Here is a 60948-nt window from a genome sequence, read left to right as displayed (position 1 = left end):
AATTTCACTCACAGAGGTGAAAATAGACATAGGTGGAAGGCAATTCCTTCCCTGCCATAGGAGGCTCCATGGAAGCCCTGTGTGAGAGCAGGAGCTCACTGCTCAAACTCTCACGTCTCCTGTTCTTCTGCATTTGACCCAGAGGATCTCAAACTAAAGAGATAGGTGGAAATAATGACTTTTATCATTTCCGAAATGGGCCTTATTATGAAAACTGCTGTTTTATGTGAAGGAAAAACTTTACCCGAGATATTCACTTTAACTTCAGTGTGTGGAATAGGTCAAACTCTCCTACCTTTTAAATCTAGAAAAATTAAGCGAATTAAAGACAGAAAAGCAGAGAGAAAATGTGTCACATTTCTCTGTGACTGGCGAGACTGCTGTTCTGGTTGTGTGATGGGTTGGTAACATTAGAACTGGACAGACAGAACTTGGATTTGTGGACTGATACACACCTGAAGGAAGGGTTGCAGTAAATATAGCAGTAGATTTTTATTTTTATTTTTTTCCTGAGGAGTTAAACGCTGTGTCCTCACACACACACACAGCAGCGTTGCAGGACGAGCATCTAACAGGGCAGAGAGCTCAGCATCCCCAACGTCTATGAGGAGAAACGGGGAAAGCTTCCATTCGCTCTCAGGCACCAGCCATCAGCTGAGCTCGCACCAAAACCCCGGCGGTGCATTTAAGGGAGGCGGCACCTCCCTGCAGCCCCTTCCCACCAAGACAAGGAGGAGCAGCAGCAGCGCTCCCTCACCCACCTCCCCCCCACCCCACCAACCGCCGCCTCAGCCCCACCGGCCGCCCTAACGGCCACCCCCACCCCGGCCTCTCCCCGCCCATTGGCCGGCGCGCGCCACGTGACTCCGGGGCGGGCGCGCTCCCGCGGCCGGGCGGCCCCGGCGACGAGGGCGGAAGTGCGCGGCGGGGGCGCGCGGGCGGCGGCGCCCCCATGAGAGCGCGGCGGGGGGCAGCGCTGCGGCCGGGCCGGGAGCGGGGCCCCAGGTGAGGCGGCGGGGACCGGGCTGAGCCCGGGCGGGGGGCACCGGGGGTCTCCGGGGGACGTGGGGGGAAGGAGGCGGCCGCACCTGGGGCCGGCCGTGCCTCCCGGCCCTGCGGCAGGGCCTGGGGCCCGGTGACCGTTGGGGGAGCGCCTCAGCGGGGCGGCCGCGGCTCGTCAGGGCCGGGCTCTGCGCTCCTGGGGCGGCCCCGGGGCTGCCCTGCCGGCTGCGGGGTCTGGGCGGGAGCATCCTCGGAGCTGCGGCTCCCCGGGAGCGGGCTCTGCGCGGAGAAACTTTGTGGTGCCCTGTCCAGCAGCGAGCCCAGCCGGGTGAGGGGGCAGGCACCCGGGGACAGGGCGTGTGGCAGCTCTTGCTTGATAGCCAAAAATAACTATTAATTATACAAAACTGAATAGCGACAGCTCCATTTCGCGTGGCAGTAGTGTCTTTATGCTCGCTTACAGCAGGCTTGTCGAAATAGCCGTATCTGCTGCTTTCATCACGCTTCTGGCCTCTGCTCGCTGAACTTAGGTTTATTTTTTTGCTTATAATCAGATGGTATCGACTTACCGCAGTAAAGGCTTTTGCATTCACTTCCTGGATGAAATAGTTCTTATTTATGGGAATAGTCTGCAGGCTTCTCTGTTCTTTGAGTAAGTTTCCCGTGTTAGAGTGTGTGCCCCTTTTGGAGGGGGCCGGCTTGCCCCTGCTTGGTGTGCGTGGAGAAGAGTGAAGCTGCCCTGCTTTCACTGGCGTTATGTATGTGCTGTGGAGAAATGTCTAGTTCAAAGGCATAGTTGGAAAGCTTTTCAGAAACTGTTAACTGAAAGCCTAATTTGACCAGACAATGCCCTCTCAAACTTGTCCCTAATTGTCAGCGCAGTGGTGCTGGGTATCTGGACAGAAAGAAGAGCAGTTGAGGCGCTTTGAGATGCTGCCTGTACAACTCTATGTGTGCTGAAATCCTGGATGATAGATTCTGCAATCTAATGCCCCGTAGAGGTTTTAAGTTTCTTTCAGCTGCAACTTTTCTGATTGAGCACCGACTGTAATTTGACTGAACGCTGTGTGAAGTGGCTTACTTCTCTGGGAAGCACTGGGGTCCAGGCTTCACAGGCAGAAGCTCTGTCCCGTGAACAGAGCAGAAGTGGCCAGGCAGCGTAGCAAAACAAGCCCTAACATCGTGTTTCAGGAGCCTGGTTTGTAGTTTGATCTTGTCCTCTTGCTCTGTAAGTTCTGTTCCCTTCCTATGCAGTGGATACTTGTACTTTGAATTGATAACTTCTTATTAACTAGAGTAATTAGATTCAAACTCCATGTGACTGACTACTGATTAAGTGAATTGCTTTCTGTTACACCACGAATTCATCTTAATTAAAGGCCTCTCACAGTAGATGTACTAAAGGAGACAGTTTCTCATGTCGGCTGTGCAGGCAGTGAGTGTTGAGGCAATGGGAGTGCATGGTGGGATCAAGACAAAAGCAGCACCCAAGGCCAGCAGGTGTCTCGTGCCCGAAGCAAACAACTTCAGGATGGAAGCAGTTATCTTTGGGAGTTCGAGCAAAATCCAGTGGCTGTGGGGGTGCCACAGAAGTGATGAACACAGGTCTGGCATTCGCTGCCTCCCACACCCTGTGTGCATGACTTCCAGTAGCTCTTGCATGCCTGATTTATGAGAGGTGCTGATCCCAGTTGTCAGCCAGGTTAGGTGGCAGTTGCATTCTCAAACTCTATCTCGACTTGAAAACACTGTCCTGCTGATAAAAGCCTTGTTCTTTAGGCTTTTATATCCCTTTCCTCCCCCTGCCCTGTCTTTGCAAACTTCTGTGCCACCACCAAGCGGTGGTGATAAGGTTCCAGTGCTTGCTATCTGCTGTTGGATGGAGCAGGAATGTCAGCAAACAATCTTGGCTGTTCCTAGTGGTAATAATAAAACAGTGCCTTTTGTTTGGTGATATAATTGTGGCTCTTCACAAGAGGCTGTGGAGTGGATGGTTAAAAAGTACTTGTTAATAGCTGCCAGGGTGTGATTGCTTTGTGGGTAGCTCCTTTTAGCCCATTAAACAGGACTAAGAGAATTTCATCAACGCCTGCCCCAGAAATATCAAGTTGTCTTGTCAGTTAAGCAAGTTAAGTCTACATAACTCGTGCTTTGTTTCTTCGTGTTCTTCTGAATGCTGCTTTAATAGTGATATTAGAGGATCTGTTTTGTCTCTTGCGCTTGAGATGTGCAAATATATTTTTAAGACCTGTCAAAATGAAAGCCATGAAGTCATGCGGGAATGTTACAGAGGTTGCTGTGCAAGCAGATACTTGAATCTACTTAGGGTGGCAGGGTGCTCACTTAGAGCAGTCGCTCAGAACTGGTTTGTATGGACCTTGAGCCCATGGCCTTTCTCATGGATGCAGACATGGTACAGAAAGGTGCAAATAATGGTTGATTGTGGGAATGTGAGACTTAATGGGAACAGTCTTCACTAGAAAGCTTTGCGGGATCGTATGTCAAAGACTAAAAAAAATCAGTTCTGGAATTATCAGTCTTAAAAAGCCTGTCAGCTGTTACTTCATGAATTAGTGGTGCTGTCAGTTGATGTGATTAAAAAAAATATTTCAGGCAACAAAGTGTATTGAAGCTAGAGTTTTTAATATCCTTAAATTTGAAATGTGACAGAACTAATCTGAAGTCAAAGCATAGGGCTGAAAAGCTGAAAACATGCAGTTATGTAGGTGTTGTGGCTTCTTAGGTTTCTAGCTCTTTCTGTGCATGTCTTCACCTGAACTAAAAGGCCATCTTTCAGGGGAGCACTGGAGACCCAGACTTAGCCCGAACATCAGGCAAGGTTTTGTTCATTAGATGGCCAACTGAAAGAATGGCAAACTTGCCTAATAGATGACAAAGGTTTTTCCAAACTATTGGCTTATGGTAGGTTAAGGGGGGGGAAACACCTTGATGAGGTTATTGTAGTGTAATCATTGTGGGATGACGCTCACAACATGTCAGGGCACTTTAAAAAGCTGAACTGTAGGAGTTACCTGAGCTCCGGACTCCATGTTGCAGAGCATTAGCTAAATATAGTGTTTTTCTTAAGGTTAGCACTCTTCTACCCAGGAGAGCACTATCCTGAGCAGAAGCTTAACAAGTGGAGTGTTTTTATAGATCAGGTTGCATGCTGGTTTCCTCAGCTGTCCAGAGAAGAGGTGCTTTTGGTAACTGAGGAAGCCACTCCCTGCTTAGAAAAAACTAATTCTAGAGTGTGTAGTAATCTCTGATGCAGCCTTTCCTCTAAACTGCTGCTGCTATAAGAAACTCTTCCCCGTGATGGTAATCCTCAGCTATTTATTGTTTTTGGCTTACTGAGATCCCATTTTGGGTAGGTAAGGAATTCTCATCAGGGCAGTCACCACAAAGTCTCACTGAGTGACTTTTATGGCAGCTTTCCACTTTTATCCACCATATAATAAAACAGACTAGCCAAGCAATTTAAAGAAATGGCCTTTCAAAAAGATGGAATGTGTGCTTGGATTTGGTGCTACTTCTCATTCTGTTTCTATTCTAAAAATACAATTTAAGAAGCAATTTAATTTTTAAACAATTCTGCATGCTCAATGAGAATTTGCTTAGGGTTGTCCTTGTTATGTTAAACTGAGATCAAACTCAGCTTTATCGGCTGAATCTTGTTCTGAAGCTGTCAAGGAAGAAGACACGTAATTCAAAATGTTATTGTACAGTATCAGTGCCAGCCTTTTCCTATGTCCAACTTCACTCATTCAGCTTGTAAAACAGGGATCAAGCAGTGATTTTGTTCAGCTTCTTTCCATAAGCATTCACAACTGTCTTCTAATGGTATAACAGCAGGTGTACTTGCCAGATAGGAACTTCGATTTTTATTTTGAAGAGTAACTAATTAAGTGTTTGTCATGGAGGACTTGCTGTAAGTTTTTAGGTTTGCTGTACTTGCTCTAGTTTCTGAGTAGGTGTTCCTATCCCAAAGGCTCCCCAGGAACGAGGTGTGTAGGAGCTGTGTTGCTGGGACACCGGCTTGTTGAGTTGCTGAGGCTGGAAGATGCTTCTGGAGATGCAGTCAGCAGCAAGACCAGACTGGGACACTAAACCTGTCCCTAAGGCTGATTGTCCATCCTCGGGCAGAGCATCACTCATTCCTGCTGTGCTCAGGAAAGGGAAGTTCCCCTGCCTTGCCTTCCTGGCCTGTCCATCCTAAAGAGCGCTCCAGTGATCCCAGCTCATCTCTGTGATCCTGATGGCATTACAGCCCCTGCAGCTGCACACAGACCCCCAGCATCTCCTGTTTGCTCCCTGTCCTGCATGCAGCAGTGTGCAGAGCAACCAGCTGTGCTGATTCCCCTGGAAGGGCAGGAGAGCTAGGAGATGGGCTGGTTTGCATCAGGACAACAGTTTTCTGTTCTGGTAACAAGCTCTGAGGAGAAGAAATGTGTCAGAGCAGGCAGGGATAAATGTATGGCTTATCCTGTGCTGGTTCTGCTTTCCGTGTGGCCTGTCTCTTGCTAGGTCGTACACAGGGAGGTGTCCTGGGCTAAGTACGTGCTGAGTTCTGTGTTGAAGTCAGCTGCTTCTAGGTTAACTTAGGGATCCTGAGACTGCATGTGGCCCTTGGAAACTGGGCTGTCAGAGCACTGCATTTAAAGACAGAAATACTGCCGCTGTTCTGGCTGGGGCAACTTGAGGGAAGAATTCTGTTTAAAGGAGGCTTAACGCAGCGGAATGAGAGAACTCCTCATTATCTGAAATACTAAATGTCACTGTTGTTGCTTTGTGTGAAGCAAGTGTATCGATCGAAAGATGGCGAAAAGGTTCAGTGCTTGGCACTCCAGTGCAGTGTGCCTGATTGAGGGAGCTTAATGACTCACAGCATGCATCTGCGAGCCCTTCAGTTTGGTGCTCAAAATAGTGCAAGTATTTTCAGAGGCTACAGGGACATGATTCCCCAGCCCTCTTGGGGAGGTGTGCCTCCGTGGTTAATAGTAAACTTGGGGACTAGGGGCTTATTGTTCACTACCTCCATCAAATGTCAGCAGGTATTTGAGCGGCTCGTGGTGGTACAGAGTTGTGAGCATGGGACTCCAGTTTCAGCTTCAGAGCAAGGAATGTTTGACAGGCAATTGTGTGGGTAGGAACAGTCGCTACTGCTGGTAGTACCGAAGGCAGGCTAAATGATGGTTGGGCTTCTGGCTTATCCTGGGTGCTTGTTTCACTGGGGTATCTGAAGACAGTTGGCATGCTCTGGCCAGATCCATCCTCTGAATGAGCGGTGGTAGCAGCCTCAGTGGTAGCCTGTCTGCTGCTGTGTGCTGCATTTGCAAGAACAGGGGGTAAGCTCCAACAGCTAAGGATAAAGGTAGGGAAGGAAACCTGGCTTAGTAATGCTGCCGAGAGCAGAAGAATTAAACCCTGCAACTCTGTGCAAGCTCATGGCTGAATTAGTGTTGGCAGGAATTTATTGGATCAATGGTAGTGGCAACTTCCTTGTGGATAGTACAGCTGCAGGTAATCCACTGAAGTAATGACTGAAACCATTTTGTAACCTCATACTGATAGAGCATTTGAAGTTAGCACACTGGAATTCAAAGTGAACCTACTAAAGGCATTGCATAAGCTGAGAATTTGACTTGTCTGAGGTATCTGTTACGTTCCTAGAGGTCTGATTAAAAATCAGTATTAGATTAACATCTGAAACATGTCATTATCTCTCAGCAGTGCTTTGGCAGACCTGGTGTGTGCTGTGTATTGAAGAAGAGCATGCTCCTGCACAGAGGAGCTTTCAAAGGAAGGAAGGTTGGAATACGTTTTGCAAGTCAATTACAGGAGTTGAGGCTGTTGTACAACTCTCCTGTAGTGTCACTTATCTGGTATGAATGAGCCTCATTGACTAAGGTGAGAAATGCTGTCCTTAACTCACTGCAAGTAGTTAGGCCACTAGGCAGTTGCCGCCACAGTGACAAACCTACCACAGCAATACCAATTAATGCTATTAGCTCAGTCTTCATGCTTGTAGAAGACTTACCAGGTTTTCTAGCAAATTCTTGCTAGGCTAAGAGCAGTGTGGTAGGTTAGTCTTGTCTGTAGCATGTCTGAGATGTCTTCCAGGCATTAATACCAGACCTGCCAGCTTCCTGCAAGTACCAGGAGCAGTCTGGCCAGGTACATCCCTACAACTGCTTTTTAGCTGTAGTGGTGTTGGTGTCTTAAGATTTCCATTTCAGGTAATGCTTTGTCTTTTTGGAACAAAGAGCGCACTTCACGTGGTGTCATGTACAATTTGCTGGTTACTTAGCACAGTAACATAGAAAATGGGATGCTGGTCTTAGAGTTTTCTGGAAAAAAAATAACTGCTTCTATGGTGCCATCTGTGAAACAGTGAGGCAATCAGAGTATTAGTAACTGACTGTAGCTATCTAAATACTGAGTGCTTTGTGAGAGGCTGGGGGGATTGTGATGGAGAGGGACCATTCCCCTGGAGCCCCACTGCGGGGTGGTGCTGCATGGCCCACTGGGGGGTGTAACGCCTGTGGGCCTGATGCACCCTCTGTCTCTTCTGGGGAAGAAGTAACCCTGCTAGTTAGGGAAGGGGAGCGTGTGCTTTGTGCTTGTCTACTTCATCGCTGACCTGGGCCTGTACCTATGTGACAGGATGGTGCAGTAACGTGGCAGAGCTGGTAGGTTGCACCGCGTGAAGCAGGAAGGATACAAGGCTGCTGCTAGAATCTAAAAGGACAGGTATGACACTAAAACTGCAATTCTGCCGTCTGCTTCCTCCTCCTGTGTTTGTGCCACTGCAACTCACGCTGCAGTCAGGACAGAAATTCAAGCTTCCAGATAGCAATGATCTCCTGAAGGCACAGGGCCATGTGGGTCTCTCTGTGCCTTGGTAGGGTGATGAGTTGCACTTTGACTCTGCAGCAGCCTGAAGAGGAACTGAGCAGCGCTACAGTTGACTCGTTAACAGGTTTTTATGGTGCTCTCCCTGGGAAGTTGGTGCATGCTGGAGTTCTGGCAGTCTTCCCTCCCTTACATTGTCTCTGTTTTCTGGCCTCCATCAGGATCCATAGGGAAGCCTGTAGGGGAAGCTGTCAGTTCATCTCCTTCCTCCGAGGAAGTCTGGATGGAGATGACTCACCTAATGACTGTAGGGCCACAGCATGCTCAGGCTGTTTTCATGTATCATATCCCAGAAGAGTTCACCTTCAGATGGTGTGGTTTGGTAGATGAAGTGGAACAGCAGTGGAGACAGCCGTTAGCTTCTGTTCCTGCAGATGCTTCCACTGCTTGGTGTGCGTTCAGTGTGCAAGAATTAAATAGCAAAACCACATTTGGTTTAGTGGCAACTTGTACCACTGCGAGCTGCTGGTCACCTAGGCAGTTCTATGCACAACTAAGTAGCTATAATTCCGCTTAATTAGCTTGATTTTGGGATGAGCTGTATGTTTTGTTTGAGCAGGAATGAACTTGGTATCATTGCGTAGTCCAAGCTTGGCAGCAAATTGGAAAGGCTCCGTATAACTGTCCTCTTATTCTAATAGTGTCTTTTAATGCTGCCTTCTGTGATTCCTCCCTTTGTTGGCTGAATGCTCTTTGTATTTATAAAGACTAAGGGCAAGACAGGCACTGCTTTATTAAGCTGGGAAATGGAGATGCCTACCTAAGCAGTCTGAGACAAAAATAGAATAATTGTAATAGATTTTATACAGATCTGTATAAAGAGATCTAAGACCAAAATGAAGCAGCAGAAATAAGGCTTGCATTCTAGTGTCTGTATTCCGGCTCCAAATAAAACGAGTTGCAGTGCTGTGTGAGCATGTGACTGCAGTATTGAAAACGGTCCTGTTGAGATGACTGCATGCATTGATGGTCTCCTGATCTGTTGCTATCAGCCTGTTAAGAGCATTAACTTTGACCTTTGCAACCTTTAGTCAAATACAGATATAAGCAGTTTTGGGGTGTGTAGCACCTTATAAGTGCTATCTAAGGGCAGTCCTTCCTCTTCTTCAGTTAGCTGCACAACTTGTTTCTAGTCCGTTGCCATTTTACTTCAATTTGAGGGGAATTCTAAAAAGGTGACACTGAATTACCTTAGATACAGGAGTATGTATGTGTTTGTGTTCTGCTTCAGCATAGATCTGACACTAAGGGTTATTTTAAACAGCTGCCCTTTGACAGTCAGACTGCCTGGGCTGTTGCAACACACAGCATTGGTGCAGACTAGAACCGTTGGGTAGGATTTGGATTATCTAATTCCAGGTTTCCTCAGACAACAGTATTGTTCTAAGCAAGGTTATCTTGAAATTACTGCTGGCATGCACGACACTCCTTCTTAATGAATGATCTAGAATTGTCACCTACTGAATGATATGAGAGGGCATATTCAATTATTTTATCAGCAAGTAAATGCTGCTGTCAGGTTTGCTGTTGAAGCTGTAATGATGTGTTTTTCAGGAAACTCTGTCAAAGCAGGGCTGGGCTTGACAAGGGTGGTGAGGTCAATGTGCTAAGTATACACAAGACCATGCTTTTTTGTATATACAGAGAAGTGACCTCATTGAATTACAGAACACCTGGTCACCCAGATCTGAGGACAGCCTCAGTGTCCTCACTGAGGGGTTGCCTCAGCCTAGCTATAACTTCTTGCAAAGAATAGGGAGCTAGACTGCATAGGTTGCTTATGTCATGATTAATTAAAGCAGCAATGTAGCTGGGTGTCTCTATTCTTCAAGTTCTACATAACTTCAGGTGTGCATATTTCATAAAAATACTGGAAGTCTCTGCATAGCAAGGTCATTCTTCCTGCATGCAAATGTGTGGAGTCATGTAAGGTGATGCTGTGATTACAAATGTCTTTAAATGTGTGCATAGATTCTGTCTATTGGGTGTAACTAGTAACTAATTTTGATTGAAACTGTAGGTTTCAGGGTACCAAGTAAATGTATCCATGCTGTAGTTTTTCTGTAACATTTAGGTGTAGTTTACACTCCTTCCACCAAGGATCCAGTCTATACAGTGTATATTCTTTGTGTTTATGGAGAAAGTTAGTTCTGTGCCCTAGAAACTCTTATTTTCCCTTTTGTTATAAAGTATCAAGTGTCCCAAATCCATTGCTACTTTCTTGTCTGTTATTACTTGTGCAACTTCAAGACTTAATAGGTTTGCACAGGTTTAAAAAAAAAGCCTAATTACCAGAAGTAAATCTCAGGCTTGGGTTTTGCTCTCAGGCTCAGCCCATGCTCTGCAGCAGGGTGTTGGCTGTACCAGCACACCGTGAAGGAGCACGCTGTGAACAGGGGCAGGAACTTCCCCCTTTCTGCAGCAGGTTAAACTGCTGCCTCTACCTGCTCTGGAAGACATCTCAAGCCAAATGAGGTCCTTGAACTGGTTAAGCGTGGCCCAGGAAAATCTATAGCCATGACCAAGAAGGTAGAAACACCCAGCAGTAAATGGGGAAGGATACAGAGATATCCTAACAGGAAGAATTTGTGCTGAGCACTTCATAATGGTTAGTGTGAGAACCAATAACTGGAGACGTGCCAAGAGAAGATATTAGCGCTGTGAAAAAAGGTAGAGTAGCATTCTTTATTTTTAGCATGCATATCCCAAAATTCTTAGTAGCATTAAATATGCCAGTTAATCTCCAGTGAACTTGTTTTTATAGTTGAACTACCAGTTGGAGCGTTTACAGTCCATTGAAAGCTAATAGAATTTCAGTGCTTAAATATTTTCTGGATAGCCTCAGAACAGCTGAGGAGCTCTTACAGTTCATAGCTCAGTGAGATTGCTAATTAGTTTTGTGATCCAGGGAATTTCTGTGACTGCATTCTTGCAGGCGTATCACAGAACCAAACACCCCAAAGCCCCTAATTCATATTCTGATAAATGAGGATCACTAAAATAGTGTTGCAAAACTTTGTCCTTTCTGTGCTTGCTTTTGATGACATCATATTTAAGTCTTTAATAGGTTGAATACCCAGATTTTCCTATAAAAGTAGGTATCTGAAAGGTTTAACAAAGCTGCTCTGTCAAAGCTATTGGGCTAAGGGTTTCTAGAATCCCACTTTGAAATCCAAAGAATGGCTGCTTTCAGTGGCGGGGTAGTGATGAAAAGAAATGTCCAAGAATATCAGCTGCACAGTAAGAGAACAAGGGCCGATCTCAGTAATTTTGAGCTTAGAGCTCTATTTCAGTTTTTATATCTCAAACTGAATGGGAAAAACTAGAAGCGATTCCAATTACAGCCTTTGGAGGTGTCTAGAATTTTTTTTTACTGTAGTAGCAGAGTGTCTGCTGGAAAGCAAGTAGACTTGCAAGTTTCTCATGTTTTTTTCTTCCGTGTTTGGGTGGTCACTAGCAAAACTGCTTCCTTTCTTGTGAAGCAACAAGTGCTGTATCCTTTCTGTAAGTGACTGTACAACCATGGAGCCTTAATGCCGATGAAATAAGGGATGTGAAAGTGTCGTCTGATTCAAAATGTAGGTAGTTATTCAGGAGTCATCTCTGAATCTCGGCATGAGGTGAGCCAGTCCTGTGTGTTGGCAGTGTTCTGGAAGAGCTTAACTGTTTAGGCTGAGAAGAGGGTAGAGAAATAAGCAAATTTGTTTAAACTTGGACTTTATGAAGCTGTTTGTACACTTAAAGTACTCAGTTCCCAGGGGCCAGCCAGGAAAGACACAACATTGTGCAGGTTACTCAGTGGTAGGAGGCCTTACTCAACCTGGAGAAGTCACAATCAAATGAGAGGGGGCTGAAATGGTTGATGAGCTTAAGGCTAGATTTTTTTGGGGGTGGTACGGTTTGAATGCAAAAATGTACTGGGCCACAGGCCTCATTCTGCCGGTAATATCTTCAGAAGTCTAAATAAAACCTTTCAGGAACCACTGTGGCTTGACTTGTAGCTCTTGTTGTTTCATGTGGCCAGTCTGTCTGATAGTCTTTGTTTTTATGGTCTAAAGAGCATCTTCCAGTAGCACCGCAAAGCTTCTACTCTGTATATGGCTTTGTGTAAACTACTATCAAAAAGTCCCGTTATCAACTCCTTTTCTTAGTCATTTTCTTTTAAAGCAAATCAATCAGGTAATTACTTCTAGTTTCTTAAAGATGAAAGGCTTCCTGAAAAGTTCATGCTCTGGTCTAAACTCTAGAACTTTATTTCAAAGCAGGATGAATGGTATCCTGAAGAAACCCAAAGCCTTCCAGCAGGTTTATTTTTACAGCTCGTGATGTTTACCATACCAAGTGGAGCATGGTGTTCCACCTGCGGGTGGAATGACAGATTGGAGTGAAGGGCTGAAGGAAATCAAGCAGTGTTTTAATGGCAACTACATTCATTACAAATTCTTCTAGATGTTGCACCATCAGCCTTGCTTTGCTCGGTTCTGCTTCCCCTGCCCAGCTGGGTCCAGGCTGCTTGCCCAGTGCTTTCAGGGAGTTCACTGAGGTGATGCAATGTAGGGATGGTCCTGAGTAGACTCTCATGTTTCATGACCCCTGTGTCAGAGGGTTCATGTAGTATTGACACTCAGAAAGTTTCGAGTGGCACTTGTAGTAGCTCTGCAGGGAGGGTTAAATACCTTGGCTGCCAAGAGCTGGGCTAGATTTAAAAACAGTCAAATAGTGTGCTGGTGCTTGGCTTTTGTTTATTATGCTTTGCTTGCCAGTTGGGTAATGCTGTACATGAAGGCTGACCCTGCATTCTCCAATGCCCATTGAGTTGGGATGGGAAAGGAAGGATCTAAAATGTTCTTTCTAGTGAGTCTCTGAATGTGGGAAATACAAACTGGGCAGAGAGCGAAACTGGGTGGTGGAAGGGAGCTGTTCCCGTAATGTGGCCAGGTAAAGACGTGGTATCCCAATTGGCGTATTGGGAAACTTGCTCTCTTCTCTTTGGGCTGGTAGTAAGTCTTTCTATTCTAGTTGCGTATCACAGTGCAAGGTTAGGAATCCCATTGTCTTGTGGCTTTCTACTGCTTGGTGTGGCAACTTCATATGCAGCAGCATTAAGTTTGTGTCACCAGAAAAAAAGTATTAACTTGAAAACCTCATTAGCTAATGCAGTAACCTTAGCGTGCTTCTCAAAGGTTTAAAAAGTCCCAATTGGACTGATATGTCACTAGGGATCTTTTGGCTTTTCCAGAAAGCAGCCTGTCCACCACTGTCAAAGCCAGACTACACTTGAAATGGGACAAAATGAATTTCTCTAAGAGCACGCTGTGCTGTTACCCGAAACGGTCTCACTGTGTGATCAGCCTGTAGCTTTTATGCCTTGGGTGTCTATGTTGAGGCAGGTTGAATCCGACTTTATTGTCTGTACAGCATAAGTGGACTGTAAGTGAAGAAAAAAGCTTTACTGCTGTAACTTCTAGAGGTCAGATGCTGTATGTTGGGCTTTCTTGGGGTTTTCCATGCTTGCCTGCCAGGGAGCTGTATCCTCATCTGCTTTCTCTCAGATGTAAGAGATAAAAATCACATGTGCAGCCCTGTCCTGGCTTGGAACCTCTGGGATAATGTCTGAGTTCACTGTCCCAAACGCAAAAGTGTGTGTGCTGAACAAGAAGAATCTGAAAAGTCACCTGATCCCATTGCTGTACCCTCGACCTTTTGTATTAAGGAATGTCCTGCATGAGGGGGCTGCTGTATAACAAAAGTTTACTGCAGGAAAATGTGTGCTTTCACTTGCTGGTGTTCACCCTGAAATGAACGCTTATTGCACTGCAAGTTAGTCATCTGTGACAAACACGTGGAGTAAAATACTCTGCATGGAGAAATGCAGGAACTCGAATGCTTGAAAGCGCTGTCCTGAGGGGGCTCCTCCATTGTTGGCCTGTTTGCTCTGGCACGGCCTGCACTAGACAATGAAAACTTGGTTTGAGGTGTTGCTTTTCAGAACAAAGTCGTGACAAGGGGGGGAGGCATTCACAATTGGTGTATACCAGGGTGGGTTGCCAGGAGGGTGGTATAATTGCCAGTCCCCAAACACAGCACATGTGAATGGAGCCAGCTGTTCTGAGGGAACTGTTGGGAATTGGCAATGCCCAGAGGTTCTTCCCAGCCTCTGTAATCCTACAGTGCTTGTAGGTTAACAACCCTTCGGTCCCTAGCTGGTTTTGTTTAGGACAGCTAGTTATTCTGAGGGTTTTTGCAGTATAGTGCTTCATGTGACTGGTGCTGTAGGCCTCGTGTTTTCATCCAGTAGAACTTGACGGCATGGCACGGTGGTTGCAGCGTCTTCTAGAATTATTAGTCTAGACTAACTTGAGACCCCTGGTAGGCCTGTTTGTAGGTATGTCTTGTGTTTCTGGAATAATGGACACATACAAATCAAGGCTGGTGTAGTCACTTTCCATAGTAATGTTCCCTGAATGGTTTTGCTGTTCTTCCTACAGCACTCAGCCACTATGTGAATATTTGGGTCCCTGAGCTGTCCTGCTGTGAGGACATGAGTGTTGCTATCCTCATGCTTCCATTATAGCAGTCATGTGTCTGAAGTACACATCCCTTTTTTCCCCTCATTGTGGGGATCGTGACTGGTGACACATCATTTTTTAATATCAATTACTTCTGCTTTTGTTCCCAGTGGGCTGTTCTTACAGAGCTGCTGCTCTGTGCTAATCAGTGTGGCAGCTGATGCTTGTGTTTCTCCATCCCAACTGCTGTGTCCAGCTACTCTTAAGTGCTGGAGCCCTCTTAAAAAAAAATACTACTGCCCCTAAGCACTTAGTTTGCATGGCACATAACAAACAAAGGCTTTTTAACAAGTACTTATTTATTGAAGCTTACTCTTTATGGTTTTGCAACATCTTGAGAAGAATAGGTACAGGAGAATTTCTTGCAGTAAAGCAGAATTTTCTCAAAAGCAAACAGCAGCATCAAAAGGTAGGAATTGCATGAAATAAATGCTAATGCCATCTCATAAGACTTTCTATTGGAAGCTCTTGCAATTTGTTCCTGCCAGAACTTACTGTGAATCTCTGCTTTTTTTATTAGCCTACGTAGAGAAGAGATCAAAAGTTTTTTCTTCTCATAAGCAGATCTAAGGTATAGCTCTGTTAGTAGGCTGAAACTAAGCTGCATCAACATTAAAGAAATACTTTGGAAAGGCATAAAGCCTTGTAAGAAGAACTACAAAAACATTTAATTTCCTGTCAGTGGAAGCGTGGTCTCCTTCTTTGGAAACATCTGTAGGTGGCAATTGCATAGGATGGGTTTACAAATGAGAGCAGCTTGTTCAGCTAATAGCTGCTGTGAGAAACCTTCGGCACTTCTATTAATGGTCTTCTTGTTGCAGAGAAGACACTGTTCTGGTACCGCGTTTCTATTTGTCTTTTAGATACCAGTGACTTGACTTGCTTTCCAGTGCATTGATAGCCTATTCTTCAAGCTTGCTGGGCAGGGGTTTAATCTGGTCTTTCCACAGTAATGCGATGCCTCCCCTGTGTGCTGCTGTGATGCCATTGGTGTCATGGATGGTGACTTGCTTTTTTCTGTCAGCAGATCTAATTAGTTGCCTGGCACTTCTGTGGCAAACAAGACAATGGCTGCCAGCAAGAGCAAGAACCAGAGTTCCTTGGCACTCCATAAAGTAATTATGGTCGGCAGTGGAGGTGTGGGCAAATCTGCACTCACTCTCCAGTTCATGTATGATGAGGTAAGTAGTTTCAGTTCACCTTCTTTAAAGCACAAATGAATACATCTCGCTAAACTTTTGTAGTTGGTCAGGGAGACTAAATGTAAGTAGCAAAAGGCCTAGTGACTTGAGTGGCCAGAGTAGAACATAGGAATAGACAAAGCATAACCTCTGGGGACCAAGGGTGACAAAATTGGTGCTTTCCAAGGGGGGGAAAAAAGTCTTCAAAAGATGTGCAGAATGCGAAGTGGCTTGTCTGAGTGTTTGCAGAGGTAGCTAGCAATTGCCTTTGAAACTAATTTTGTTGCTGTTTCTTTTAGGCCAGTTAAGGTTGAAGTCAAAAATAAGCATTCTGGCTTACTCTGAGCCAGATGGAGAAGTAAGCGTGCTTAGAGAATGAGTTCTTCAGTAGTGATATACAGGAAGATATACTAGATCAGACAGTCCAGATTCATATGTGAATGAGTGCCTGACCCTGTAATTCAGGAGTTAGCATTTATTTGCAGGCTGTCCAATCACACTGTAGCAATGTGAGTATCTGAACAGGTTTAATCTATGGGGAGAGATGGTATAGGCACTGTTGTGGTACCTACACTGAGATAACCCAGGGCATCAGCTGGCTTGCTGGAGACTGGTCTCTGTCTTGAGTTTGGCATAAAGAAATCTGTGGTGATGCCAGCTCGAGGGTGTGAACTTCCTGCTTGTACCTCTTCTAGCATGGTCATTAGAGAAACCCAGTCAGCCTGATCTCAGGGTCATGGTGCAGCCTTTTGTTGTGCTTCAAGGTTGAGAAAAAGGAATTGGAAATGTAAGGAACCTATGGTGAACCTGTGCTGTTAGCACAGAACCACAAATTTAACTCAGTGGCTTTGTGGGTCCAATCAGTATTATATACTAAACTACATGACTGTATAATTATAGAGCAGCTTTTCATGTTCAACAGTTGGATGCTGTCATCTACACCTACTGAAGCTTTGGTTAGCTATACAGTCAAGTGAAGTGCACTCAGAAATACTTTATCCTTGAAGGAGGAGATCTAGATAATGCAACCAGTTTGTAAGCTGATAGCTTATTCTGCATCATTGACCCTTAAATTGTGCTGAAATTCAATAATTTTATTTATCAAGATCATTTCTCTTGACTAGGTGGGCCAGCTCTTAGATGTATTAAGTACTTAATTGCTTTTTATAGTAAAACTAGAAAGAAAAAAAAGACAGTGGAACTTTGTATCTGACTGAATTATGGCAAGGCTTTCAGGACTTCAAGTGTCACCAAAATGACAGGGTAGGCATGAACAAATATTGAGACCATGTGACAGTAATACTAAACACTAATCCTTCTCATCTCCTTCAGTTTGTAGAAGACTATGAACCTACCAAGGCTGACAGCTACAGAAAGAAAGTAGTTCTGGATGGTGAAGAAGTTCAGATAGACATTCTGGATACAGCAGGACAGGAGGATTATGCAGCCATCAGAGACAACTATTTTCGCAGTGGGGAAGGGTTTCTTCTTGTCTTCTCAATAACAGAACATGAATCCTTCACAGCAACAGCAGAGTTTCGGTAAGTAATTCCTCTTCCAGGTGGGGGGGATACTCCTCTGACAACTGCTTTTAAAATCTACCTTTGTCCTTTACCCTTTATCATTTGGTCAATAAAAGTGGCAATACAATCATTTTGCTCTCAGTAACTGGTAACTAAAACCACTGTACCTAGCCTCTGGCTATAGTTGTCTTCATGCCTTCAACTTGTGAGTACATTATGCCAGCAGCAACTTCAGACAAATAACAGAATCTTGGACTCCTAAAACGTATGTATTCAAGCCAATTTTCAGTCTTTGTGGATGTGGAGTTTAATTATCTTAGAGCAGTACTTCTGGAATTAAGTCTGCCTTTTGGCCAGGTTTCAGACTCTGTTGCTTACTGCTAGAAGCAGGTGCTCTAAGGAAAGGAAGGATTAGACTCCACTCTCAGGTATGGATTGATGCCAAACAAGGGTTGGCAGCCAAGCAGTACTATTGTAGGCAGACATATTCCTAGAAAGACGCACAGTGGTAGTAAATGCTTCCATTTTTGTTCTCAGGATTAGTAGTTCTAATGCAAAAATCAGCACCAGACTGAGCACAGAAACCACTTGTGTAGTGTATAAGAAAAAAGGGTTTTAATCCAGTGTTCTGGTCTCAGAGCTCATGTATCTAGGTTCTTCAGGGCAAGTGTTCTGGCTCTTCTACATTGAGGCAACAGCTATTAGCAAAAGATAATCCAGAGATTCCCTAAGACATCTGTGCAACTTGAAGTAAAACTAGCCACAACACAGGGAACATGTTAGGAATTCTTTGCCAGATGAAAAGCTCTTTATCAGTCTGGTTTATGTTAATTTTGTTTTAGTGATGCAAGATTAACAGATAATTGGAAACGTAAGTGCTGGTGCTAAGCTAGGTAGACTTTTTTTTAAAGCTATAGCAAATTCTCCTTGCACTCTAGGACTTTTAGTCCAGGTTCTTAATGTATTATACAGTTCCAACAGTAATAGTGGACTGCATAATCTCCTAAAAGGTACAAAAATGTTGTTCATACATCACATACTTTGACTTTTGCTAGGCTTTACAAAGGTGGTGGTCATAGGGAACACGCTAGAGCTGTTCTGCTTGATATGCTTTGTTTGGATTACTTAAAGGCGCAAAGCAGTTCAAGTGTTGTAGGATTTGAAACTGAGTGTTAAGGCTAGACTTCAGGCTAGACTCGTCTTAGTGACAGATGGAGAAAAAGTCAGATAACATTCAAAAACAGTTTAAAAAAAAAAAAAAAAAAAAATTAGAAACTTCCTGGAAGTACCTAGCCTGCCTCTTGGCTTGTGTGCTTAACTGAAATGTAAGGGTAAACCCAAGGCTTAAGGCTTTGGATGAGAAGGAGTGCTTATCTTGGCAGTCTGTTTTTTGTAAGACTTCTTTAACTAGGTTAACCATGTGTTGGTTCAAGATTCCAGAATGTCAAAACAATAAAAAGGCAGTGCTGGCCCTCAAGGTGAGCAAGAAGGGCCTGGAAGATCTGGGCTGGAGAATCCTCTACTTTTTAATGGTTTGGAAGAAAACTAAATACTCCATTTAACTAATTTCATTATTTATTAAGCTCATATGTAAGAATTGGCTGCTTGAAAAACCGTTCTTCAAGAAGAAAATAACTAAAAATAAAATTAAAAATAGTCTAAAAATAAGTACACACTGGTACAGTTCTTCCAGAATCCTAGATGGACAGCAACACATATCAGTCTGGTCTCAACGTGTTTTGTTCCAGTAACAGCACAGGCTTTGAGGTGGACATGCAGCATTGCTCTGTCTCCTTTCCCAGATGCTGATAGGTCCTTTTTGGATGATACAGGATAGCAAGGTTAATTCTGATGGTTCACTTTTTTTCTAGATGGCTTTGTTTGAAAGATATGCTAGCCCTTTAGTTCGGTATTATTAATCAACTTTCTCCTTTGTGCAAGGCTTAAGTAGCCATTAAGAATAATATCCTTGCCAGCTACTCATGATGTTCTCAACCTACTGCTTTGGCAAAGCTTTGTTACCTGGACCTGTATTGAGGTGGGATGCAGGTTGGAACCTGAGGGCAGCGGCTGAATGCTTAGTGAAATTTGGCAAATATTGTACTTGCACTTTTTTCCTCATTCAGTTGTGAACTCCTGTTGTGAGTTGTTTTCTACCACACAACTTTTCTTTTAGACCCTGGGTAGCAAAATTTCCAGCAAAAAGGAATAACAGCCTTCCTGAAAACGTGAGGATTTGCTTAGTGTAAAGCCTGTGGCATTAGTATATTAAACTTGGAATCATTTAAAGTGCATGTTCAACTGTTGGGAATGACTTAAGTACTGTTGTAAACACCAAATAATGTGCAGGCCACATGATCCACTGTGTAAAGCGTAGGTGTTTCTGTTGCTACCACTAACACATGTTCTTATTTTTGAATACCTGGTGCATTAGGGAACAGATCCTGCGTGTGAAGGCCGAAGAGGATAAAATCCCTTTACTGGTAGTAGGAAACAAATCTGATTTGGAAGAGCGCAGACAAGTGCCTGTAGAAGAGGCTAGAAGTAAGGCAGAGGAATGGGGTGTGCAGTACGTGGAGACTTCTGCCAAAACTAGAGCAAATGTAGATAAGGTAAGACAAATTACTTGCTTCTGCTAGAGTTAGATTGATATGGGTTGTTTAATAGCTGAGTGATGAATTCTTAATTCTGGCTGGAACAAAAGCAAATCCACAGTTGAATCTCTGAAAGCATAGGTTATTAGAAATGAACTAATTTACTAGAATATGTACATAGAAGTAAATACATAGCTCAGACGAGCTAGAGGCCAGTACAAGGTAATACTACTGCCTTGTTTTAAGTGTTGGTACTTGAATCAGCTTTCCAACAAGGTCTGTTAGCTATAGGTGCTTATAAACTCTTCCCCCCCTTCCTTACAAAGCTGTGTGCTGTGGCTAATGGCAAAGCTTGATTCTCGTGTTTTGCCAAGACTGCTCTGAATTGACAGGAACTCTTCCTTCAGCGTCCCTGACCTTTTTTGACTTGTACACCCTGGTCTAGGATAATCATGACATGTTTCTGCAGCTTGTTTCTTAATTAAACATTGTTGGGGTATTCTGGATGAGAGATGAGTTAAGACTGAGTGTTCACCCTGTAGGAAAAATAGTTTCAAACCTCTTCATGATATGTAGTTAGGGGGGTTCTTGAAGATGGTGTCCTTTTTCTTCACTGTGGACTTCACTAGTCCACAGAAGATAACTGGAAATTTACTGTTGGGCTCCTAAGGACTCTGATGATAGTTTGGTATTCTGCGTTTGTTTCAAGATTACAACTTGTAAGCAGCTTTCTGCTTGGCCAAAGGATGTTGGCAGCTAGCTGAACTCTAAGGGTGAAGGTGTTGTCAACAGTTTGTTAGCTTGCTAATAGAAATATTGTTGGTCCACAACTTACATAAATAAAAAGCTTCTATTATCGAATTGTTTATTAAAACGGTGTATTTAGAGACAGACTCTTTAAGAGACAAAGGGATTGAGACAACTCTTCAGATATCTTCCTTATAAAGGACATACCATAACTTAAACTTGGTCAAAAAGCATTCTTTAACGTGCTGTTACTAGAAAGTCAGACTACTGGATATTAACAGAAATATAGTTGTATGTCTAGATCACACTAGCATGGTGTTACAGACCTCTCCTAGCTCCTGGGTAGCTTATGTGACACATACGCTTATCCTCTGTATAAACACTCTTGTCTGTTAAGATAAGTTACCAGCCTTTGTGATGGTTCTGCATGGACACTGTAGCAGAATAAAACTTTCCTATAAGAGGGTTATGAATGTTAAGCTATTCTATTTCTGATCATAACGTGTTCTTGTTTCCAAGTGTAAAAGACCTGTATAGGTCCCCTTAAAAAGAATAACTCTATGGAAGAACACAGTTCTTGTCCTATACTTGTTAATTTTTTTCCTAGTAATTCTGTACTGTGAAACAGCTATTACATCTTACACGGTATGTACTCATGCAAGAGACTTGCAGGGGTAAAGTCATCTAAAGTTCTTAGTAAAAATCTCTGCATCTTTCATATAGAAAAGTCTGAGAATTTTCTGTACCTGATACTGTCACGTGAATGCTGTAGCTCTTTTAAATTATAAAACAGGCAGAATATTATGCAGCGGTGTGTGTGCTCGTATAACTACATGGAAAGAACTGAACTAAATACTTTGGCTAATGCAAGTGATTTGTCTGGAAATGTTTCTAGGGCACAGACAAATATTACCATGAGCTCTGAATGCTACTTTTGTGCAAGAACAACATTCAATAAAAAGCTCTTAAAACTGGGCTGCTGAATGATTTGGGAGGCAGTTAAGATAGAATTATAGAACAGTCTTGCTTCTTTGCTGCTGCTTCAGATACTATAATTTTGCTGTTGAGTCTGTCACTGGGGTATATGTCTAGATTCAATTCTGCTGTTAGATACTGTGTTGTGCTACGTCTTTTATGGGCTACTGTATTGGGCAGCAACTATCTGCCTTCAGGTGACAGAACTTGATTAATCTTTCTTTATTTTCCCCCCTTAGGTATTCTTTGATTTAATGCGAGAAATCAGAGCAAAGAAAATGTCTGAAAACAAAGACAAGAATGGCAAGAAAAGTGGCAAGAACAAGAAAAGCTTTAAAGAAAGATGCTGCTTACTGTGATGCTTGGGAACTGTAAATATCTATCTACAGGTGGCATGGATAAGATACCACTAAGGATATAGGGCTGGATTCATGAAAGGAAGTCTGTATTGACTCCCTTATCTCTTGCTTTGCATATCATACCTTCAAAATGTGAAAACAGAACTTTGAAACCATTTCTGGTATCCAACAAAACCTATGCCTATGTAGACTGAAATGGGCTCTGTCTTCCTAGTGTCTTTCAGAACTAGAAACATGCTGAATTTCAGAACTACAATCATTCTGTGCGGTTATACAAAGTTCTTTTCGTATTAACTTCCTGGTTTACGTTAATGTCTCTCAGAATGTTTCTCTTGAACCTCTACTGGCCTTAAGAAACGCAGCTGTTCAGGTTCAAACAATTTTTCACTGTTGCCCTACTGATGTTGCAAACGGCAGAAAAGCCAGATGACAACTGGTAAGAGTTTGAGTCTCCATCTTCTGTTAGTGGTCACTGATTTCTTATGCTGAAATCTGCTTGTTTCCTTCCTACACTCCACTTAAATAGCAACTGACACTTGAGTCAACTCAAAACAAAGTTTCTTCCATGTTCTGTTTAGTCAATACAGCATTCATGAATCAAGCCTATGGACTCACTTCAGACTTATTTAGGTAATAAAAACTATGATATTTAAATACTGGTCAGATGCATTCCCCGCTGGTCCATATTCTCATCCTTAAATTAGTGGTATGGGGTGAGAAAATGACTCAAGCCTTTCTTCAAAAGGAATAGTGTTGTCACAGTCTCCTAGAAATGTTGTCCTGGGTTTCTTCCATGTTTTGTGGCTAGACACGATTGCACTCATTCTACATTGGTCATCATTCCCCTTAGTACTGGAACAGTGAAAATCAATGTTCACGTGTTTTGTTTATATTAAATCCACGATCATGATGGAAAAGTGGGAACATCTGCATCCATTCCATGTCTTATTGAAAACAGACCTCGAGTAAGGGTGGGTCACAACACAGTCATGAGTTGGAGTAGGTGAGGCATACATGCTACCTCTCAGTGATTATTTGCACGGTTGCAGAAAGCAAATGGAGTTAAGCAGTTGCCACATCTGTTACTCACTTAATTTTATATGTACTGTTTCTGATGCACAGCAACCTAGCACATGGAGATGCATGTTGAGTTTTGCTGTCAGTTATGCAATGGTGGTCATGTTTTAGTCAACAAAAACCAGCCTAAAAATGGAAGAGAAGTCATTTCTTAGCAGGTTCTCTTGTCAGCTGACTGAACTGTGTTTTCTGATGCAGTTTAAATTGAGTGCAGTTGCCAAAAAAATACTTCTGTCACTGTTGTAGAAAGTAACTGTCTCTTCTGTTTGTAGAGTCTCACAATGAATTATGGATATCTTCCATTTTGAAGGAGTAGACAGACTTGAAAAGTAGTGACTGTACCTTGCTTTTTAACTAGATGCTTAAACACCCTTGGTGAAAGGATAATGCTATGTGGTTGTTCAATGAAGCACACTGCAGCACTAAATTAACAAATATTTTTTTCTTGAGGTAAAAGAGTGGTAAATACTGTTCTGTACTTCATACTGTAATTTGAAGATGGAAAACATTTTTAACATGTACTAGATTGCTCTTGTGCATTCAGTGTCTGAACTATGGAGGAAAAATGTTAGATATCAGAACTTCTGGTCTGAGGTTTTACAGGGACTTATCACAAACTCATCGTCTTCCATAATTAGTCTAACATGTCAGGCAACTCATTGGATTGGGGAAAATGTACTAAATAAAAGGTGCTGTAATCTTCGTTCATGTCAAGTTGAATTCCTTGTCTGTTAACGTTACCTTCTGTGCACAGAAAGAATGGTTACCAGTTCTGGAAATATTTCTTGTAGTGCCATGGTTGGTATCACAAAGCCAACTTAACAATAGAGTTGTGAGGCAGAGGCTGTAGGAGCCTGGTGGCTTACAGAACCACTTGAGCAGTATCTGTCTGAAATCTAAACACCTAATGGGACACTTGGAGCTGTAATGCTTGGAACGAAGTTTCCTCTTGAACTTCCATGGATCAAATCCATTTCTGAATGCACACTGTGCCTACAGCATATCAATGTCTGCTTTGGAAGCAGACCACTCAGGTTTGGTTTTAGTTGAGGCCTACGGGTTAAGTCGTTAATTAATCTAAAGGATAAACAACAGTTGAGTTTGCACTGCAAGCTTAACTAGGTCAAGCCCCTCTGAGGTGGATTGCAAAAAGTATCTAACAAAACTGAATAAGCTTTCCTTGCTATATGAATAATGAACTTGGCAAAGCTCACAATAACCAGCTAAGCTGTGGTAACTCAAGTGACTCGCATGCCTTGACCTTTGATCTCTTTAATCATAAAATACGTGACAGTATTTGATAGGGCAGATGAATTTCTATTCAGAACAGTCTGTCTCCTATGGCTGTCTGTACGGTTTGCGTGCTCTTTTCACTTGGGTTACTTTTTTCAACAGATAAAGCTCCACCACTAAGGTGGACTTACTTGAAAATGGTGCTTGCTGTTTCATGACTTGATACTGCATCTCTTCAGTGTTCTGTGCTTGTAACCTTTACCAGAAATGCTAGGCATAGCCTAAATACAGCAGCTCTATGGTATCCTCTTCTGTACTTCTGATAAACTTTGATTTAACTTTCCAGTTATAGCGGAGAACATGGTAAACAAGGCAGCTACCTTGACTACGTGGTAACAGTGGGTAACAAGCTTTGACTTGCACCAGAAAGGCAGTAAAACAGCTCTCCTGGACTGGAATCCTGCTGCATCCACCTCATATGGTGGAGGTGTCCGAATGTATGTTCTCCCAAATGGGGGCAATGCAATTTGAGGGTGTTTGAATGACTTTCAGTTGTGCTTCACTGGACATCAGTACACATTGGTATCAGGTGGGTTGACTGGAATGAATAAAAAGTCGTGTGGAGAAATGCTGCCTTTAAATTTGGGTTTTCCTGTAAGCAGAATAAAGGGAGCTTTGGCTTTTACCCAAATGAGTACTTACAGCTCCAGTACATCAAACCGGGAGAACTTTGGCAAGGGGTGTGTGTGGCTGCCTGATTGCCATGCTGTGTAGCTGAAGCAGTTGAAGGCTGCGTTGAAGCTGATATATTCTAGTAGTCTTTTCATGACCTTCTTAGAGCATGGCTGTAGGCAAGTAACTGGATATTTGAGACTGGAGGTCATGCGAGACTTGAATGCTTCAGTGCAAGTGTGCTGTCAGATGTTATTCTTGCATAAGGGTTTGATGTAAAGTCAGGGAGCTGTTTACTGCAGTATGTAATCTTCTGTATCTGGCCAGGTTGTGGGTATTCAAGTGTTCTAGTCTTCCTTTGGATCTGAGCAAACAAGTATGTAGGAGACAAATTCCCATTGTAACAGGGCGTAAGTCACTATATAAAGTTCCATTTCAAAAAGCAGGCTAAATTCCAGGAGTGTGAGAGCCGGCTTCTCTTTTCCTGGTTAGAGAAGGGTGTCTATAGATGAGAGTACAGATACAGCATGAAGAGCATCTTCAGTGACTTGTGCTATGCGTTCTGTACAGGCTGACCTTTTACTGCAATTTCTAGGTAAACCCTAGGTTTGATGAAGAAAGATGTGGGCATTAAACTTCAGTAAGACTTCACTACATTACCTATCTGAAGTTGCAGTTGAATCCTGTCTGGCTAATACAGTGCTTAAGAATACTTTGGGTCTAAGGCACAAAGCTGCAATCTGGAATGTAGGGGGAAGGGTGGATGCATCTGAGTAAATACTGTGATTTTTTTTTTTCCTTTTAAAACTTTCCAAAGTGCTAACCCAGGGTTTGGGGCTGACAGGCCTATCAATTTTTGGTCAAAAAGAGGATACTGTTTATCAATTCAACTCAGAGCGTGTGTAGACAGAAGCTTTCTTTAATTGCTATAAGCATATGTTGCTATGTTCACCTCCTGTTGACTTTGTAGTTGGGAGAAGGAAGAGGAACAAAAAAAGCTATGATTTTCACCATGATCTCCACACTTCATGGAAATGGCAGGTGTTCCTCTTGGGAGGGGAAGGTGTTATCTCTTAACACCAAGAAAGAGGTTTAGCATAGAGGAAGTGATTGTGACTGCAAGATTTAATAAGATTGCCTCTAAACCATGTATGTTATACTACACAATGTAAACTTATTTTTTTCTTACATAGCTTCAGAGCTTTGTCTCTTACTTGCACAAACATTTCTAATGTCTATAAAAAGTCACTTTTCATTATCATGCTAATACAACTGATTTGTATTACTATTGATAATAAAAAAAAAATAGGCACCATATTTGTTTGTTATTGATTTTCACAGTATTTTATGAGCAAGTCTGATTCCTAAATTCTTAAACCAAGCAGCCATTGACTTGCAGATTCTGGAACTCACCTTTTGCTTGTATCAAAGTTATAATATGATTATATTCCACACTGTGAGGAAGGGGCGGAGGAAGAAGTGAGTGAGGATCCTCTCATCAGTGCTGGTGAAACTGTCTAATATATTTCAGAATTACACCCCTGCAGTGGCTTGAATTGTTCATGGCTAACTTTCCACAACATAACTAGGACAGCTTGCACTGACAGTGTAAACAGAGTTCCTCTCCTCTCTTTTTGGTCAATCTTGATGGGCAAATAACTAAACAAACAATGTTGTGTTGAAGTGCTGATACCTGGTCTTGAATGTGAGACTACTCTGTGTTGGTTTGTGACGAACAAACTTCCGCAGAGATGCCTCTGGTTCGAGACAGACTCACTGCACTGTTCACGTCACTGAATTCTGAATGGCACAGAAATGGGGTTCACAGTGAACTCACTGCTGGGTGCAGTTTCTACTGCCACTGCCATACCAGTTGGAAGTGGCGCGTCCCTTTGCTGGTGACTCCTGGCCAAGGATTACAGCTGTTTAAATAATCTCGCTTATGTGATGCTTGCCTGATGTTTGCCCTCTGTTTCAGATTGACATGGTGGCTTACGTAGCTCTTCTTTCCAGTGAAGTCTATTTTAAAATACTCTCAGCATGACAAGTGTGAAAAGTTACTCAGGAGGCAGGAGAGGCTTCTGGACAGTACTACATAGCTGTACCTGAAGCCCAGAATGAGGCCCTTCTATTCAGATGCTGTCGGATGGCTGTGAGGAGTAGGCCTCCCTTAGGTTACAGCAGCATCAAACCAGGCAGTGATTGCCCATACTTCTGCCTTGGTGCTTGTTTGTGCTCTGCCTGAACCAGAAACTAGTGTGGTTTCTTCTGTGTGCTAAATGCTCTCCCAGTTCCTGGGATGGCACAGGCACCTCTTCCTGAGAACTTGGCTCCATCTTGTGGCTTCAGAAGTTAGAAGCTCTACCATGGAGAGGGGCTATTCAGCATGCTCAGATGAGATTACAAGTCGCTGCTATTAATCTGCTACCTGAATTACATGTAGAAATCCCTGCTAACTAGATTCTTCTGTTCTTGCTCTGCCATGTGATTTTCTTGTGCAGTAGGAAACCTTGTTCTAAGTTAAAGTTTTCCTTTTGCATGCAAGCACAAAATTAACTCTTGCCTGAACATTCTAGTGTGCAGCAGAACCAGCAGTTTCTCACGAGGATGGTGGCTTTACAATTTCTATAGCATTAAACCAGTTTGCATTGCAAGTGTAAGTTTGTTCTGCTCACTGAGCACTGATTTGCATGCCAGAAAGAATAGTTATTGTTCTGGGGGACTATGCATTACTTCACAAAACATTTTGTTTCTAGGGGTAACTAAAGATGCTGGTTTTTCTTTGCAGCATAAAGCCTCAGTTTGGGGGTGGGTATATCCTGTTAAAAACCTTTTTTTTTTTTTTTTTTTTTTTTTTTCCTGCTCCCCAGTCTGTTTCCCCTCCACACTAACTAAAACTGCTTAGTGTCTGCTGTGGGAATGGAATCTGCTAGGGAAATGCCAGCTCCCCCCTAAGCCTTGCAACTCCAGCAGGGTTAGAGGTGAAATGCAGAGGTATGACTGGGACCCTATGCTCCGCAGTTACTGTCCTGATAAGGTTGATTAATTTCCAGTGTTTACAGTAAGTTCCTTCCAATGGGCTTTACTTGGCTTTGAGGCAGAATCATGTTTTCGATATAATCAGAGTTTATAGAGTTTGTTTTTAAAGTCTAGTGTTCAGGCTATCGGAGGCTTTATGCATGTTGGCTTCATAGGCCAAATACCAGAATTCAAGGACAAACTTGTACATACATGTAGCACTAAGAGATGAGGAAAGTTACTGCTTAATAGTACTGGGTTTTATTTAAAAGGAAAACACATACAACAAACTGAACTTGCTGTTTAGATGAGTGTTTCTCACCCTGTGGTCTGTAAGAGTGCTCTGTAACATGATTACCCTCCCCGCAAAATGACGGCATTATGCTGCTGTACATGTAAACAAGGAAAACAACTGTGGACTGGGGGAAGGAGCAATTATCTTAAAAATAGCCAAATTCTTGCTTCTAAATGAAAACGACCATGGTAACATTGCCCAAGATAGCCTACGGTTTTACTCAGAAAAGTTTGTCTGGCTCTTCAGTTTTAGAAAGGCTGAAGAAAACCTGAGAGAAACAGTCCAAGCCAGATGCAAATCTCCCTGACGAAAGGATCCTTGGCCAAAATTGCAGGATTCAGAAGTTAAAAACTGTTTCCTGCTTGGGAGGTGGAGCTATGAAAACCAAGACCTACTAGGTTGCTGAACAGATGCCTGCGGGGTAGATTAGGTGTTTGGTTTTACATACAGCAGCTCTTCTAGTTAGCACCCTGGGCAGGGCTGAGGGAGAACCTCTTCCACTCTAGGGCCTCAGATTTCATTTTTTTATAGAAAGTCTGTGCAAGCCCAGCTTCTAGGGTTTCAAATCTTCATGGTTCTACTTAGGTTCAGATAGCTTTAACTAGTCATGAGCCCTTCTCTCCTCTCCCTCCTGGTGTCTCCTCTCTAACTAGGTGCTGAGCAGTGCCACCAGGTGACAGGCACTTGCTTCCCCAGGCATGGTTGGCTGCCCAGATCCAGCTCTGAAGACTGCAGGACAATGGAGAGTGAATCAGATTATGGGAAGAACCACTACCCGCAGAAGGATTATTAGTGCTGGGAGAGCTGGACACCTCAGACTTTGCTCATGAGAGCTGCTTCCTACCTGTGGAGCAGTAGCAGAGCAGGTGATTTGCCTATTCCCATAGCCAGGTTAGAGCTTTCTAATGTGGTACCTTGAGTAAATCCATTTGAGTGATGACAGCAGTGCAGCAAACACTTGTGGAACGGAGGGTAATGCTGTGCCTGGTTGAGTTGTTTTGATTTGCTTTTTTTTCCCTTTCCCCTCCCTGAACAGCATGGAGGGAGGAGGGCAGGCAGAGCTGCTCCTGCGTGGGAATAAAGGCCACATTTGCAGCTTTGCCTCAGGAGCTTGAAAACCATAAGTTAGGCCTCCAAAACTACGTTTGGTTTAGAAATAATGAGATGCTTTAGAAAATGAACTTGGAGTTCTCTTTCAGTCTTTTTGTTTCCAAGCCTTTTGAGTGCACTTGCTTCATGTTTGCAAGCTTGCTTTCTGCAACAATGATGGTAGAAGTATTTTTTTTTTTTTAAATGCAAACAAAGATGTTCTTATGCTTGTTGATTCCAGCACCTGGGGCATAAATTTTCAAATATTGTGGCATTTGGAGAGGAGTGGAGGCAGGACACACAAAACACTCAACTTTAAGCCCTGTTTCCGCTGGGTCACCGTCTTCTGCCGTTGGAAGCTGAACGCTTGCAAAAGCTGAACCATAAGGACCCCCTGTTGGTGGTCCCAGTGTCTGTCTTGGCAGCTTGCCAGAAGCCCAAGGGATGCACTTAATTTTCTTTATTCATTAGCATATTTTTAATCAAACGCATCAAACCACAATGTTTCCACATGTCTCTCCCATGGCAGATGAACAAAAATAGGTCAGCGCTCAAATGCACCTTTACTGTGCTGCAGTTCTGCAGTTCCTTCCTGCTTACACCTACAGTTGGAGGACAGCAAATAACCTGCCCTGCGCACCTTGGGAATGCTGTGATGAAAAGGACTTTGCTTCCCTCCTCAAAGAGGAAAAGCAGCATGACATGTGCCTGTGAGACCATCCTCTTTCCATCCACTGCCCTGTCAGAGGGTAGGAAGAAGTGCATCTGAATCCTCTCCAACTTGGTTTCAACTTTACAGCATTTGTTTAACATTAATTTTCAGTGAACAATCAAGCAGGTGCAATGTCCAGGGCTGAATTCCCTGGCCCTAATGAAGTTTCAAGACTGCTTACACCTAGCTTAATAACAGGCTTTTTACATTCTTGTCACCTGTAACCTACCTTCATTTACCTCATGCTGCCAACCCATCTCTAGCCAGGCAAGGAAAATGTTGCAGTGTTGAGATCATGTTCACACTTGCAGCTGAGACGTGTCTTGCCTTGTTTCTTATCTCTGAATTGTTCATAACAAGAGCTAAGTAAAAATTACTCTTCATGTTTTTTACATGAGCTTTCAAAGTTGGTTACACTGTTCTGGGTGGGGTGAATATTGCATCAACACCAAGTTAAAACTTATCTTTTGTTCTTTTTTGGAAAGAAAAGGGGATAGAGGTTCCAGGGAATAGTCTTCATCATGAGACAAAAATCTAGCAGAGTCCAAGGTATTAAATAGGTTTGGAGCATTTGAAATGCAGGCTTGTGACAAAGGGATGTGTGCTTCACTTTTTGTCCATTTCTAACTTTTCTGTTTTTTAAAGTCTGGCAGAACTCTGTTAAACAGAGGAGTGAGGATCCATCCCGAGCAGAGAAATTAGAATGGGCTGGCAGCCCGCACCTAGCTGCGGAAAAACGAAGGAAGCTAAAGGTGAAAAGCTCTGCAGCATCCAGGCCTGTTTCCAAAGGGCCCCACCTCTTCTGGTAACCCTTTCCTGCCAGCCAGCACGATCACCCCTGCAGCAAGCGGGGTGCATTCAGCAAGCACTGCTGCCAGCAGGGTCTTCTGGTGGTTGCAGTCTCCTCTGTGGGGTCCTTCTTGTTCTGGGAGCTAACCCGAGGGGTTGGGGACAGAAAGGGTATCTCTGCAAGACTGTTAGTTTTGGCTTAAAAAAACGTTTAAAGATGATAGGCGTTTCCTGCTAGAAGGCCTTTTCCCTGTGCTTTTGTGTCAGAAGCCCCATACCAGAATATAACCTGTTGAGTCTAGGAGTCCATAGTGAGATGAAGAAGTTTTTGCTGTGTGCCAGGCTGGCCCGTTCCTCGTGCCGTCTCTGTGGGCTGCGTGAGTCTGGTAGAGAAACCAGGACATGAAATTAGCAGTCGGTCACCAGGCCTCTGCTCCATGTTTCTGGGCTCGTCATGGGGATTAAAGCCTCTAAGTGATGTTATTTTCCCAAAAAGCTTAGGCACTGTTCCTCTGTCATGTGGAATAGCCTGGCAGCACTAGGGCAATTCAGAGCTATTTTGGGTGCCACAGAGGCCTGACCTGGAGGTCCGCAGGAGGCGGTAGCCTTGCTCTGGGTTCATGGCTGGTGTTGGGAACCTTTCCTGCCTTTTCAAGGAGCAGAAAGGATAAACACCTGCTTACTCTTTCCTTGTTGCATGCCTGTAATGGTTAACAGCATCAGTCCTGCTACAGGCAAATGCTCTGCTTCTACCCATTTACCTCACTTTTCTTTGGCTCTCCCACTTCTGCTGTATGAATGGTTTCCATCAGCTGCTATCAATCACTTTTTTTTTTTTTTTTTACTTTCAGTCCTTAACATGTAGCTGAGTGTTTGCCTTGTCTAAATCCAGCCTTATATCTGTATTCTTTTTTGTTCTTTAACAGCTACTGATGAACAAATTGAGCCCTGTAACTTAACTTGTCTAGGTAACAGTGGGATCAATTCTGCTACAGATTGAGTCCTGCAAATTTGTTTGTGCCCTGCCACTTGGAGAGAGGAAGAGCATCACCTGGCAATGTGTGGTCCTTGAACTGGTGAACTGTGCTCTCCTGTAATGCCCGCTCTTAGGGCAGACAAGATGGCACGGTGTCTGTCGCATGGTAACCGTGGGGGAGCTCCATCTACTCTTGCTTCGTGGACTGCTCTCAGGGCAACTGCGGTGATGTTTTGGTTTGAGGGAATATGCTGCCCCTGTTAAGAAAGCATCCTTACAAAAAGGCTCGGGTGCCACCATGGAGAGTGTTGCGATTTCAATTCTTGGCAGCCACTGGAAACCCCGGATCTTTGTGTTCTGTAGCGAAGCTCCCTGGGCTGTGCACACCCTCAAAATGGCAGCCACCAAATCCAAAAGGCTGCTTTGCTGCCCAAGTAGGTGATGGGGAATGCTGCCTCTGAAGTCTGCCTTGCTCAGGGGCTGAGCATCCCTTGGGCATCACAATTTTGACTCCCTCCTGGCTTTCCTCCAGGAACAGAGCGTGGGTCCGTTCTTGTCAGGGAAAGGCAGGGTGGTTGGCAGCGCTGCCATGTTTTGTATACACACTGCTCCGTGCTCAAAAGGCTAGGGCCGAGCACAGGGAATTTCACATGGCTCAATTCCCTTCTGCCCCAGGGAGTCTGCACGTCTCCTCTCCCAGAAGTGTGCTCACCGGGTTGTGCTCTGTGCCAGGGAGGGGACTGCCTCTGTCCTCTGGAAGCTGTTCTAATGGGGATGAGGTACTTGGGGATGTTTTGGCTGCGTGCTGCAGCGGGGGTCTGGCCTCATGACTCTCAGAACAGCATACCTAGTGGCAACACATGCCCTTGGGTCTGTACGGGTGCAACTGGAGGCTTGGAGAGCACCCCGGTGCCCCCCTCCCAGCATCACCCTATATCATGTTCTTCCTGAGGAAACCTGACTTGTTTTTGTGCTTCCCAGGACTCCTGTAAGGCAGAGAAGGGGACTGAGCCCAGCTCTTCTATTGTGAACTGTTGGACTACTGACTAAATGAAGGTATGAATAAAAATAGCTTGCTGCCATCCTCTCCACCCACCTTGAGCTCTTTTAGGAAAAGGGAAGAAAAGAATGATATTTACTGCCGCAGTTTTGGACACCTGATCTGGAAGGTGGGCAGACTGAAAACACCTGCTGCGCTGAGCCCTTTAGGGAAGAAAGTCAGAGATGTTCATTCAGTCATGGTAAGGGGCTTAAGCCCAAGATGGATGCTGCAGGCTTTACAGGTCCAGAGGCCCAGGGCCTGCCACTAAAGCTGGGTCCAGGCACCTAGGCATCTTAAATATATCGTGATGGGACTCACTGACACAACAGGTGCCTGATGTTCCTTCACCTTTTGCTATGACATTAGTGATTTTAACATTTTAAGTTATTTAATGGCTGGAGGTATTCATCATCAGCTAAAAGCACAGATTTAAAGTTGCACTAGCAGGAGCAGAACAAAGCAAAGCAGTTTCATCTGTCTCCTTGAGCTTTTTCCTGACCCTGTGTGCACAATGTGGTTTGTACTGGGAGTGTCAGGGAGTGGACGTTCAACAAACATTTCCCCAAAGTGTAAACAGTGTGCGACAGCCTCATTTCTCATGACATTCGTCCAAGTAGTTCATCATCCTCTGGTCAACTTACTTTGTTGCCATCCAGGAAATACAGGTAAAGAGTGTACAATCATACTGGTGATATTCAACAAAACATTACTTTCCATCATGACTGCACACCACTGGCATCCTTAGTGTCTATTTTGCGGTAGGGGAAATGCTCTGATCCAAGGAACACCTAAGAAGTGAAACAGAGCCTTTAGAACTGCGGTCAGAGTCGTCATATCCAATGATCACCTTTTATACTATTTTAAGGAGAAGATTTATTTTTTTTTTCTCTCCTCAGTGTAGGGGGTACTCTATTGCCTAAATAAGTGATTACCCTAAAGGTCCCCTGACACTGACAGCTGGAAAAAGGCTGTGCAAAGTACTATCCATTGCAAATTCCATATGCAGTCCTAGCACCTCTCATCCTGAAGGACCAGACCCCTTGAACTCTGGACCATGACTACTTTCCTGTTCCCCCCAAAAGGCCACAGTAAATGAGGCAGCCTTAGAGAAGTCCAGCTGTGTGATAGCAGCTGCTGCCTTGTACTCTCCCAAAGGGAAAGCGGGGCCTATTTTGGGGTGTGATGGGGACCCACTAGCTGCAGGCCTTGCATTTTTTCCTCTCTCAGTGCCCTTCACTGCACTTGGAGGTGGCCCTGCAGAAGAGGGCCCCAGAGGACACACAGCAGTCAAATGCAATCTCTGCTGTAGGGAAAGTTTATGCGCAGTTCGGAGCAAGTACTACTCTGTAATAGCCTCTAGTAAAGAGGAGCTGTGGAGAATAGAGCAACTAATCGGACCTACGTTGGGATGCTTTAGTACCCATGTTGAAATTTGGCCAAGGAAACGAAGCTCGCCCCTTCTACTGTTACACACAGATAAGCCAATAGTTCCAAGGCATCTTTCATGACCAGCAGTGGGGAGGAATTACCATACACAACACCCAAACCTGAATGCACCTGGCTTTGGTATGGGATTTTTTTTTAATATTCCTTTTTCAGCTGGAAATTACTGATGTGACCAAAGTCCGATTTCCTTCAGCAGTTTCTCCCTTCCTCCCCCCACCTTTTCGCACTCCCTGAGGTCTGACCATCTGGAAATCCTCCTCCACCTCTTCATCATGTGTGAATTTCCACCTAGGGCTGAAAGTGTCACTGTACTAAAGTGTGATGCATTAACACATTGAGGCAGAAAGCAGAGGGGAGTTGGGGATTATAACACTTCATGACCCACTCTGCAGTCGTTCTATGATTTAATCATCTTTATCAGCTTGTATCCTCTTCTTTGTATCCCTGTATTTTCCCCGTATCCTTTATTAAAATATTCCCATAATTAAAACAAACAGTAAAATAAATAAATTGTGGTACCTTGTCTTCAAATTAGAATCAATTGAAAAAAGGCAGATATCTCAAGGAGAGCAAACGTTGTTCACTCAAGCAAGCTGGAGGAACCAAGTTGTTCTTTCACAAGGAAGCTAACTAATTATCTCCATATCTCCTATCACTTATTGCAGACTCGGGCTTCTCTCCTGCCAACCCTTATGCACGTGATCTGAGCAATTGTAATTTATATATAAGTAGAAACAGTAATAATGCAATCTTGTGCAGAAATGAAACCAAGCCCTGCAAAATAAGTACAGTGTTGGTTTATCCTTTCAGCACAGCGGAATGCAAAATTCACTACTTTGGAAGTCAGTTAGCTGCCTAGCCTTCTCCTGACTAAATATTGAGGCTTATTATGCTTCAAATAAATATATATATATATATTTCTTTTGTGGCTTGGTTGCTGTAATCATCTTGGATGTAATAATGTTACTAGCCTCAGGGCTATATTTATTAAGATTTTAATTTAAAATCTTTCTGTCCTTCAGCATTTAAACAGAGGAAAACCCCATCTGGAGTAGCCAAAAAAAAAAAAAAAAAGGGCTTATCCTCCTCTTTTTCATGCGTTCCTCTCCCCTAGGCTCTCTCTCTCATCTTTTAAGCAAAAAACCCCTAAAACAATACACTTTCCTGTTGTTTCTCTGCACCCTCCTAAAGTTTCAGTACCTGCGTAATTCTGGTGGGCCCAACGTTTGCTTAATGTGGTCCATGTGCTCCTCTTCTTGCTGTCTCCAGAGCAGTGGTTTGTTCTCACCCTTGTATAATAGCGTATTTCACAGTAATATTTCAACATTCTATGATTTATTTTCTATAATGTTGCTGTAAGGACCTAAACCACAACAGTAAATGTTAGGGGGTGAGACTTGCTCAGAAATGGCAAAGGGCTATGCAGAAGTGTAAGGGTTTTTCTTTACTAATAAGCTGCCCCACGGCTAAGGAGGCAGTGGTGGGTGAGACAGCAGTATGGGACCTGCCTGTGAGTGGGGACTGAAATGTTCCCTCATTCTTAAAACATCTTTGAGGGGACATCTCGGTGGTCTCAGCAGAAAGGATAGCTGAAGTCACCATGTGTGTGCTTTTCAGGCATTCTGGAAGAATCATAGAATTATCCAAGTTAGAAAAGACCTTCAGGGTCACCAAATCTAACCATCAACCCATCCTCCTGAGTCCCATTCCCAAACTATGCCCCTTAGCACCACAGAATGGCAGATTTTAGCACCTAGGTTGTAGAGCGTACCATCCATTTTGTTTTAGTCACATGGCAGAGTCAAGCTATTCCCTCATGAGGGGGCAGGCAGTGCTGACTGAAAAATCATAAATACTGTGTGGGCAGGACAGAAGGCAGTTGGGAGCTTTCTGTTAATAAGCCCCCTCATGATTTGATAGCACTGAAACATCGGTGGGAGCAGAGGAGCTTGCGTGTGGCTCGTGTGAGCATGGCTCACATACTGGGCAAGATGGCCTAAGCATGCTAGAGGCCTGCGATGGCCAAACGCGCCAAGCAGGTCGCATGGGACCCCTCTTCAGCTGTGTTGAATCGACAGAGATCCTCAATGTGGCAAGGTCCTCCTGCTCAGCTCCGGGGGAAGATGCTCCTTCCTTGAACTGGTGGACGAGGATGCAGTTGGGGTAAGCTGTGCTGTCACAGAAACCTTCCTTGGGTTCCTGCTCTGTCTCCAGCTCTAGCAGTGACTGCATAATCATAGCACGATAATCTTTAAAAACCAATTCCAACTGTTCTTGTGCAAATAGACGCACGGTATAGTAGTTCTGGTTTGCTGTAACAAAAGACTCTCACAGGAAATAAGCTTGGGCAATTTAAGTATGAATAGACTGAAAATGACTTTTGCCAGGCAGTACCAAGGCCACGCTGTTAATGTCAGCCTCTGTGAAGAGGATGAATTCCTGTATGCTACTTTTCTCCACTTGGTTTCAAAGCGATTTAGAAAGGTTGAATGCTGTTATACTCAATATATAGCTGGTGAAAAGGGGGTACAGAGCACAGGTCTTCTGGCTGCAGCCTGACCTACAGCTGTAGATGCTTCCTTTAAATTGTGTTGCTTGCTTGTGAAAAATAGAAAGTTGCTTATGTTTGGGTGCTCATCAGGTGCTACCAATTGTCCATCAGGAGATGGCTGGAGCTTCTGTATCCCATATAACACTCCCCCACCCCCAGCATTTCAAAGGTGCCAGACATTTTTGGCTTCTAAGATCTATTTACATTTAGAGGGAGACCTCTCTGTCTTGTCCCCACTCCCTGATAATCACTGATTTTTCTCAGGGCAGCTAATGTTAACGTTGCTCCATCCTAGTGTTTCTTTTCCCGATCTGTTAGATGCATCACAGCTGGATGTATAGAATAAATACACCAGTTGACTTTGAAATGCATTGCGTTAGTGTGTAGCACTCCAATTATGAGAAGTCAAATTTTAACTGTTTTGTTTACCACTTAAATGCAGATTTTATTTTCACTCTGCTACTTTGCAAGGCTTTTGGTGTGAACTAATGCAAACATGAAAATCATGTTCTTTAACAGTATGTTAAAAGTGCTTATATGTTAAAAGTGCTCACCACAAAGCAGACACTTCTTTGTTGGGCAACCAGCACAGCTTTTTCATGTTGTCTGTGTGTCCTCACCCGCCCCAACCTATTTAGGTCAATACAAGCAACTTCAGAGGAAGTCACTGCTTGATTATAAGACTACGGCTTTGGACTGCAGAGGACAGAGTGTGCGGGGAAAACGAGCACTTCTGGGCCATCCACAAGCAGTGGACACCCTCTGAATATCGCATGGGGTATCCACCCGACGGTGTTTGGTCCCTTTACTTTGGAAACTGAACCACATCCACTTGCCGAAAGGCACTGCGTTGTTCGGAGACCTGTCTGGGACAAGCCACGCACACACACTTTGTGTCACACAGAGAGCCTGGGAGCGTGGGTCCAAACCTTCCTGGAGCACAAAGGGGCCGAGAAGAGGACAGATCAGCTGGCATGCTGCCCGTGTGGCACCACCAGGTAACGGAGCCCAGAGCGGGACTGCAGCTGCCTGAGAGCAGGGGCAGCGGGAATGGGTGGCTGTGGCTGTTGGCATGCCCCTGAAATCCAGTCCTTCTGCCTGCCCCCATGTCCTTCTCCTGCCTGACACCTGTGCGAGGAGCTGGGACTCATTAGGTGCTCTTCCAGACCTGTTGAGGGCTCTGTTTAAAACCAGCTCGGCGTTTCTCTGTGACTCATCTTCCAGATTCTCACTGTACCTGCCTTAGAAAAGGATTCCCAGATGGCCAGGTCCTTTGCTTTTGCCTGCTATACCCTCTTTTCCAGCTGCTGTTTGGAATAGGAGCCTCTCCTAGGAAGAACAAAGCTCCGTTAGCAGACAGTTTTCTCTTAAAGAGGCACTGGCAGAGCAAAGGAGCCAAGTGAACCTCTTGCTGTTTTTTCCCATGAGTTAGGTTTGCCTCTGCAAGTTCAGAAAACATCCAATTTTTTTTCAGAATGTCATTTACCTACTTGATTTTCAATAGGACTTTTCCTTTTACAAAGCTAAGGTGCTTCTGAAACATCCACTGATTCTTTTGTAGTTGTTTTAAAAGTATTTACGGGTAGTGAGGAATCGGCCTGATTAGGGATGCATAATTTCAGCTGAAGCAAAAGAAGGGCATGAATAAAAATTCCCAGATCGAGCACAGTACCCACAACCCATCCCTGTAACCACATTTCTTGGTTTCTCTGTATTTAAAGCAAGATGACAATGGCCACCTTGTAAAAAGCTCTTTCAGATACAGGGCGGGAGTGCATGCTTCCAGGTCTAGCCTTGAAACTTCTGTGGGATAGCAATGCTCTTCTGAAGTGCCATTTAAAACAGATTGCCTTCCACTACGTGCAAAAATCCTCTGTGTAGATGCAGCTATATGAGCAAAAAAAAAGAAGTGCTTTTGCCGGTATAGCCTATTTTATTTGGGAAATGCTTGCAGAAAAAGATGCTTGTGCTAGTGAAACTTGTATTTGCTGGTATCAAAGGAGAAGCATTTGTAGCACAAATCAGGCCTCTTATATATAAAGCTTTAGTCAGTTCAGCCATCAGTACAGTAAAGAAAATCCTTCCTCAAAGGGATTAGTAAGGTTACCTAACAGATATTATTACTGGTTTAAGAGCATAAAAGGTGCTTGAACAATATGTGTGGGGCCAGATCCTCAGCTAGTGTAAACTGTGACAGTCCCACTGAGGGTGTTATGAAAATACAGCCCAGGGAGGGAGCTGCCTCATGCCATCGCTGTCTCCTCCGCTTTAGAGCGTCCTCCAGACTCGGGAAGGCGCAGGGCTGCACCGCCTGGCCTCTGGGACAGTGTGACTTGTGCACCGGCCGCCTCCTGGCACATAGCTGGGTTGCAGAGAGAGACTTGTAGCAGTCCGATGGCTCAGAAGCACACTGGGTTACACTGGCTGAGGAACCGAGTTCATCGTGATCTCATTATACCAGTAGCTTTAATAAGCATCAGGTTCCAGCCGTGAGACTTGATGTTTCTGCAGAAAATGCCCTCCAAACCTGCACCTCTCACAGCGGGGCTTCCTGGCAAAATGTGCGCTTGCCCATTAAGCACAAATCCCAGCCATTTCCTTCCCAGTTCTCCCCTGCGTTTAATGTATGGAAAAGCATGACCCTGAATCAGATGAACAGCAGCCGGTTTGAGAAGGTGTGTGTGAAAACGAGTCCTCGCGCAGATGAGCTCAGAACAAACAGAGAACGGGGGGAGGCGCGGGGGGAGCGTGAAGCTACCATTTCCCTGCTGGTTCAGCTGCTCGGGGTAAGCAACAAGTTTATGCCCAGGGGAAAGAACTGAAAGCTGAGGAGATCTTAAAATTAACAGAGCTGTATGACTCAATCAATAAGCCGTGCTCCCTGAGCATGATGAGAAATCAAACGGCACGTTTCTTGCTGCTAACCCTGTTCGCCCTCCCTGTAGGCTCTCCTGCCCGAAAGCATCTGAGGTTTGATTGCATCTCTAGGAGGAAGCCAGAGCAGGTCCACTGCGAGAGCTGCCTCCAGAGTTCTGGTGGACACACTTTAAATAACAATGGGGTTTATTAGCTTGTTCGTTTGTTAGTAATTGCTGGAGAAGATAAGTCTTCCCAATGTTTGAATATGCAAAATGTCTTTGGCTAACCAAAAGAGAAGAGGAGGAAAAAAAGCCAAAACACGCCACTGCAGCTGGGAGCAGGGACAACTCAAAATTGCTGCGTTTAAAAGAGAAAATCTCTACCTTGTGTTATGACAAGAAATACCTTCCCAGTTTTGTTGCCCCCGTGGAAGGCATGGTATTTTCTTCCTCTTTGGCATTTCATTCTTACTGGGGCAATGAAACAGCTGTTTTCAAAGGGAGAGGGGCTGTGTTTACACCTATTTCTTGTGTGACGGTGACCTCTATGAACCAGTCATCACTGCTCTGCCTGTTGTTTTCTTGTTAGCTCTTTGCTGTCAAATTAATTACTGTGAAGTACTAAGCTTGTTGCATTCACGTGCTCTTATTAGCTTACAGGATGTCAGAGTGATTGGATTTTTAGCATTATTTCTTTTTTTACATTCCAGCCTTTCCATTCAAAACCTGCTAATGGGAAGGAGGAAATACAGTATCTAATTCTGATCTCCCGTCAGGGTAGCTCCAGTGATACTGAGGGTTTAGCTTTGATTCACGGTACTGTGTGTGCAGTTAGTGTTTATTGTGGCATCACAGAACAGAATCAGAGAATGGCCTGGGCTGGAGGGGACCTTAAAGATCACCTCCTTTTATATTAAACCCAACGTGAAAAATGAGACTGGGTTTGCAGTGCAATTTTACAGTACAGTATTAAGTGTAATAAAAAAGTCTATACTTTTGCAGTGCAGAACAAGAAAAAATGTTCACGATAACATGAGAATAGCATTTCTCCCTTTAATTCCTAAATCGCAGGAACAATCCAATCCTCCAGTTGACCCCTTTACGCTTTTGTGTTGCTGCTATTAGTGACAGCTAACAGAACTCACACGTGCGCGCAGTCCAGGCATAGGTAAGAAGTTTTATTTTCCTTTTAAAAACTGAAATGCACATAAGGATATATTTTTTTCTTTGCCGTCATGCAGGAAATGTGCACATCCCGCACCTACCCCTTGAAAACCACCATTCAGCTCGCTGAAAAGGCAGCAGGTTCTGGGCTTTGCTTTCATTCCTGAAGTTACATTTTCCTTCGTGGGTTAAAAAAAAAACAAAAACAAGCTGCGATTAGAACAGCCGGCAGCCCCCTTGAGCTGTCAGAGCCCCCCCAACCCATCTCTGCGACCGCATCCCAGCCCCCGGCGCGCACCTCCCTCTGCCTCCCCCTCGGCGGCACCCTGCCCCCGAGCAGCAGCAGCAGCAGCAGCACCCCTGGGCCCGGGGCTCGGCTGCTCGCCCCCCGGCTCCCGCTTCCCGTGGTGGCCCGGAGGGGGCGCCCTGTGCCCAGCCTTCCCCGCGGCGGGGGCGCGCAGGGGCCGCGGGGCAGCGCGCAGCGGGGCGCGGAGAGGCGGGGGGGGGGCGATGCCCGAGGCCGTTCCGCGGAGCTGCTGCGCCCCCGGGGCCGCTCCTGCCCCAGGATGGGGGGAGTGGAAGGGGCTCCCCGCAGCCCTCGGGGGGTTTTTGGCTGCTGGGCATCTCCCCTGAGCCCGTCGGGGGGCGAGGGTATCGGGGAGATACCCGGGGATCCTCAGCCAGCCCCGGGTTCCCGTTATCTGCCGCTGTCAGCCTGGGACCCCCCCCACCTTTGCCGCCCCCCTCCCGGCCCTGCCCCACGAAAATCGGCAGCCCCGGCAGCTCTCACCCGGCCCATTCAAACAAACAAACAGAAACCCGCCCCGTCGCGAAGCCAACCCGACGGGAAACTTTCTAATGACTTCTTCTTTCAAGTGCTTAAAAGGGAAGGAGCACCCCGGGGAGGGGGGGGGGGCATCCATCTCCCAGCCCGGTTGGGGTGGGGGGGATGCCGGGGATGCCGCTGCTCGGTGTCCGTCTGTCTGTCTGTCCGTCCTGCCGGGCCGGGCCGGTGTGCGGGGTGGGTGTGTTTGCGGGAACCGGGAGGGAGGGAGGGGACGGGGGGAGTTAAAGAAGCAGCACAGTTAATATTTCCAACACCAGGAAGTTACTGTAATAGCCCAGGGGGCAAAAGACTTAACTTAATCTCCTAAATAGTGAGGAACCCAATGGCGTCTCTGTTATAGGTTGGAGTTCCCACGTGGTTTTAACTCCTGTATAAAAGTTTCAGTAGAAAGTGCCACAATGTCGTGATTTTGCAGGGGGGGAAAATTAGCAGGAGGAGATCAGAGGAAGATAAGCGAGGAGCGAGCCGCTTCCCCGAGACCTTCCACTGCGGATCCGCGAGGGAACATCAGACGCGTTAAAAAAACCAAAACAAACCCAAACACGGCGTTCAAGCCAGCACAAGGCGAGCGAAAGATCAAAAAGACGCGGAGCGAGAGAAAGAGGCAGAGAGGGAGACAGATTAACTGGAGCGGCAGCGGCAGCAACAACAACAACCAAAATCACACTTAAAATCATAATAACAATAACAACAATAATAAACCCCAAACCACCGGCAAGGGAGATCTTGTTTAAAAAGAGCGAGCGAGGGAGCGAGCAGAAGAGCCGGTCTGACCGAGTGGATCCGTGCAGCCGCTCCTGGGATCGCCGGGATCCAGCCGATCGAGTCCCCGCTGCGGGGCCGCGCCGGGCACCGCCGCAGCATCCTCGGCGCTGAGCCTCGAAGGAAACCGCTCCGGAGCGGGGCTCGGGGGGCCAGCCTCGCCGCCGGGGGGGCTGCCGGCGTCGACCCCGCTCCCCGCAGCCCCCGGCTCCGCTCCGGGCCAGCTCGGGAGGGCAGCGGTGCGGTGCGGAGCCGAGCCGAGCCGGGGACCCGCACCCACGGCCTGCGGCTCGTCGTCTTGCGGGGGCGGAGTGGGCGGGGGGGTACAAGTGGCACTGCTCCCCCCCCTCTCACCCCCCCCTCCTGCCAGGCTATAAATTGGATTGTATATAAATCTGCTTCGTTTATCTCCCTGACCCCCCTCCATGACGCCGGACTAAAGAGCTCCTCTCCGCGGCCCGCCCGGACCTGCCGAAGCGAGCGATGGACCAGGCGCGGCGCCGCCCGGGGATGCCCCTCTGAAAGCGGCGCGGGGCCCCGGGGCAGCGCGGCGCCGCCTCCCCCAGCTCCCCGGCTCCCCTCGCACCCCCGGCCCGCTCCCCCCTCTCTCCCCCCACCCCGAGCTCCGCAGCCACCCCCTCACCTGCTGCCGCCCCCCTCCCCCGTCGGAGAGCCGGGCTCTCGGTGCACCGCCAGCCTCTCCCCCCCCCCCCTTCCCCTCCCTCCATCCCTCCCTCCCCAACTTCGCCCTCGGTGCCTGCGTGTGCAGCCTCCCCCCCGGCGGCACACGCCGCCGTTCCCCGGGCGCCCCCTCCTTCCCTCCTTCCCTTCCCCTCCCTCCTTCCCTTCCCTTCCCTCCGCTCGCCGGCCCCGGCCCCCCCCTGCGCGGAGCGGTTGCGGCCCCCCACTCGGCTGCCACCGCCCCCTCCGCGCCGCGGAGCGCTCGGAGCTCGGCGCGGCGCTGCCTGCACACGGGCTCCCTGCGGCGCTCCGGGTGGCGGCCCCCAGCTCGGCCCCCCGCTCCTCCGCCATGGACGGGGCGGCTCGCCGGGGGGTGCTGGGCGCGCTGCTGGCCTGCGGGCTGCTCCTGCTGGGCGCCTCGGGCACCCCGACCCCGCCGGCCCCCGCCGGCGGCTCCCCGCAGGACACATGCACCTCCTGCGGCTTCCGGCGGCCCGAGGAGCCGGGCAAGGTGGACGGGGATTTCCTGGAGGCGGTCAAGAGGCACATCCTGAGCCGGCTGCAGATGCGGGACCGGCCCAACATCACGCACGCCGTGCCCAAGGCGGCCATGGTCACGGCGCTGCGCAAGCTGCACGCCGGCAAGGTGCGGGAGGACGGCCGCGTGGAGATCCCCAGCCTGGACGGGCAGGCGAGCGCCGGGCCCCCGGCCCACGACCCCGTCTCCGAGATCATCAGCTTCGCCGAGACAGGTGGGCGCCGCCCGGCCCTCAGCCCTGCCGCTCCCGCCTGGCCCCTGCCCGGCCGTCCCCCTGCGTGACCCCCCGCATGTCCCCCTGCCCGCCTGGCCCCCCTGCATGTCCCCCTGCGCGAGCCCCTGACTGCTTGTCCCCATGCCTGAGCCCCTTCCTGTTCCCTTGCCCTGCTGTCCCCCTGCCTGTCCCCCTACTTGTCCCCCTGCCTGCCACAGGCACCTGCCCACCCGGCTCGTCCTCCTGTCCCCCTTCACATCCTCCCTCCCCGCACACCTCACCCCTGCCCTCCGCTCCGTCCCGTCCTTCCCGTGTGTGCCCCATGCCCCGGCTCCCCTCCGGGTTGCGCCCTCCGTGTCCCCGCGTCCCCCTCCGGTGTCCTTCCAGCTGCCTGCCGCTGTCCCCGTCCCTCCCTCCTCCGCCTGTCCCGCTCCGTCTCTTGCATCCCTCGCCTCCTCTGCCTGCCCTGCACATTCAGCTGCTTCGCTGCGTGCATCCGTCTGTTGAGACTTGCATCTGCCTGTCCGCCCTTTTCCGTTCCTTTCCCATTTATTTAGCGTTCATTCATGGTGTTGGCCTTGTCTGTCCGCTGCGCGCAGCCTGCTGCCGGCGGTGTCTGTCTGCTCCCTGTCCGTCGGTCCGCGCGCTCGCTGTGCCATCCATCCCCTCGGTACCAGCCATCTCGGTCCTGCGCAGCCATCGCGCTTACATGTCCCCGAATCCCTCTGGCGTAGCTTTCCAGCGGTTTATCCAGGCAGCTGCTGTGCCTGCGAACTTTGCGCATCTGGCCCTAACAGCAGCGCTCTGCAAATTAGCTGTCTCCTGCCTATCTGCCCATCTCTCCTTTCCCTCATCGCTCTTTCACTCACTTCATTTTTCTCCCTCTCTATCTTCCCGTGGCATCTATATATCATTTGTCCACAAAATAAATCTCTTTCTAGCCTCTATGCTGCCTACTCATCTTCTTTATCTACCCTCCCACTTACCAGAGGCATATACATTTACAGTATCTATGGGATCTGTTGCATTATACATCTGCTTGTTATATTCACATACAAAATTTATGGGCACGCACAATTTCATACAACACAAGTGATGTGGATCGGTGCAGCAACACCGTACTGTTCTTTTTCTGTCACTGTCACCACAGTTTATGAAGAAGTTGTGTATTTGCTAGTGTACGGAAGGTTTTCGCAGCGTACATTTGCGGTGTTATTATTTTCTGTCAGGCTGTTGATGGGAGATCTGGGGTGGGCTTGTGCTTCCATTTGGTTTTCAATTAACCACTGGCTTTTGTAACACTTCCGAAATTGAGTCGGTGTAAAACATAGACAAGCACAGTGCAATTTTTTTGTCCCTGAAATCTTACAAGGTGCCGAATGAGCCCTGCAGGCACATTAGGAAGGCACCCAGGGTAACAAATGAAGACACCGACTACACAAAAAATCCCATTCAGAGACTGACAAAAATAATAAAGATTCTTAGGAAAAGAAAAGGAAGAGAAATCTACATTTGGCTCTGTACAGAAAGATGTCAAACAGATAAGGATGGATGAGAAAATGCCTTTCCAGCAATAATTTTAGATAGCGATGGGGAGGCTCCGATTCAAGGACCAGAATTACAGTCCCCGCTGTAAAGGCCAGCTTGCACATTTATCACCTACGCCAAATTGGGGTAGGACTTACAGTACGGGCTTGCAGCAGGGACGCTGGTATTTCTGAAACAATTTATGCAGTAGGCTCTTGTGTTTACAAATAATGGGTTATGTCAGACATTTGGTGACATTTGGTTTTCTGCAATAATTTCGCTCCTTTAATTCTGGTGTTATTGAGAAGTGTATTGAGAGCAGTCAGTAATGGCGTTGCAGTGAGAGCAACTGCTTCGTTTGGTCGCCTTGGTGTGAGTTTATCGTTACGGGGGAAAAGCAGAGATGGGAATGATTAATGGCAGATATTGTACCCGACTAAGAGGGGGGTTAGTTTAAGCTGCTGGACAAGTAGGCACACTGCTGAAATATTTTCCCCCCTATCTCGAGAATCCGCTCTGCTAAACTGTGACAAGAATATGTGAAAATTGAAACAAAATCCCCGGTTTGGCACTGATGTTTCAGTGGTTACTGAAAGGACTCTCCCTGTGAGAATCGGCCGGCGGCTGAAAGTTAAAACTATTCTTAAACGGGCGAGATAGGGCAGCGCAAGCACCGGTCTTTTCAAGGTACTGTTGCGGCGTCCTTGCAGCTATCCGGCTGGAAAAACCCAGTATTCTGGAGAGCCCTGACCGGTGTCTGCGGATCTGACGCGTTCGGCTATAGCCTGGGTACGAACGTTGCTGCGGGAAGTCCCTTTGCAATTAATTTCGATTACGAATTTGGAATATCTGATTCAGTGCATGCCTTCTGGCTGATGCAGCCTCGTCGCTCTTTCGATCAGCTGTCTTCTGGCGTTGCCGCTGAATCCAGAATCACACAAAAGATACATTTTCTTTTTGACTTAATCTTGCTGATCTCTCCTTATCTTGCAGACGATCTGGCCTCATCTAGAGTCCGCCTCTATTTCTTCATCTCGAATGAAGGGAACCAGAACTTGTTTGTCGTTCAAGCCAGCCTGTGGCTTTACTTGAAGCTGCTTCCATATGTCTTAGAGAAAGGCAGCAGGCGAAAAGTAAGAGTCAAAGTCTATTTCCAAGACCCGGACACTAGCAACAAGTGGAATGTGGTTGAAAAGAAAGTCGATCTCAAAAGAAGTGGTTGGCACACTTTTCCCATGACAGAGGCGATCCAGGCTCTGTTTGAGAGAGGAGAAAGGAGACTGAACTTGGATGTTCAATGTGAGGGCTGTGAAGAGTATTCAGTGCTGCCAATTTATGTGGACCCCGGGGAGGAATCCCACCGGCCTTTTTTAGTGGTGCAAGCCCGCCTCGCCGATAACAAACACAGGATCCGGAAAAGAGGCCTGGAGTGCGATGGCAGGACCAATCTATGTTGCAGGCAACAGTTTTACATTGACTTTAGACTCATTGGGTGGAATGACTGGATCATAGCACCATCAGGTTACTATGGGAATTACTGTGAAGGGAGCTGCCCGGCCTACTTGGCCGGCGTCCCGGGGTCGGCTTCCTCCTTTCACACCGCCGTCGTGAATCAGTACCGAATGCGGGGGCTGAACCCGGGCACCGTGAACTCCTGTTGCATTCCAACCAAACTTAGCACAATGTCAATGCTGTACTTTGATGATGAATACAACATTGTGAAAAGGGACGTTCCCAATATGATTGTGGAAGAATGTGGTTGTGCTTGATTTGAGGTGTGTGTTTTTGGGGGGGAGAGAGAGAGAGAACATTCCCATACGAGATGGTGTTGGAGGAAGTTTCACTGTGTATCCAGGCATCAGTGTTGAAAAGTCACTGTGGAAAAGTTTGACGAAAAAAAAAATCATTTCACTTTGGTGTCAGGACAGTGGCAGTTTGTGGATCTTGGACACTTATATATCCTACCACTTATAAGTTAATGCTATGAGATATCTTAAAGACACACACACACACACACCGTGCGCACGCACACAAACACGCGCTCGTACACACACAGACACCCACACACACAGACACAGACACAAGGCAGCTTGGAAAAGGGACATGAGCACAGGAAGTCAGTGACCAGTGACAACGTACCTAAATGCCTGCCAGTACGAGTGAACGGCTGCGCAGCTGTTTCCCCGCCTGCCGGCGAAGTCAGACCGAAACGAGCTCCCTTTGCTCAGGCAAAAGCACAGACTGCGAGAGCACGACGTATTCTTGCACGCAGGTGTCAAAATGACCAAACTTAGAAAAAAGAGAAAAAAAAAAAAGTCGACTGTCACCTCTTAGGTCTAGCGGGAAGCTGCAGGACACCTGCCTTTGTAGGTGATCACTTCCTCTTAATTTAAATTTATCTAAATAAAAGCATCACAGAAACCTGTATCTCCCTACAGCACTTCCAGTAAGGAATTGTGTGGTGACATCCGAGAGAGAGAAGGAGACAGACGCATAGGCAACGGCTGTATTTCCGACGTCAGGCTGTTGCGAAGTCACAAGCTGGGCTGGCATTGTCCGATGCTTTAACTGGCCACTAGCATCCCGCGGATGGCTGTACCCGTGGTGTCTCGGAGGAGGGGATTTGACACCATATCTGGCCTGAGTTGACCGTGAGCATCCCTCAGCGATCCGAGAGCAAAGAGTCAAAGTTGCAATCTGCGTTTTTCAACGGGGGACTCGGCAAGGGCCCGCCACGTGGGGAGCAAGCAAGCAAGTGACCGCTACCACGGCTAAACCAATGAACCCTAAAGAGGAGTGACAGTCATGCAGTGGAGACATTCTGAAAAAATGCAGTGCATTTAATAATGGGCGAGGAACATTTTAACAAGTCTTGGAAAGGAGAAGAGAGGAGAGTGCTTTCAATTTCCTTACCAGGAGGTGTCAAGGATGGCCATAAAGATCAGAAAATAATGATACAGCATAGCACTTGCAAACTGCTTGAATGCACGTATAATAGCACTTGCAAATTTCAATGCCTTGAAAAGTGGTACTTGATAGTGCACTTATCTTTGCTCACTATCTAGGTAAACAGGTGCCGCATGAGCTATGCAATTTAAAGTGTTGACCCATACTAGACAAAACTGGACTTATGATATGACTTTTTTATATTTTTTTATACTTGAAATTAAATCTTTTGCTTCTTTTTTAAAGCGAATGATTGCTTTTAATGTTTGCACTGATTTAGTTGCATGATTAGTCAAAAAACTGCCATTTGAAAAAAATGTTATTTTTATAGCAGCAAAAAATGAATACAGTTAAATGTATTATACATAAATTTTGGAACCAAAGAGGCCAACATATTAGTTATAATTTTTATGAGATGGCAAAGCCATCATATATCATGTAGTCATACTGAGCAATCCCTCACGAGGCCTACCAATTGTTTCAGGGTACAAAATGGATTCTGTTTGTTCTATTCAGTGTCTTTTCTATACCATACGCACATGGAAAGTAGAGTGAAAAAAATGACTATTGTAGAATACATTACAATATGTGCATCCTTTAAATCCAATTTTTATGTTTATTTAATAAAGTTCCTTTTAGGTTCTGTTCCATAATAATTTAAACCAAACAAATTTCACTTAGATTTGCTGTTGAAGTATTTTACATTTGTGTACAGTTTAAATAAATAATAATAAAAAAAAGATTGAAAAACGAATGTGCTTTTTTATTATTATTATTATTATTTAGTGCAGTGTGTAACATCTGGAGACGCTCAGTTACTTTCGGGACTGAACGCAGGTGCAGGCAGCGAACTGTCGCGTTAGACCGTAGTCGTATTAGTCACTGCAGAAAGCTGTGCCTGAGAGCTCAGCTGCCGTCCTGAAGCACTGTGCTCTCACTTTATTGCTGCCTGCACTTGTAAGCAAGCATCTGCTTCTCGCTGCCTGCCCCGGTGAGGGTCTGTGGGGCTCAGCGGAGCCGCCGTGCGGGCAGGGCAGCGTTCCGCATACCTGCCGCTGGCTGGGAGCGAGTTCCTGGTTCACCCGCTGTGTAGGAATGCGGCTTCTCGCCGGGGTCACTCCCTGCACGCTCACCAGAAGTGAGAAGTAAGGTGGAAAGCATTTCCAGGAAAAACAGGTCAGCGCTAACACCGATGGACTTTTTATTTTTCCAATTCACTGCCACCCGGGAGAGGTTTTTTTGAGTAAAACATGTCCTCTTTGCTAACAGAACCAAAAAAATGTTGACAAGCACTCGCAGAAATCCTTGTCAGCTGCGCGTGTATCCAGGTATCGATTTTGTTGACCTCCGCAGATGGATCCTTCCTCCCGCAGGCCTGACCCAGTGCCAGCTGATGCTGACAGAAGGACTGCTGTTGACTTAGCAAACGTTAGCTCTGACCCCGAGACCTGGAAAGTGTTGAAGAAGCAGGTTCGTGCAGCTAATGACGGGTTCTGGTTACAGTTCAAATTCAAGCACAGCTCTGCCCGCCCCCTGCCATAGCCAGCCTTTGTCAATAAGAGTGGGACGCACTTCTAGAAGTGGGATGTACTGGAGAAATCTCTTCAGTGCAGGGCTCCACAGGCTGAGCCTGTTTAGGCTTCGTTCCCACTGCAAGGTGGTTGGTTTCTGGGGTTGAATACAGGCCCTGTGTCAGACATGGGGACTTGTGTGCTCCACCACGAGGAGGACAGGGTGTCTGGGGGTGGGATGGGGATCCCCTGGCCTGGGGAGCTGCCAGCAGCCCCAATGGCTGCGAGCTGGGGCTGGCCAGGAGCAGGGAGCAGTCTGCATCCTGCATCCCACTGCTAACCCACAGGCAAGCCTGGGATCCTGAACAATTTCACAGAGGACAGCATAAAAATCCCCTTTTCTTGGCAAAAAGTTTCACAGCTTTCTTCTCCTGCTGTCCCTGCCCCTCTGTGTGAAGCTACGGTTCGTGGGGCAGATGTAGAAATGCAAAGGAGAGCATAAATCTATATGTTGTGGGGGCAACACCTCAGGGGGCTGGATCATAGTCCAGGTTCCTAGGTCCTTTTATTTTATGTAAAGCAGTCTCTGGAAACTGATCTGGATGCAACACTCTCTGGGTTTTCTGAGGTGTGGAATCACCTGCTGCTCTGAGCACAGTGTACGAGCGACGTGTTCCTGACTCCTACTGCTGACAGCAACCCGACACACAGGTTTCTAAGGCTGAAATGAAATAAAATTAAAAAGGTCTTAATTTGGGGCAGCCAGTCTGAGAATGTTTGGGCTTGATTTTTCAGGGATGTGGCAAGGCTGCTGCTCTTGCTAGCTTTTTGCAAGGGGCTGCAGGAACCCCACTTTTTGCAGCCGCCACCTCCTGCATTTCTGAAATTAGGCAAGCTGAAAAATTAGATGCCCAACCTTGATGATTGCTTTTTGAAATTTTGGGGTTTTATTTTCCTGTCTCCAATTCCTAGCCTTATAAAATAGAACATCCAGTTTCTTTGCCTTGTGCTGCATTAGGCACTGTATCTAAAAAATCATCTGGGTGAGGTCCATACCCCCCTCTCTGAGGTGAATCGCTGTCTCTCTCTTGTGTCTTATAGACTTTGAGTTTGGTCCTGTAAATGCTAAGTCATTGTACTATTTTGTGGAGTGGAATCAATCTCTGGAGCTGGAGAATTTCTGTCCTCTAAAATATTCTAGCACAGGCAAAACCCCCGTGCTGGTGCCTGGAACTCCCACTGGTGTTAATGAGGGCTGTGTGAACGGGGTGACTGTCACGATGTGGTGCAACAGAGCACTCGGTGGATTAACTCTGCATACATCATGTATTTCTACACATAACAGACACCTGCTCCAAAACTGCCAGGTCTCATGTCCTTTGCTTTGCTACTTGTGAGAGATGAAGTCAACAACTGAAATTAACTACAGCATTCCCCCTGCCATGGGAGAAGAGGGAAACCCCTCACTGAATGAATCCTTCTTAATAATATTTTTATGTTTGGATTGGTTTCTAGTGTGAAAAGCATTGAAAAGCATTTTGTGAAATGGATCAGGAATATAAATATTTGTCTAAGAGGAAAGTCTCTTTCTGTTAATACTGGTGTCAGTCTGCAGAAACTCCCTTAAGGTCTGCAGATTTAATTCAGGCAACAACACAGCTAAGGACACACATGAACCTGGTTTTCCTGAAATCCTGATCAGGCCTAACTCATTCTCAGTATTTCTAAAAAAAATCCATTTTTAACTTTAGAATCAGCAGCTAAAAGACTTAGCAAAGGCCACTGATACTGCATGACAGACACAGAATATGAGGTAAAGACAACTCACCTGCTCATAAACACAAGGAGACTCTCCCTGCATACACTGGAATTTGGCCAGGAATTAGCAAACTCTTTCAGTACAGAATAACACAGTAGCTTTCATTTGCTTGCACAGTCAGTGCCCTTGAACCAAAAGTTGCATTTACCTGGCTTCTTGTAATGTTAGGGACCAATTTTATTTTGGTAACTTCATTGATTTCAGGGGAATTGTTTCTGATTTGTACTAGAATAAGTGGGAGCAGATTTAGGCTCTTTAATGTTCTTCCAGTTTAGCTCTTGGAATAACTTATATTTCATTATTATGTGTTTATGTAATTAGTGCAATTATATCAAATTATATAATTGGTACAATTACTTGGACTCATGTAACCACTGCATATAGCATTCCATGCTGTAAAATCTTATACTTAAAAAAAAAAAGTCAATATTACATGGGAATCTTAATTTGTTTTTAAATTCCAGTATCAAATTTAGGGCCTGACCACATGCAAGGAACTTCTGGTTCACATCAGTGGAACCTCTCTGAGCAGGCAGCTTGCAGCCTTCATCATAGATATTGGGTTTTTAATCTGATTTGGCCAATACTATTCAACAGAGGCCCTCCTTCAATGCGTGCAGCTCTAACCAGTCTTCCTTGTACAAAGCAGAGATGCCAAGTTTGTACACAGATGCTGTATAACCTGAGAGATCTGTGAAACCGTCAGAGACATCAGATGTACGTACAGCTTCCTTACACTTAGTCAGTTTTACCATGTTGATGATCTGCTGCTGAGAATTTGAAGTCCCTACTTCAGTTCACAGACTCCCTCATTTTGGTGCTGGATTTTTTTTTTTTTTTCTCTACTATCATTTGTTTTTATGATACATTGTTGTAAAAGCATGGGAAAGGAAGAGTTAGAGCCTAGTAATAAACTTGACACTGAAGGAGTCTGCTGTGGGCAGTGTCAAAGTAGAGATATCCAACAAAACAAAAAAAGAGATCAAGAAGAAAACCCAAGAGGTGTATTGATTTCCCTAGGTCACACACTGCTAGAAAGGAGGACCCAGAACGAGAGCTGTGGTTGCTGGGCACCTAATAGTCCTAATGAAGGGATGACCTCTCACAGGTGCCAAGCATTTCAAGCTCTTGACTAGCCCAAATGCAATCACTGAACCTAGCTGCAAAGCACCCATACCCACACCTGAGGCTTGTCTCTACCTCACAAGATCTCCACAGAGCCAGGGCAGTCACAGCTGAGCCTGGCCACTGCCTTCTCTTGGAGAGAGCCCACCTCCCAGCTTGTCCTCCTGCAGACCAGCCTTTGAAATCAGACTGGAAGATGCAGCTGCGTCCCTAAAATGGCTGCGCTGTGGTAGACTGCAGTCATGTTGCCTTCTCCCAGCTGGTAAGTGTGTTCAGTGCCTGTTATTTTTATCTTGAGCTTTTGCTTTGTTTTTGAGGATAATTGCACATTATTGCTGCAATATGTTATAATAAGTGCTATGAAGATGACTATTGTATCCAAGAGGAAAGAAGATGTGGCTGGGGAGCAAACTTAAACCTTCGTGTCAGCAAAACAAACATGCAGTGTTTGGGCTGTATCAGTCAAGTGGTACCAAAGTGGCATTTAGGTTTTGCCTAGGCTGAGGCTGCAGGGTTGTTCTTGTCCCTCTGTGCTGTGTCAGATGGAGGAGAGCAGCTCGTGTTTGTCCTGCAGAAGAGTTTGCTGTGAGCTATGGAGCGCTGCTGTTGCTGCGCTCTCCTGCAGCTGGAGCTTTGGTCCTGGTTTGTGCGAAGTGGGAGCTGGTCCTGGGTGTTGCAGTGGGAACAGGTAGGAGAGGTAGATGCTGAAGTGCCATCTGTTAAGGATAAAGGGATGTAAATGCTGCCTGGAAACTGCTGGCTGCTGCTTCTGGGAACTGGAGCAGACTGGGGGCTCCTGGACTTCTGGACCCTTTTGTCCTGTCTTCTGCTCACTGCGTTTGCAGTTGTTTGGTCTCTTATGGCTCATTGCTAGGTCTGATTTTGGAACTGACCCACAGCTGTGGGGCTACAAGCTTTAAAAAAAATAATAATAGTTTGGCACCTTAGTAAATTAAGGCCTCAGGCTCTTGTGAAAGGAAACAAACAGTCCTTATCTGTCTTAATGAGAGTCGTATATGTGTGTTTTGTATCCAATTGTATGAATTATCTCTAGCAGTGATACTTTGTAAGGCCGTGTAATTTATGAGGTGGTTATTGGTGATTCATAAGTATTTATTTATGTCTTATGTATTGTGTATGCTTGGCTTGATCTGGGTGGCACGTTTGCACGGGTGAGTACGCATTTTGTGTGTAAACACACACAAAATGTAAGGCTTTCTCTCCAAGTGAATCACCTTCTACCAGGTTAATATCTCTATTAAAATTTTTGGGATCCTGCTAATGGATCAAAGGTAATGTAACTAATCGCTATTTTGAGCAGATTTCTTGATTTTAAAAAAAAAAATTTTTTTTTTTTTTTGAGTACTGCACCCTTCTTGCATTATGTACAGGGTGGGTAGGTGCCTTTGTGATAGCAGAAGAGAAGGCAGCCTGTGCTCAGATGTGGCTGTGCTCCAGCCAGCTCCACATCCAAGAGAGCACAGCAAACCACTTTTGCTCAACCCGTGTTTTGAAATTGTTCAGAAGCTGGCTTGGTCTTTAGCACAGTTCACAGCAACCTTGAGGCTGCCTTTAGGGCAGCTGCTAGGGGTCCCCAGTGCTGCTGTCAAAACTGAGAAATAGAATATCACAGCACCCTGTTCATGTGTCCTGTATGGGCTGTGCTGCCTACATCAGGAGCTGCTGGGTGGCCCCTGGGCCTTGTAGATCCCACTAAGCCTCTGTGCCAGGTGTCTCGTATTTGCCATGAGATAGGCACACAGAAATCAAGCTGACTGTTTATATTAGCAGCACACCACAGTGGTGGAATCACTAAGGGAACAGTGTGTGACAGTGAACCAAGCCCTGCGTTTCATATTATGGGTGGGTTCTCCTCACGTTGTCCTCATCCCCCTCTGATAATTGCAGATGTGGAGCTTGGAGGATATTACTTCTGCTTGATGCAGTAACCCAGTTCAAGGAGATATGGTCTGGAAGCAGAGTTATGTTTAAGTTTTACCCTAAATGAAAGCTTTTCCTACTACATGTGCCACAAATAGACTTTTAATTATGGGAAGCACATGCTGTAAGTGCACCCCGGGATTTTATTCCATGCTCTGTCTGTTGGGCTTGTGAATGTGCCAGCTCTTACAGTAGTTTTTCTTCAGCATCACCAGCTGCAGTCCACAATTACCAGACACAACAACAAAAGGAATGGTAAACCAGTCCATGTGCTTATGGCCGCCTGTTTTCTGTCTCTGCAAACTTTTTTTGGTGACAGTATTGAACACTACAACAATTCAGATGTACTCTGTGATTTGCTAGGCTTAAAATATGTTAGTGCTAATGTAGGGCCAGATTCAGCTATTCACACCTGCAGAAAGTGGATTCAAAATCCTACCAAATTGGAATTCCCCTGTCAATTGCAGTCATAAACAGGCTGCAAGACTGTGCAGAGCAAGGCTCATAGTACTTTTGGTACAATATCAGAGCCTAGCTGAAGATGCTGCAACTCCCCTAGCTTCAGTTCAGTTGCACCCTTTTGCACCAAGTGTGAATTTATCCCGTTGGCTTGTAGACAAAAGTGTTGCTTTACATCAGTCAGCAGTTGGGCTCCTGGTATTGTGCTCTGTGTATCTCTGTAGCTGGTGATAACAGCTATTGTTCTTTTTTGCAATATGTTCACGGCATCGGGCATTATGACTCATGTCATAATACCATTGTGAGCCATTTGTTTAATAATATGGCATCCGTATCGTGTCATTCGAGCGGTGTTCTTAATTCTTTCTATTATTAAGTTCTGTTTGGAAGTGTTTATACTTGTAATTTAGCTCTTTAGATTCTCACTGGGCATAAGCTGGTGTAAGAGGAAAAGGTTTGTAAGCACATCTGAAAGACTCTGATAAATCACTTACTGGTCATGCCTGTGCAGAAGTGTATTTGTGTAAGGTTTATTTATTTATTTTTGGTTAGCAATAAACAGTGATACAGGCTTTTTCAACAGCTGGAAACAAAATGAAAATGCTGATGCTACTTTTCTCACCCCCATTCCTGTAGGATTAGTTAGATTTAAACATCAGTAATATCTTTCACTGTGACAAAGCAGGATGCTGGAAAAAAGTGACTTGGCTTTTTCCTGTCAACCAATTTAGTAATTTGTTAGGGTGGTTGTTCTTCTAGGCAGGGGTGTATCTACTTCCAGTCTAGAAATCTTTGAAATTACTTGTGTGTCTCTGTCACTGTTCAGAAAATGAAGAACTTCCTTGGTCTTACTTTCTGTCCACTGGTAGGATCCAGCACTAGATTTTCTATTAAAGCTGTTGGAGTATGAACCCGTGGCCTATAAACAATTTGGGGTCAGGGAACATCTGAAAAGTTTTTTTTGTTGCTGTTTTGTTGTTATTAGTTTTTCCTGTCTGATCCGCTTGGCTTTGAGCAATGTTGTGATATAGTGACAAACTGGAGGTGTCTTTCTGGAAATCAGAAGGGTTTGGGAACAAATGTAGCTCTGTTCTATCCTACCAGGGTGTCTGCAATGACCCTGTATTGGGGCTCTGAGAAAATCTTGCTATAATTGATAGAAACAGCTTTAAAAGAAAAGCAAAACAGATCATGAAGGGAAGAAAGAGCTGATAAAGCTTCCAGCATCAAGAGTGTGCATGTTGAAACACTCTCTAATTATATATTTATCCAATCCAGTTAATACTACAGAGCTTGCAAAAAAAAGCCCCATAATTAGGGGTTATGAAAATGTCTACATAGCAATAATATGGGACCTAAATATAGCATCTTTCCTCCTGGAGCACTTTGCATCACTTGAGAACCATGGACTTGATTCACAGCTGGCACTCACAGGTGCAACCTTATTGATTTTGATGGAATAGTGCCATTTTTATCAGGGATGAATTTTGTCACAAATGGAAGTTTTGCCTATCTTAAGAGCTTGTAGGGCTACCCATTGCAGTAGTAGCTGCATATCTTTTACACCAAATTAGCTGGTGATAACAAAACCTCGACCACACACCAGAGAGTCTCTGTGCATCTTCCCTCCTGGGCTGCAGAAATCTTTGGCCAAACTAAACTCACTTGTACTGTATATTTTGGGGATGGGGAGGGGAAAAAAATAGTTTATAGATGTGTAGAATGCTTTATAGGTGGGTAGAGTGAGGACCAATAGCCACAGACACTTCTGAGAGAACACCTGGAAGCTCACACACATGTTCCTAAATGCAGCAGCACCTGAACTATATCTCAGTTATGGTACCTATCATTGATGGGGTGAAAGAGTAGTGCTGTATAGAAACTTATAACTGAACTTGGGTCAGCTTCATTCATTTAAAAATTGCAAGTGAACTTTGTCCAAACTGGAACTTGGCCAAGTCACCAGGGCAGCGGCTATCATCAGAAAGTACTGCTGGACTGCACAGCATCAGGAAAGGCTCTGGAAATTTTGGTCTGCTTCTCTGCTGACTCACAGATCTGCCATAAAACTAAAGACAAGCCTTTTTGCTACTTTCTTATTGCCTATAATAGGGGAAAGATAGTGTTTCCTAAGTGTGAAGTGAAAGGGTCATGCTGGGAGCTCAGAAGGAGAGGAAAAAGAGATACTGGCAAGTATACGTGAAATACATGACTACCATGAATACCACAAGCAGTTCTGGAATCCCCATCCCAAACACAGCAGAGCTTGGAATAACTGAGAGAAAGGATAAGAAATTGTGATCTGAATGGCTTCTGCATAAGGAAAGATCAAGTTGGCTGAGATTCCTTGGCCTGAAGAAGAGGTGGTTTTGGTGGGGTAGGACCCCACCAAAAGTAGTGGGGAAAAAGTGGGTAGGATTTTTTTTTCCTTTTCTGTGGCAATATGTGATTTAAGGTCATTTAAAAAAAAAAAACAAAACAAAACAAACAAACAACAACAACAAAAAACACACTAGGAAAAGCCAGGCTAAGCACAGAAAAAGATGTTTTCTGTGCAACTGGTAGCAGAGGTGAGGAATTTGCTGCCAAGGGTTGCTGTGGAGGCTAAAAGCTTGTTAGGGTTCAAAAGATGGCTGGACAAGTTTGTGTAAAGAAATGTATGGAAGATTACTAAGTAGCTAGAAACCACATTTGGCTTCCAAAATTCCTTGATCTGAAAACAGCTGATGGCTAGCAGAAATGGGAGGGAGATAGCGTAAGTGGCTGCTTTGCCTCTGCTGTTTTCTGGACATTTGACCATTACAGGAGACCTGGTGCTGAGCTAGGTTGACCAGTGTGGCCGTTCTTCTGCTCATACTTGATGCGGCACTGCTGGGTGCTGCAGCAGGTGGACATGAGATGTTGCTCCAGAAGTGTTGTGCACTCCAATTCCCCTCTGTTCTTGACTGGAGGACTTGGTCTCCTGTTGCCTGTGGAGGTCTAGGTTCGGATCCTCTGTGAAAAGCATTTGGATGGGCTTTTTGCACTGGAATACAGTTTAATATGAACGGAGGGGAGAGGCTGTGTGATACGGAAAATCGGCCCTGTTTCCTGTAATAACTGATTTTCCTTCGAGGCCTCTTCCCTGAAGCTTTACAAGACAGACCCTGCATAGCTTCAGAGCTCTGAAAGGATCGAGGAGCTGTAAAGTCTTATTGTGAAAGAGAATAAATTATATTGAGCAACTCCTACACACACACATACAGGAGAAAAAATTTCACCTCCTCCCATAATATCAGATTGTTGATATTCCCCACATAGAACTGTAGGGAATAAACAAATGCATTCATTAACATTTACCCAGTAAGGTGAACTGAGGACAGAATATCAGCCCAGATAGCCAGGCTTATCCCTGAATTTCCTGGATTTTATGGGGTTTAAGTCTGACTCTGAACAGGTCTTAAGGGCATTTTCTTGGTGGATTAGAAGGGTCTGTGTTTGGACGGTCCCATCTATAGTACCTATGGGACTGTGCAAAACCCTAGTTTTACTATTTGTATCTGTTTTAAAATCCTGCTATTCATTTGCCTGAATCAAACAGCTTTCAAAATGGAATTAGAGTTGGGTACATAGGATGAGGAAAGTACACATCTGGAAAGAGCTCAGAAGACTCAACCAACGTTTCACAGACAATGTTGGAAAACAAACAAAAACCCCTCTAAAAATGTGGCCTGCAGATGGGTCTTTATATTCTCTTCCCCCATTATTTTAATGGGGAAAATTCATCTTTAACAGAAAGGCATTCAGCACAGTAACAGCAGGAAAATGACTCAAAGGGAGTCATTTTCTAGGATGTCTTTCTGCCTGTGTTGGAGCACAATTTCTCCTGTGCTGAGAGACCCCGTTCCTCTCGTGGTGGCTGCTGTGCTGGGAATGCCATCACCTTCATCAGTGTCTTGTGCCCGATGAAGCTTTGGGGTTGCTAGGGTGTTTCTCCAGCAGCGTGAGGCTCTCCTGTGGGCTTGTCCAATTTGCCACAGGAAGCGTCGTGTGGCTCGGGCAGCCAATCCCAGCTCCAAAGATGGAGTGCTTGTCGCAAGCTCATGCCAAGCCATCTGTAAGATTTGTCAGATAAATGTGACTAGCGAAGTGGCACTCGTGAGCAGATGAAGGGAAATTCCCTAGGGGATTCTTTATTCGCTCGTCATTAGCAGGAGAGGCAGTGGGAAAACTCATTGTTCAGCTGTTCAGAGTGCTGGCGAGCGCTTGACACCGAATAATCTTTAACTGGAGAGGGAGGTCTGATGTGTCTTGGGCAGCCCAGATGCTGTGCTGGAGGCAGAGCACCATGTTCTGCACGTGGGCTTACCTTGGTGGAGGATAAGGATATCTGAGCTCCTCAGTCTTGTATTTCACCTCAAAACCACTTCTCCTCCCTGGGGTAACCTTATTCAAAGTGAGCGGAGGCATGGAGCAGCCTACAGTTTCGTGGCTGCTGTTTATCTTCATGTATCCCTGATTTTAAATGGAAAATGAAATTGGCCCCTGCTGTGAGGAGGTATTGCCTGCCTGCTAGGTGAATCCTGCTTGTGGGCTCTCCAGTGGCAGCTCTGCAGCGAGGACCGCGTCTCGCTTGCTCGAGTCATGAGGCTTACTTAGATATGGTGACTCACAGAGCAATCTTACTGAGTCTCCGTCCTCACAGAAGAACAGGAGCTCTGCCATTCAGGGTGTGTGTGAGAGCTAAAGTGGGCCCACAGTCCGTGCTGACAAGGAACAGCTCACCAGTCTCGTGTTTTCCACAGAACACCTTCGGTGCAGCTCACTTTGCTGAACCGGGGGATTTTTTTAGTCCTGTAAATGAATAATTCAAGCTCCCATTACTACCTTCCCCAGGCACGGTGCTTTAGGCAAAGCCCTTGGTTGTTCTCTTTTTTTATTTTTGTGGTGAGACATGGAGGTTTTATGTCATCTCCTTCTATGTGCTGACAAGGGCATGTGTGGGTATCTGCAGGCACAGGATATTCTGCTGTCGTTGCTATCAGCCCTATTACTCATTCAAATTCCCCTTATGCTTAGCTTTAAACTGGAGCTTGGAAATGAATTCAACATCATCATCTCGAAAGCAATGATGTTCTGGTTGCACTGGCTGGGGTTTTATCCTCCCAGGGAGGATTGGGGTGAGAGGACTGAGCTGGCATTTGGCAAATTGGAGAGAAGGGCTTGCAGTCTTCCCAGTTTCCCAGACTCTATGATGGGATCAAGACCAATATAGGTCCCAGTCTTCATGGAACCTGATGTGGAGAGCTGATGGGACACAGGAACACGTTTTCTCCCACTGATTCCCATGAGGCCATTCATCCACAGGGACTGCTGTTGTAGGGTACTGTGGAAAAAAAAAATGTTACCTTCCATCACTAGTTCACATGGGTCAAGATCAAAACCAAACCAACCTGTCCAGAAAACCATTGTCCTAAATCCCCATTTAGCAGCTTCAGTATGTGGGCAGACTTTCAAAAGCTGCAGGTCCACTAAGCTTGAGGGAGACATGAAGCAATATCTGACTTCAGATGGTAGCATGTGAAATGCAAGCAGTATCGGTGAATCTTTATCAGTGAACAGGTCATTTGTCAGATGCAGCAGTTTTCGTCAGTGAAAAGGTATTTTGAATTTGGATTGAAAGCACTGGATAGCTGGGAAAAATAAGGATATTCCAACAGCAGCTCCAGATCTTGCTTCAGCTTTCATGTAAATAGGTGAACTTCTGCTGACTCCAATACAATGTTGCTTGCTCACATGAGACCAATCTTAT

General features: G+C 45.6%; 2 protein-coding genes across 3 annotated transcripts; both read left to right on the top strand.

Moving 5' to 3' along the window:
• Positions 1–941: 941 nt before the first annotated feature.
• RALB (RAS like proto-oncogene B) lies at positions 942–23656 on the top strand. 2 transcript variants are annotated; one of them, XM_032190077.1, is made up of 5 exons: positions 942–1005; positions 15514–15667; positions 17000–17208; positions 19625–19802; positions 21746–23656. In XM_032190077.1, exons 2-5 carry the CDS (start codon positions 15554–15556, stop codon positions 21863–21865), a joined length of 621 nt encoding a protein of 206 aa, XP_032045968.1. In that variant the 5' UTR covers positions 942–1005; positions 15514–15553; the 3' UTR covers positions 21866–23656. The 2 variants fall into 2 exon arrangements, with proteins under 2 accessions (XP_032045968.1, XP_032045969.1); XM_032190078.1 differs by lacking the exon at positions 942–1005 and having other exon boundaries at positions 15511–15667.
• Positions 23657–43426: 19770 nt separating this feature from the next.
• INHBB (inhibin subunit beta B) lies at positions 43427–47395 on the top strand. Its single transcript, XM_032190353.1, has 2 exons — positions 43427–43829; positions 46350–47395. Exons 1-2 carry the CDS (start codon positions 43427–43429, stop codon positions 47123–47125), a joined length of 1179 nt encoding a protein of 392 aa, XP_032046244.1. The 3' UTR covers positions 47126–47395.
• The last annotated feature ends 13553 nt before the right edge of the window (positions 47396–60948 follow it).

The sequence above is a fragment of the Aythya fuligula genome, chromosome 6, assembly GCF_009819795.1.
Source record: "Aythya fuligula isolate bAytFul2 chromosome 6, bAytFul2.pri, whole genome shotgun sequence".
Classification (NCBI taxonomy): domain Eukaryota; kingdom Metazoa; phylum Chordata; class Aves; order Anseriformes; family Anatidae; genus Aythya; species Aythya fuligula.
This window is presented reverse-complemented; position numbering and strand designations above follow the sequence as displayed.

What these genes read in the sequence shown, in the direction of transcription:
- RALB (XM_032190077.1), top strand. Translation starts at nt 15,554, where the DNA reads ATGGCTGCCAGCAAGAGCAAGAACCAGAGTTCCTTGGCACTCCATAAA. An exon ending in ACAGCAACAGCAGAGTTTCG is followed by an intron (nt 17,209 to 19,624) that starts GTAAGTAATTCC and finishes CTGGTGCATTAG; the next exon opens with GGAACAGATCCTGCGTGTGA. An exon ending in CTAGAGCAAATGTAGATAAG is followed by an intron (nt 19,803 to 21,745) that starts GTAAGACAAATT and finishes TTCCCCCCTTAG; the next exon opens with GTATTCTTTGATTTAATGCG.
- INHBB (XM_032190353.1), top strand. Translation starts at nt 43,427, where the DNA reads ATGGACGGGGCGGCTCGCCGGGGGGTGCTGGGCGCGCTGCTGGCCTGC. An exon ending in CATCAGCTTCGCCGAGACAG is followed by an intron (nt 43,830 to 46,349) that starts GTGGGCGCCGCC and finishes CTTATCTTGCAG; the next exon opens with ACGATCTGGCCTCATCTAGA.